General features: G+C 37.2%; 3 protein-coding genes, 2 long non-coding RNA genes and 1 other non-coding gene across 6 annotated transcripts; 2 read left to right on the plus strand and 4 right to left on the minus strand.

Moving 5' to 3' along the window:
* Positions 1–1,052: 1,052 nt before the first annotated feature.
* LOC132046170 (uncharacterized) lies at positions 1,053–1,581 on the plus strand. The gene is made up of 2 exons (XR_009412639.1): positions 1,053–1,173; positions 1,241–1,581. It is a non-coding gene; the product is annotated as an uncharacterized LOC132046170 (long non-coding RNA).
* Positions 1,582–15,895: 14,314 nt separating this feature from the next.
* Positions 15,896–16,543, minus strand: LOC132046156 (leucine-rich repeat extensin-like protein 5). Its single transcript, XM_059436713.1, has one exon. The coding sequence runs from the start codon at positions 16,541–16,543 to the stop codon at positions 15,896–15,898; it is 648 nt and encodes a 215-aa protein (XP_059292696.1).
* Positions 16,544–27,097: 10,554 nt separating this feature from the next.
* On the plus strand, positions 27,098–30,702 carry LOC132046169 (probable inactive receptor kinase At5g58300). Its single transcript, XM_059436728.1, has 2 exons — positions 27,098–29,272; positions 29,802–30,702. The coding sequence occupies exons 1-2, from the start codon at positions 28,033–28,035 to the stop codon at positions 30,368–30,370; spliced, it is 1,809 nt and encodes a 602-aa protein (XP_059292711.1). The 5' UTR covers positions 27,098–28,032; the 3' UTR covers positions 30,371–30,702.
* A 972-nt stretch (positions 30,703–31,674) lies between these two features.
* Positions 31,675–31,748, minus strand: TRNAI-AAU (transfer RNA isoleucine (anticodon AAU)). Its single transcript has one exon. It is a non-coding gene; the product is annotated as a tRNA-Ile (tRNA).
* A 272-nt stretch (positions 31,749–32,020) lies between these two features.
* LOC132046165 (methylesterase 17-like) lies at positions 32,021–35,186 on the minus strand. The gene is made up of 4 exons (XM_059436724.1): positions 34,677–35,186; positions 34,430–34,570; positions 32,648–32,791; positions 32,021–32,548 (listed from the first exon to the last, which is right to left on the minus strand). Exons 1-4 carry the CDS (start codon positions 34,950–34,952, stop codon positions 32,264–32,266), a joined length of 846 nt encoding a protein of 281 aa, XP_059292707.1. The 5' UTR covers positions 34,953–35,186; the 3' UTR covers positions 32,021–32,263.
* A 26,142-nt stretch (positions 35,187–61,328) lies between these two features.
* LOC132046172 (uncharacterized) lies at positions 61,329–66,593 on the minus strand. The gene is made up of 2 exons (XR_009412640.1): positions 66,115–66,593; positions 61,329–61,674 (listed from the first exon to the last, which is right to left on the minus strand). It is a non-coding gene; the product is annotated as an uncharacterized LOC132046172 (long non-coding RNA).
* Positions 66,594–70,685: the final 4,092 nt, after the last annotated feature.

The raw sequence follows: 70,685 nt of genomic DNA on the forward strand, positions 1-70,685 counted from the left end.
TTTATTTTCAGAGCTTGAATTCCATGAAATATTTTTAAGGATGGAGGGATACTTAACGTACCCTACCATAACCTTTGATGCTAAGATCAATCGTTTGATCATTGCTATAATTTTATGTTAAAAGTTGTGACCATCTCATTTCAAATCCTAAGTTGCCAGCGCTATAGACACTTCTATTTATTTAGTGGATGTTTAGCTAAGCTTATAAGTTGGTCGAGCTAAGCTTGTATGCATTTTTTCAGCTTATCTACTCGTTTGGTAAACCTTAAAAGTGTTTCACAAGCCACAATAAGAAGCTTATAAGCACTTTAGCTTGATGAAGCCTTTTACTATTTGATCCCTAATTAATCTTTTATAATCTCTGAGATACTCTTCCTAAAATGTAACTCCTAATTATCTCTCTATTCTATTTATTCATTAGTCCTTTTTATGTAAAAGTACTTTAAAATGTATACTCCCTCCGTCCCATATTACTTGGCCACATTACTAAAAATATATGTCCCAAATTATTTGTTCATTTACAAAACTAAGATAAAATTAACTAAATCTTTTCCACCTTACCCTTAGTATTAAATGTTATTGAAAATAGTCCATATTGATTTAGAATGTATTTATTGGAGAGAGATAGGGGTAAGGTAGTAAAATACATCTTTTATTTATGTTTTCTTAAGGGGGTGCAAAAAGGAAAGTGGCCAAGTAATATGGGACGGAGGGAGTATATTTGTAAATACTTTAACTTTAAAGGATATTTCAGTCATTTTAACTAATATGCTTATCAATACATTTATACCAGATACACTAATTGCTTATTATCAATTTTAGTACTTCTATTCAAACAATGTAACATCTTATTTACAAAACCAGTTTCAACACCTAAAAATCTTTCAACACTTAATGTATATTTCAACAGTAAACAATACATTTAACTTTAACTTCGAGTCTGGGATGGATATGGAAAAAGCTCTTGGAGTGTTCAAGGTAAAATTCTCTATGAACTTCATTTATTTTATCTATTTTTTCCCTTTTTTTGGAATGTATGCTAATAATATTTTCACATCCTATGTATTACAATTTTATCTCTTTTTTTCAGATATATACAAAGCTAAATTGAAGGAGGTCATGGTCATAGCCCGAACAAACAAGTTTTGGACTCAGGCTCAATTGCTTACTCGTGTGTGTAAAAATCAATTTTAGTTTTGAACCATAATTTCTATTCAAATCAATTTTTTTTTTTTTTTAGATGAAAGTGAAGATAAACATCATTCAGGATTATGAGAATGGAAAGGCAATTCCAAACAAAAAGATGATGTCTAAACTAGAGAAAGCTCTTGGACTGAAACTTCAATGAAAGAAATATAGTTTTGTGGTAAAAGTGGATCATTGTTGTATTTTTAATAAGTCCCAAAAGTGGTCACGTTGTTGAACTTTTCTCTTTAATGTTTTTCTTTGATAATTGTGGTGCTTATATATTTGGATTAGGAGTTTCTTTAATTTCTTCCTCTATTTGGATTTCTTTTCTCTGTTGTGATTCTTGATTTAGTTCATGATGCAAAACAAATGAAATTTTATGACTTTTACTTCTTTGTTATTATTGTTGGTATTTATTTATATGGAAGTGATTCAAATTTAATTATATCTTTTCGATAAAATATAGTAATATTTTTGCGGAAAGGATACACGTATTCTTTGTAAAAATATATCATCCAATCCTTAAGGGTGCATCCACTTCTCACCACTATTCCACTCCACCAATCAAAAATACCAATAAAAATGTATATATTCACTAAATAATTCCATTATTATTTAGTCTCCATCTTATAATTAATCCCATCATTATAATTCCGATATAATTTGTTCATCAACCAAACAATCTCTTATTGTGTAGTTGTCTATTAAGCTATGCTCAACCATTACTCCTTAAATGGGCTTTATCATTCTTTTTAGGGAAAAAGGTCAAATTTTGCTTCTCTACTATGCGAAAAGGATTAAATTTATCATTCGTTATACTATTAGTGTAAAAATACCCCTGTTATTACCTAAATAGTTCAAATATAACCCTTTGATAGAGTTGATAGTGCTTCCTATGATATTGAACCCATGAGGCCTAGAAATCTGGAACCAAGTCCGCTTGGCCAAAGTGAATACCCAATCCCACGTCGGTATTGACATTTTGATGAGGTGGACGCCATGTGGCTTGCCACCTGAACACCCCAAAGCATTTTACCCCTCCTCACTACATGTTCTTCCACGAAACTAGCATTTCCTTCTCATAGACTTCACATATTTGTCTCTCGGGCTATGCCATTATCGAGTCCAAAAGCACGTCATGCCTACCATGTGAACTTGTGTTATGCCTAATAAAGCTCTTCATTTTCATTTCCCATTCCAATATGGAATTCGCACAATGTGTCATGAACACTCCTTTTCAGAATCTTGTCAACCTAAAAGCTCTATCAATCATTTTCTTTAACGCGTCCTCATCGACCCGCCCTCTGTTATGGGCGTCATCATTTAGGAATCCAAAACAGCTTTGTATTTAAATAAAGCAGTTCTTGCATATCAAAATCGCTGCACGTTTGGCAAATAAGTAATTAATTAAATATGCAGTACACAAAGGATAAAATGTCGGTACAATAAAAGATTAACGCAGCAAAAACAACAGCTAATTGACAAATTACAGTTCAATCAAAACAAGCAAGCCATCTTAAGTTACCTAAAGTCTTCACAACGCTCACTTCGTAGGATAACAATAGCACATGTAATTACAATTATTAATACATGTGGGACGAAGACCTACTTATAAGTCTCATTTATTTATTAGTAGTAATAAAGTAAAGTAACAATAACCCCAAGTTACTCGAATTTATAATTAAAAGAGACCTGTTTAGTGTACTAGGTAGAGTCAAGTTAATGAAATATTTTAAATTTTATACAGATCGAACGTGAGTCGGCGATTAATCACCAAGAAACTGCCTAAAAATAGTTTTCAGTTTTTTTTTTTTTTTAAAGAATTGCGCAATTGCTAATCATCTTCCCAAAGAATAAAGGATATCTATCGGCTAGTAGGGTCTAAAAAATTAAAATTACTATCACACAAGTAGTCTGATTCTAGAAGGGGTTTAGGCACAACAATAAGGTGTCGACATGCGATGCGATCATAGTCATGGGTTTAAACAGGGGAAATAATATCTTGGAAAGCAAATTACGGTTATACACATAAGATTCAATATGGTCTGACTCTTCCTTAAATTCCGCACATGCGGGAGCTTAGTGTACTGGTCTTGACTGATTCTAGACTTTAATTATGTCTAATATTCATTTCGTCTCAATTTATGTGACAAACTTTTCTTTTTAGCCTGTCTCATAAGGAATGTCACTTTTCAAATAATTATGTCACACCCTAATTTCCGATAGGGCATGATGGGCACCCGACCCTTACTTAGGGCCGAGCGAACCCGCTGACTTCGGTAAAACTCATAACCTTACTGGACCCTTAAATCATGAAATGAATGCGTAATGAAAGCCTTTCAAAGAATAACATGCCTTTCATCTTTCTCAAATCAAATAAAATCTGTAATCGTATAACATCTGTAATATAATGCATAATAATACATCGGCTTACAGAGCCGCTTACAAGACTGACATATTATATACGTGACTCTGTCTGCAAAGTCTTTAACATAACTCAGATATCACAACATAGATACTCTGACTCGGCAGCACTCCGGGAGGAATTGGAGCTCGCCAATCCCGCTGGAACATCTTCTACTCATCTGTATATACCTGCGCGGCATGAAACGCAGCCCCCGAAGAAAAGGGGTCAGTACGGAATATGTACTGAGCATGTGAAGCATAAAATACAGTAACAGGGTCATACTGAAATAAGGAGTATAGAGAATCATAAGGCTTGCCCTTGAAACATAAATCATACGTATCAATATCATGTAGTACATATGCATATACATAACGTGTCCCGGCCCTCTAGTGAGGGACTCGGTAGATAAAATCATCATATCATGCATATATAACGTGCCCCGGCCCTCTAGTGAGGGACGCGGTAAGTAAAATCATCATGTCATCATGTATATATATATACCGTACCCGGCCCTCTAGTGAGGGACTCAGTGAATAACGTGCCCCGGCCCTCTAGTGAGGGACGCGGTGGAGGAGATCTTGTCTCCATCATGTGTACATCATACTCGGCCCATCCCGGGTCGGCGCCATCATCATATCATATAACGTGCCCCGGCCCTCTAGTGAGGGATGCGGTGAATAACATGCCCCGGCCCTCTAGTGAGGGACGCGGTGAATAATGCAGTGGAGTTGCACGAATACATGCCTTGGCCCGGGACGCAGTGAACGAAGTAATAACAGCTCGCACGAGCAGAGTAGTGAGAAACCATATGCACATAAATCATCATTACCGACTCAACAGAATGATCAAAACGAACCCTCAATTAAAAGCTAAGACAATAGTCAAATCAAGTTTTCCTCCGAATGTCACTCGGGAACATATCAAATAGAACTTTAGAAATCATAGGTACGTGTCAAAACCATATGAAGTAGCTTATGGAAATCATGAACATAATTGTCATTACAGACTCGATAGATAAGTAGACAAATCAACGCTCGAGTATCAAACGATAGTCATATCAAATTCACTCTAAACATCATTAGGGCTGCATTAAAAGAAATTTGAGGGATCGTAGACATGTATCAAGCCAATCCGAGCCCGCCCATAAAAGTTACGAGCATTATACGTTATGGAATCATTTGCGAGCATATCAAAGCAATCCGGTTCCGTCTATGAAAGTTACGGTCATTTTTCAACATAAAAATCCTTTTGGAACAAAACTCTTTACACAACATTTGTAATCCAATCATACAAAAGACGTAAGGACCATAGTCCGACTACATTAAGATTGCAAATATTAAGATGTGAATAAGAATCGTAGACATGCTCGGAACTCAAGAATGGAGTTACCCCAAGGCACAAATCATGTCATATCTTACTTCCGTCTAAGACATGCCAAAAGAAGGAAAGAGTAAGCTTTACATACCTCGTCCGCTTCCTAAGCTAATCCAAACTTAATCCTCGGGCTGCCCAAGATCTACAACAACATCATTTGCTACCAAACATTAGCTATAGATACTTAGGAATTCAATCCTAAGCTATCACTTTATTCTGAGGAATTTGGGCAAAGACATTTCCCCGTAAATTCAACAACCCCGAGAATTCAACTCGCCAAATCATCAACAACAATACCAACAACCATACTAGCAACATCAACGGGTAATTCAAAACGCATTCTAACATCAATAGCTCTTTTCTACATAATTCGACAACATTCCATTTATATTCAAATTAACCACATACAATCAAGTCAACACCAACGTTCACATGTTCAAGTACTAATCCGAAACCATTCAAACCCGATTCAAGAACATTTCAAACAATCCGCACAACATTCAAAATAACCCAACCAATACATACTCCACCCGAAACCTTCCCACTCCAATAGGAACAACGACAACACATTTCTTTCTTCCAAATTCATAAACTACACCAACAATCCACACATTAACAACATCATTCCCATAAATTCAAGAAACTATATTAGAATCACATTAACTTCTAAAACAGCCCCCAAACGTTTGCAACTTCAACTTAAATCATTAAACCTTCATTTTCATCATAGAATCCATACAACAACAACCAAAAATACTAAATAAATTTTGTTCATCATGTCCTACCAAAGGCAGCCCCTATACGGCCACACACCAACACCCATATTTTCATGAATTTCATCCATTTCCACACACTACAACATGCACAAACCATCCATAACATATGTAAAAGAGGATTGAACCTTACCTTTTTCACTTAGTTCTTCAACTTGGCTAGGGTTTGTGCTTGCAAGAATGAATGGTTTGATTGCTCTAACAACTACTCCATGTTGATTAGGACCTTCCAATTAGTAGAAAAGCTAGAAGAAAATAATTTTTCTTGATAAAAAATTAGGGACCATATTCGGCCAGCCCCCTTGGCCGAATGGTTCTCCTTCTTTGTCTTCAATTTCTCTAAGTTTCTAGAGTTTGCAAAATGATGAATTTTCTCACTTAGTCATCCTTTGTATATATATATATACTTAGCTCCCACAAATATATGGTGTACACATGTGCCATTTCATGGCTTGAAACTATTGGCCAACCATGGGTGGGGCCCCCACCATACCCCACGGCCACATGGCCCTTTGGCCACTTTATGAAATATATTTTTCCAACTCTTAGCCCCTAGTTTTCCTTGTTCCAAATTTACCCTTAATACTCCATACCAATAAAAAGATGAATATGAAACTTATGCACTCTAACAAAATCGGGAAAAAAAATATAACCTTGTCCTTAACTTATCGCGGTTAGCTCGGAATATCCCAATGTTCAAGATACGGGATATAACATCCTTTCCCCCTTTAGAACATTCGTCCTCGAATGTTTAATTAGTCTCATAAGGTCTCACAAGAATCTCGGGGGTTTCCTTTATTACTATAACTTGCAGTTTCTTCTACCAGTCACATTTCTCCTTTTAGCTTCTCAAGTCATCTCCTTCCTGTTATTATTCCGCCACACTACCTTAACAAAAGCCACGTCTTTAGCACGCAACCTTCTTACCTGACGATCCAGTATAGCTACAGGGTTCTCCTCGTACGATAGCTCTTTCGTTACCTGGACAGCATCCACAGAGAATACCCTCGAAGAGTCACCGATGCACTGGCGAAGCACAGACACATGAAACACTGGGTGTACTGCCTTGAGATCAACGGGTAGGTCTAACTTATTTACAACATTACTTACCTTACGAATGTTGTAATAATGTCCATCATATCTCGGTTAAACTTCTCCTTCTCATTACACCTTTCATTGGTGACATCTTCAAGCACACCCACTCGCCAATCTGGCATTCTAAGTGTCGAAGCTGATTGTCGTCGTGTGATTTCTGTCGTCTCTGAGCTGCTAATAGCCGTTCCTTGCTTTAATTATCATCAGCCGGTATAATTCTGAAGGAATTTGACATATACATGCACCATCTCTTAGTAACCAGCTAGTTCTGACCATCTTGCCTAAATCATCTTACAATCCCCTTTACTCAACTTGTAACATTCTAGGCACATTATCTTGTGTCGTCTCTTTATTTTTAATTCGAACTCTTCTATCGTCCCTTTGCTCAGATCTTGCTCTCAGTTTTTCGGTCACACATTATGTTGCAATCTTTACAAGAATATGCGAAGGTGCTCCAATTAGCCCAAGAAATGCCTCAGCGTCGCTTCACTAATCCTTATGTTTCATTTTGTCTTCGTCCCTCTTATCTTACAACCAGTATCGGGATAGGTCTTTGGTCCAACCATAGCCATGTCCTGTTTGTCCTCAGTGTTATACCCTATTTTAACCGGGGTCAAAATAGTTTACAACATCCGGGTAATTCCGGGGTTATTTAAAGTTAAGGAGTCGCCACCTAATTATTTATAGTGAATTAGGGCACCTAAGGTTAATTAAAGTAATTATCTAAAGTTTATTTTTATTTTAAAGTCTACGAAACCAAAATTCTAGGTAAGGGTTCTACTAATCTAGAGGGAAGTATCAGGCATCCTCTAAATTCCATTAATAATGGTTAATCCGACCGGACTTAGGTGAATTAATTAAGCTAAGAATGCAAGTCGATATTTTATAAGATTTGAAAAATAATTTGTGAATGTTACTAAAGTTATAAATAGAAATATAGTAAGATTTTGAAAAAAAGGTAATAATTTCCCTAAAGACTTTAGCTGTAAATAAAATAACGAAAGTATGAGATTGTATAACGTTTTATAATTATTTGGCGAAAAGGAATTACGTTGACTAATAAATGAAAACAGTTGTTTGTGAGATTAATTTTAATAAACGTTTAAAAGTTTTATAGAAAGAATATTAGCTCAATACTAATTGTATAAAGGTTGTTAACAAATGTGTTTCAAACGTTGGGGGGAAAACTAAAGGGAGCGGTTGTTTATGTAAACTGATTCATTTTTATTTCTCAAAATAAGCTAACATTAGTGTGGAATTTGTAACGTTTTAAATTCCTATGATAGTAAGAATGAATCTTGATTCTTTTAGCTCAAAAGATATAGTCATGCTATTTCGGAAATTAATTATTCTAATGAAAATACATATTGTAAATACTATAAATAGTTCAAACATAAATAGAAGAGATGAAACTTGTGGCATTAATTATTAGTTTCCTTAAGTTAATTACCCATTATTAAACTAAATCCCACTAATTTGCTAAAGTTCATCCAAATTAACAAACAAAAGCGTTAGTCATACGACACAAATTAAATGCACAAAACAAATGAAATAGAAGAGCAAATGAGTTAAATGGGCTCAGCCCATTTTAAAAAAACTGCTGTGACCAGGCTGCTGTTGGACCTTGGCCCAGTCACTTTTTTTTGGACTGCTGTGGCTGTTTGCGGTTAGGCTTCGGCCCAGAATTTAATTTTCCATTTCTTTGCTGCGAACAGGGGCTGGACAGAGAGGATAGATTGCGTTGGGCTTTTAGCCCAACACCAAATTCGGGAGAAGAGCGAGTTCCTCGGACTCGTATGCAGTTGTGATGCATAAAATAAAAGGAAAAGAAAAGGATTAGCACGTAATCAATAAATAAGGCTAAACAATGTATAATGTAAATTGGAAATAACTAATGAATTATGCATATGTTGTGTATATTTAAGTATATCTCATGTATACACATTTATAAGGATGTATAGAAGGTTAATATTGGAAAGCTTTCGCCCCAGTTTTCCCGATGTTGCACAAGTTCCAAGGGATTTCATGAATCCCAGGCATGGCTAACATCGGAGAGGGTTCAAGCTTAATCCATAATGACCAACTAATCTCCCCAGAAATGTGTCAACTAAGGTATACCCGTTATACAATTAGTATCTTTGCCTCAAGCTAGGTTAATTCATCCATGCTTGAAGACATTCGCAATTATTTTGGAAAGGGAGAGAGTGAATGAGTTTAGCTCAACCAGGTCAAAATTTCCCTTTAGCATCATATTCAGGTTTTTTACGAGAAATATTTAGGCATACGTGATCTTCAAACAGTCAACAGGCATACATACTAATCTCCTACGATTGATAAGCTAACAGTACATTAATCACACCTCAAAGCAGTTGAATGAAACTAACCCAGCCTAAACCAAAACATGAGTTTAGCGGCGGATTAAGCTTGCCTGAACCAAGCTAAAGTACAATAAAGCCTAAACCAAATATTAAACAACAAACCAAGACTAGATTTGATTACGTTGTGCATTCCTTCTCCTGAAGTCCTTATACGATAACCAAGCTTTGGATTCATTCGTGTCTATACTAATATTATTCAAACAACATAATGAGGACATGCATAATTTGGCCGAATAGGGAGAGCAATTAGACAATAGCAAGCATACTAAACTTTGAATCAAACAGAATTAAACCAACATGCCTAAATATGCACGAACTAGTATTTCGATGAGCATTCAAACATAACAGACGGGATTGAGTTAAATTTTCGGTGATTTAATGCTATCTCGGGGCTAAACTAATTTGGTACATACATATCTTTTGAGCAAACTCTAAATCATGGAAGAACAAATAATCAATGCTAACGCAAATAGCGACATTTCGTATTAGCATTAAAAAAGAAAACTTAAACTTACGGATGAAAGACAATTATGGAGATGGTTCAATGAATCAAGTCTGTTTTAATCACACAATATACCTAAGATATACACACCAGGTGTATATATGTTATATATCGAATGTATATCTTCTTCTTACCTTGATAACCCACTCGTATATCCATGTATATTCGACTTTAAGCAGGTTCTAAGTCCTGGAAATTCAGTCTAAACATCCAAGCTATAGTATACATCTTTCAAATTCATTTTAATAAATAGTAATCTATCCTAACAGCTCCCAAACATCAAACGAATAACACGACGACAAAGAAACTATGTAATAAATAAAAATGAACTAATTTTTTTAACTAAAGCAGAAACTAAAGACTAAAGCAATGAGTGTATCAAAGTTTACCTTGTTTGTGCGCAATGAACTGGGCGTCGAGGCCTCGGATCTACACTCGACTACGACGAATGATTCGAACCTCAGATTGAAACGAACCAGAAAGATTTCTTGGTCGGAAGTATTTAAGAGTAAGCTAAAGTGGCTTATCAAATCTTATGAATTTTGAGTGAGCTATCCACCCGAAAAATCCCCAATCCGTCTCTTCCCCCCAAAAAAAAATTTTTTAAGCTAAGCTAAACTTAAGGATGTATTTATAGGTAAAATAGGTTCGGGTTTTTCTAGGTTTTTTGGGCGGGATTTCGAAGTTGGAATCTTTCAAATCCGAACGTTAGAGAATATGGCGATCGTACACAAAGGCAAATAGACAAAACCCATTTTTTGAAAACTTGTACTTCGAAAATCGGAGATGGTAAAGAGCGATTTTTCTTCATAAATTGGACGAAAATCATTAAAGTAAAATCGGATTCGAACAAACACAAGAAAACAAAACCCAAAAAACCGTTGAAAACACTCTTTCAATGTTGAACCCGTGACAACCTATTAATTATCCTACCCAATTTACGCCATGCAAGGATTCGTCGTGTTTTGGAACGAAAAACGGAGATTTTCTATTTTCGTTGAAGGTGAGAGGAAACATATATGCGAAAATGGCATTGTTTGACTTTCATGGTTGAAAGATGGTTTTGTTTTGCTAAGAATGAGAGAGAGAGAGAGAGAGAGGAGGTGAAAAGAGAAAGAAGAGAGAGAGAGAGTGAGAGAGAGAGAGAGAAAGAGATTAGGTTTTGTTAAATAGATTAGGTTTTGGTGGTGAGTTTGGTTGGGCTGGAGCGGATGAATGGCTAAATGGGATGCTCCGGGATGGCCTAAATCAATTAAAGTATGGGCTGGTCGGGTTAGGAATAATGGGGCCGATAAAAATGGTGAAATAAAAAATTTGGCCTTTTTCTTCCTCTAATTAATTTATTTTTGGTTTTTAATTTAATAACTAGTATAATATATATACTATGTAAAATGATCAATTGTAGAAAATAAAAGACTTGGTAAAGTAAAATTAATTTAACGCGTAAAATAAAATAAACGATGACGAACCATTTAAAAATTGTGATAAAGAGACTATTAATATTGATAGTATAATAGTGAAAATGAAAGTAATGATATTAATAAAGAGAAATAATAGCGAAAATAAAATACTTAACTCGTCAATAAATTTAGAAGCCCAAGGAAGTAAATTGGAATAAAGGAGGGACAAAATTGGGTGTCAACAGATGCCCCTCTTCAACCGGAGACGATGTAAGAGTTTTCGGGTGAAGAAGTTGACGTAGTAGCCAATTTTATTCCGACCAACGAATATGAACTGGGAAGAACTTGAGAAAACGGTTTAGGAGAATTGGTGGAAACTATTATGGGGTGGAGAGGATTATGGCCGAGCCCGTTTCGAGTTGCCTACATGTCTCGGGTTTCATGAGAATCAAGTTGTATGTAGTTCGAAAGAAGCGGACGATATCTACGCTACGCTTTTTGCCCAGTTGTTGAATTTTTTGCCGGGATATAGCAAGACTACAAGATTTGAAAAATTATATGGTGAGCGGTGGATATGAAAAAAAAATTAACCTACGTATCACGTGTTTGTGGACGAAAAGAGTTGAGTTCGAGAGTAGATCCGTGACCCTTGCTTATGAGTTTGATAGAAAATTTTTGTAAGATAAAATTCCATGCATTGTGTCTCTGTTTTGTCAAAACTAAAATTCATATCAAAATTAGTAATAGAGTCTGGGATAAAGTTGAGGATGTAAAATTTATAAAGAATGTTAAAATGATAATAAATATGAGTGTAAGAGTGAGGATGAAGCCGTGTGGCTTATAACGAGGCAGTGTGGTCAGATATTGTCTCTAATTGTCTTCAGGGACTTGAATGAATGTGTGATGTGTATGCCGAGGATGCAATAATATCTCCAGTTGTATTTGGAGATTTTATGATAGTGATAAGGTCTTTGGTTGTTTTCGATGATAAACAATTGGTTTGAAAAAGTTAGAGTAGGTAAAAGTCGGGTTAAAGTAAAGTAATAAAGTAGAAAGTAGTATATAGATATGCAAACGTGGTCGTGTAGCCATGTGTCGTCTCCAGTTATCTTCGGGGACTTAATAAAGATTCCCGTAAAGTTCCGGGTAAAGTTGTTGAAATAAAGTAGGTAAAGTAAATAATGTATCCGATTGTCTTCGGAGACTTGATGGGAATCCCCGTAAAGTCCGGGTTAAAGTAGGTAAAGTAGATAAAGTAAATGACGTGAATGTAAACTCCCGTAAAGTCCGGGGTAAAGTATTTAAAGTAGGTAAAGTAAATGATGTCTCCGGTTGTCTTCGGAGACTTGATGCTAGTTCCCATAAAGTTCGGGGTAAAGTAGGTAAAGTAGGTAAAGTGAAACGGTTGTCTTCGGAGATTTGATGCAAATTCCCGTAAAGTCCGGGTTAAGTAGGTAAAGTAGGTAAATGACGTCTCCGATTGTCTTCGGAGATTTGATGGAAATCCCCGTAAAGTCCGGGTTAAAGTAGGTAAAGTAAATGACATGAACATGAATTAAAGTAAAGGTAAAGTTAAATGTAAAATGTACGTCTCGGTTGTCTTCGGAGACTTGATGCGAATTCCCGTAAAGTTAAAGTGGTTAAAGTAAATGAAGAATGTAAATTCCTGTAAAGTTCAGGGTAAAATAAACAATAAGAATGTAAATTCCTGTAAAGTTCAGGATAAAGTTATTAGAATTTGTAAGTGATAAAGTAGAGAAGGGAAAATAATAGTGTAGCCATTTGGCTATTGATGTTGATGATCCTTGATGTAATCCTGATTTAATTCGCCTTCAGTCTCGACAACCTACAAAGACAGGTATACTTATCAATAAAGTCATACAGTTATTGTGATAAAACAAAATTACAGATAAAGTTGGAAATAAAGCCGTTTGGCTTTTAAGGCGAGGTCATAATGGCCAAGCGATGCTTTTAGCCGTGATCGATAGACTTGACTGTTGGTCTCGCGGTCTTTTGATTCCTGCACTCAAAGAAAAATTCTTAGTTTGGGAGGGGGAAGTTGATTCGTGTTGACTCGAAGCTTGACGTGATTGGCGCTCCATTCATCCTGTTTGTTTGGATCTTGTGATCTCCGTTCAAGCCTCGGTAGATGAACAGTAATGAGACAATTGAAAGAAAGTGTTTCATTTGAAAAATATATATGTAAACGTATGTATATAATGGAAGATATGTATGTAAGTTGTAAAATATTTCTGCCAACCTCAGATCGTGACACAATTGAAAAATCATTTGTCTATACTATTTCCTTATATGGTAGTCTTAATCTTGTCGATATCCAACCATTTTTGTCTATACGTTTTCAAAATATGCCCCAGTTTTGGCTCAGAAGGGTGTACTGAACTTATGTTATGGTGTGACCGAACCTTATATAGTTGCCTACGTATCCCGCCAAAGGAATCAGGTCAGAACGTAGTTAGTAGGATACGTGGAAATGGTTTGAAATTTCTAATAAAGGGACCGAACCCGATGTGGATTGCCTACATATCCCACCAAGGGAATCAGGTCGGTGTAGTTCTGTTATATAAATGGTAAAAGTTTGTTGGCTTTCTACCTAAACGTGTTTGACCTGTAGTGTTGATAGTCTACGAATCCCACCGAGGGAATTAGGCCATTTGTAATTCTCCTTGTATAAGGATTTTTGGATTTTCTGTTATAATGCAACCGAACCCTATGTGGGCTGCCTACGTATCCCACCACGGGAATCAGGTCAGCGTAGTTCGTACTGTTTTAAAGGAAAGGTTGCAAACTAGGTTGTCTAATCTAATGTCGTCTTTTGATTTTTCTTGACTGATAGCTAGCTTTCAGGCTTATGTCATCACCTATTGGCTATTTGCTTTCTTCCAAATGGAATCTTGTCTTCTAATTTCTTTGTTATTCCCTCGAGGTGTACTTGGTTCATTCGTTTTATGTCATGATCATAGAGTTGGCAGATTTGATAAATAAAGTAGAAAATAATAAATAGACAGTTAGAGAAAATCAGAAATGCATTCATAAATTGTGCAATTTTAGCTTCCAAAAGGTGAGGCGAAACAACAAAAGTTTTAGGGCACAATTTAGGCCTCAATTTTTAAAATTATGCCATCTCAAAAGTTCACTACATGTTCAAATCTACCAAGACTCCCGGCGAACCAGGGATGGAGTACAAGTCCAATTCTTCAAAGTCTCTCCTGGTTCGGCACCCCGGATGGTCGGTGTCTCGGTGTTGTGAGTAGTCGCTAAAGTAATCTTCATTGGTGCTTGTGTTTGGACTGTTCCCACGGGAGCGACAAAGGTTGGTGGCACGATGGCTTTCACATCTCTATCTTTCTCAACAGTGATCATGTTCACATTGGCATTTTCATGAGCAGGTAGAGGGTTGTTTTCCACGTTGGGTCGAGCTCCGGTAAGTTGGATTGCTCCTTCTTTAATCAGGGCTTCAATTTTGTTTTTGAGGCCATAGCAATCCTCAGTGTCATGTCCAACGACTCCAGAATGGTAAGCATAGCGCTTGGAACCATCAAAACATCTTGGAATAGGATCGGAAATTTTCCCTTCAATCGGTTGTATCACGCCTGCTGCTTTCAATCTTTCGAACAATTGAGCCAAAGGTTCAGCAAACCGAGTGCAATTACGGGTATTTTTGATGTCAGTGTTTGGACGAGTTTTGGGTGTAGCATGTGGTCGATTTTGGTAAGTAGGAGCTTGAACAGGTTGATACGGACGTGGGTTTTGATGTGAAGGTGCTCAGGGTTGGTAGTAATTTGCTTGGGTATTGTAGACAGGGTAAGGAGATAGTGGAGTTTGGTAAGGTTCAACGTAATGGTAAGGGTAGAAAGGCGGTTGTGGGTGGTTAAAGTATGTGGTGGCTTGGCTTGGCTTATGTCCTTGGACATTCATGGCTGCAGCGACATCTTCTTTCTTCTTTTTAAGCCCGTTGATAGAACCAGATTGAATAGCTTTGTTTACAGCTTGCAAAGCCGTAAGATCCTGAATTTTTCCAGATTTGATTCCTTCTTCCAAGGCTTCCCCCATTCGGACAACACGTGAATTTTTGTCCCATCATACCTATCATTTTCTCATAAAATATGCCGGTGGCCGGCATTCGATGAAGGTAGCGGTCATTTTTCTCGTCGTTCATCGGGGGTTGAACCGTGGCCGCTTCTGACCTCAAACGCAGCGCATACTCACGGAATGACTCAGTTGACTTTTTGGTTAACTTGGTCATATAGACTCTATCTGGTGTAATATCGGTGTTAAAACTGAATCGGTCCATAAAGTCTTGGGCCATGTCACTCTATCCACGCCATTTACGGACGTCCTGTTGTGTATACCAATTAAGAGCTTCACCAGATAAGCTTCTTATGAACAGTTTCATCCTTATGTTCTGATCTCTACCTACTCCAACCAATTTGTCGCAGTATGCCCTTAAGTGTGTATGAGGATCGCCGGTTCCATTGAAAGTATCAAATTTTGGCGGTTTGTAGCCTACAGGTAGGTCAACATCAGGCTGGACACACAAATCCTCGTATTCTACACTCTTAGTTCCCCTAGCAACTTGAAGGTTTCTCATTGCTTCTTTGAGACTGTGGATCTCTTTTAGCAACATATCGTCCGCCCTTGCTTTTGCCTCTTTCTCCATTTCCTCGTATTGTCTACTCGGGTTGGAACGACACCGGCCAATTCTTGGGTTGGTATAGGCTTGTGTTTCTGTTGCATATACCGGAGGAACATAATGCGTGTTAGGAGTGGCAAAATGTGCCCCCTGTATATCTTTGGGTTGGATAAGTTTGGACAGTGGAAATGTTTTGGATTGGAGGTGGTGTGTTATAAATAGTGTTTGTAGGTAGTTGGTTTGATGGATTCAGAGGAGTAGTTGTAGGTGGTGGATTAGTGTTAGTAGGTAACGGAATATAAGGAGTGTGAACTTGTGATTGATTTGGTGGGTTGACGGGTGGTGGAGTAGGAGTAGCGTAGGTATTGTAGGTAAGTGGTTGATTTTGCGGAGGAGTACAGGTAATGTGGATGGGTGGTTGACTTTGTGGAGGGGTATAGATGGATGATGGATTTGGTGGAGGAAAGTTGTTGTTGGTGGGTGCATTATTTTGCGAAGGAAAGTGTTCAGGGACTGGAGATTCAAGTGATGGAAATCGAGGTGGATTTGGTGCGACAATTCTAGGTTCAGGAGGTGGACTTTGGAGTGTAACAGATAAATTGGTCAGGTCCCTAACCCGATTTAGTTCGCTACGTAGGTCCTCAATCTCTTGAGTCAGACGGGCGATATGTTCGTCATGTTGCATAGTATTTCTATGCTCAGAAGTCTCGGGAGGATCACTAGAGATCACAATGTTTTCTAAACCAGTTGAAACGGATGCAGCCGGATCAGACATAATAATTTCTTTTCCTTGCACGACCCAGATACGTCGAGGTAGTGATGATGTTTTTGACCTTGTGCGGTAAGGATGGTCGGCCAGCTCGAGTGTCAACACGAATCAACCTTTTTAGGAATAATAAAAATAGAAAGAAACACAATAGTGCAAGTGATGTCAGTCTAGGTAAAGTCAGGATCATGTAAAGTCAAGTAGGTCATGTGGCAAATAATTCATCAAATAAAGTCAAACAAGTTGTCAAACAAATGTACATGAATATATCAGCCAATAACGCGTCCTAATATGCATGTGACCTCTTTGCGCCAGAGGTAGGCCTAACGTTTGTTTGAAGGGTAAAATATGCCATAATATGTCATCCCATTGCTTTTGATTAATTAAACAAATTCTATTACCCAAAATAAGGTACAAAAGTATTGTAACATTATTACATACCAAATGAGTACAACATAAAATATTTCCTAGTCTAAATAAAATAAATACAATTTTCTATGTCTAAATGTACAGCTCCATTTTGTGATGTCACTGATCTTCGGCAATCACAGATGTTCTCCACTGTGGATCCATACCTGTCACATAAATGTTAGTCATTCCCTCCCTCCTAAAGTTTAACTAGTCAAAACAAATAGTCAATATTTAGGCACAGTTACCCTTCAAACATGCATATAGAGTATGATTTAGTGTCACTTGGGGTCGTGGACCCACTTGGACGTTTGGGTAAAGTCATCTAATGGATTTAATACACCAAGGGTATTAAACCTCCTAGGTCATAAAGTGTATGCCCCTAATAACGGGTGTTGGTTTAGCTCTATCCTAGGTTGACTAAGAGTTGGTTCACTAGACGCAAGGTTCCCGAGCGGACTACTCGAGTGAGAAGGCTACGCGGTCACCGGTATTCGGACACCCCGCGCATATGCCAACTCTCCTAAGATTTGGGTTTTTGAAAGAAAATTTTACGGGTGCGCAAAACACACCTCGCGTGTACGTGTGATAGTGTGATTTTCCAGATGTGGAGAAAAGTGACACGGGATGACAGTTATATCAAAGCAGTAACAGTTAAACAGTTTATATCAAACAAACAATTAATAGCATGTAAAAACAGTCAGTAGCAAATAGAGTAATTAAAACAAGCACACAAAGCCTATTTAAACTAAGTCCGTTATGGTTAGAACCTAAGTAGTCCCCAGCAGAGTCGCCAAGCTGTCATACCCTATTTTAACCGGGGTCAAAATAGTTTATAACATCCGGATAATTCCGGGGTTATTTATAGTAAAGGAGTCGCCACCTAATTATTTACGGTGAATTAGGGCACCTAAGGTTGATTAAAGTAATTATCTAAAGTCGATTTTAAGGGTCTGCGAAACTTGAGACTCTAGGTAAGGGTTCAACTAATCTAGAGGGAAGGTATTAGGCATCCTCTAAATTCCATTAAAATGGTTAATCCGACCGGACTCAAACTTAATTAGGCTAAGTATAAGTGTAACATTTTAGAAAATAAAGTAGTTCGTAAATATTGTTAAGGCCTTAAAAAATGTTATTTAGAATAAGGCTTGTACCAAATATGATGATCTTGCATAAGAGGAAACTTCAAATGCCATTTAAAATAAAATTTATAAATACTACTAAGGTTTTAGCTAAAAATACTATTTAAAGTAAGACTTGCATAAAATATATAAGTAGAGGAAAATAGGGTTTATGCAGCGTTTTAATAAATATTTGACATAATTCAAGTGGCGAGGCATTAATTGATTTTTACATTTTTAGGAGTATAGACAAAAATACAAAATAGCTGATAAGAGTTTTCTTTATCTTTATTAACTATACTTTAAAAAATATGCATATTGACTCAAAACTTGGAGAGTTATTTATAAAAATATATTTGATTTTATGTTTGCGTATTAGTGATGTTTCGAAATTTCTAAGATAGTAAAAGTAGATCATGATTCTTTTAGCCCAAAATATGTAGTCATGCTATTTAAAAATTAATTATTCTAAGAAAGATAAATATTAGGAGTATTATGAATAACTTTAATATAAAAAGAAGAAAACGAGACTTTATAGAATTAATTATTGGTTTTCTTTAAATTAACTACCCATTGCTAAATTCACCCCACTAGCTTGCTAAAGTTCATCTAAATCAACAAACAAAAGTGTTAGTCATACAATACAAATAAAATGCACAAAATAAAAGAGGGGCAGAATGATTTTAATGGGCTCAGCCCACTTTGGGCTACTGTGATCATGCACACTGTTGGGCTTAGCCCCGAAATTCTTTTTTTTTTTTTTTTTTAAAAAGCTGCCGTGGACGGTTTCTGTTATTGGGCTTGGCCGTACTTTGTTTTCCATTTTTGCTGCGGATAGGGGCTGACTCGAGAGAAGGATTTCGTTGGGCCTTGGCCCAACACCGAATGCGGAAGATGACGAGTCCCTCGGACTCGTGTGCGAGATGGTCATGCACAAAACAAAGGGAAAAGGATTAGGAAATGAGCAGATTCAATAAGGAAGATAAATAGACAAAAATAAAGCATGATCAGCAAAGTCCAACAAGATACAAATTACAAAGAAACAAAACATGAAACTTAATTACAAGCACAAACTAAAATCGATAGAGCTCGAAGAATCGCTATTTAAATCACTTTTTAGGGACTTGACTTTACCGATTTAGCTACTGTGTCAGTTAATTCAATTAAACAAAAAGCTTGACATTTTGATCAGTATCTTAACATATATAAACTAGGGGAGCTCCAGCTATTGATACTAACAAACTAATAACATGCTGATCCTCTTTAAACCAATGAAGATCCAAGGATCATTCAATTCTATGCATGAAATATAAGGACCAATACTGAGTTTAAAAAAAACAGATGCAAACGTGAATGATGTCTCACTTAAAAAAACTAGAGAAGATGCAAAGGGGAAAATTATTGAAGGTTGAGCATGTAGGAGTTTTCAAACTAGGCAGATTCTTTCAACACACTATTTCAAATCTCCCAATACATGAACTTAATAAAGATTGGGCACTAACACACAAGTGGTGAATTTCTGGAAATTCAGAGAACTCCCCAACGAGATGCACTTCATTATTTTCCAATCTTAATCAGAAAGCCTGATGACAAATTCCCAGTACTCAAACATGTTTCCATTAAACATTTTCTTAGTCTCACTTAAGTGATACTTCATTTTGGAGAGAATGCCAAGTTCGGAAAGGTGATACAAATAGCAAGGAGTACAAATAGTCAAGCTCAGCTTTCCTTTTTTAATTAATGCAGATTATGACAAAGCAGATCCTCCTATTTCGTTTCAACAGTTTTAAGGACAGGGGACCAAACCAATGAGTCATTTAATATTTAATCGACCATATACTCTAGTGAACTTTACGGGTAGGTTGTGCGAACATCATAGCAGACACTATAGGAAACCAAATCAAAGTTCCAAAGAATACATACGGATAAGAACTTATACCGGATTCCTTATTTTATACAATCCATTAAAGTTGCCGAGGTATCGATTTTAAAGCAAAACGGACTCTCTCTTTTTAAATACTAAAGCAATACTAAACTTTGACAGATCCATCACAACAGGATTCAACCACATACCCAAACTGATTGAAAATATGAAAACGAATTGAATCAATGGATAGAACCACATAGGAGGAATAATACGCAAAAGGAAGATCAGGCAGCATGCATACCATACACAGATTTTGGTTGTTCATGCAAACAAGAAAAATAGTATGAGAGACTGCGTAGTATAACAGTGGAGTAACCAGGAGCAGCAATATCTCCTTAAGTACTAAAACAAAGGATCGGCCTAGCCAAAAGAATAAACACTTGTCGAGAGTTTGCGATAACTGGGTCATCCTAAAGCAGTGTTCATAGCTTCAAAATACAGTAACAATTAAACCGAAGAAAACAACACAAAGCTAAGTTCATGTAGTAAGATGGACATAGAAGGAACTTTCGAAAACATACAAAGAAACGGACAAACTAAACTTGATCAAAGTATGTGAAAACGGACTACGTCTATTCCGAGTTCAGAATCACTCTCGTAACCCCCCCCCCCCCCCCAATTCTGCAAATCTTATTTTACTCGTCTAGAAAGTAGGCTTTATGTATTACTATCTGTTTTAATCATATACGCAATATACCTAAGATATGCACACCACTATATGTATATCGAATGTATACCCTCTTCCTACCTTGATAATCCACTGTATATCCCATGTATATTCGGCTTTACAAAAGGTTCTAAATCCTGGAAGTTCAGTCTAAGCATCCGAACCACAGTAGACATCTTTCAAATTCATTTTAGCTAGTAGTAATCTATCCTAACAGCTCCCAAACATCAAACGAATAACACGACGACAAATAAATTACATAATAGATAAATAATGAACCAAATTTTTTTAACTAAAGCGAAAAGCGAGACTAAAGCAATGAGTGTATCAGAGTTTACCTTGTTTGTGCGCAATGAACTGGGCGTCGAGACCTCGGATCTACACTCGATTACGACGAATGATTTGACTCTCAGATTGAAACGAACCAGAAAGATTTTTTGGTCGGAAGTATCTTAAAGTAAGCTAAAGTGGCTTATCAAATCTTATGAGATTTTTGAGTGTGCTATCTACCCGAAAAACCCCAATCCGTCTCTCCCCTCCCCAAATTTTTTTTTCTTTTTTTTCGGCTAAGAACTTCCCTCCCCCATTTATAGGAAAAGGTTGGGGTTTTTCTAGGTTCGAAATTGGGCGGGATTCGAAGTCGAAATCTTTTCAAATCCGAACGTTAGAGAATATGACACTGATCAGACACAAAGGCAAATAGACAAAACCCATTTTTTGAAACTGTACTCGAGAAAATCCCAGTGACTGGTAAAGAACGATTTTTTCTTCATAAATGGACAAAAACCATTAAAGTAAAATCAGATTCGAACAGAGGATGGTGAAAGGAAACAAAACCCAAACCTTTTCAACCGTTGAAAATCTGAGCAATGTTCACGTGATTGATTCGGGGTTACCGAAAATGGTTCGATCATTTATGGTCCGTGAGGATTCGTCGTGTTTTGGAACGAAAAACGGAAAGCTTTTCCTGTAATCGCCAGAAAAGCTCAGTGAAGGCAAACGTATATGCAAATGGGTAGACAAAAGGCTTTCATGGCTAAAGATGATTTTGGGTTTAACTCGAAATGGAGGAGAGAGGAAGAGGGAGGTGAAAAAGACGAAGGAGAGAGAGAGTGTAGGGAGAGAGAGGGAGATGGCTACGTTTGTTTTGATTGATGAAAAGAGATTAGGTTTTGGTGGTAAGAAATTGGGCCGGTCGGGTCAGGTATTGATAGTGGGCTGGCTGAAAATTTGTGTTGGGTAACATAAGGTAATGGGTGATACGATCAAAAGGAAAATGGGCCGATAAAAATGGCCAAATCGTTTTGGTCCGAAAATGTGGCCTTTTTCTTCCTGCAATTAATTTATTCTTGGTTTTTAACTTAATATCTAGTACAATATATACTATGTAAAGATAAATGGTAATTAGTATGTGTAAAGTAAAATTAATTTAACGCGTACAAATCCTAAAATAAACGATGACGAACCACTTAAAAATTTGTAATAAAGTAATACTATTAATATTGATAGTAGAATAATGAAAATGAAAGTAATGATATTAATAGTAGTAGAAATAGTAGCGAAAATAAAATACTTAACTCGTTAATAACTTTGGAAGCCCGAAGAAATAGATTAGAATAAAGGAAGGACAAAATTGGGTGTCAACAGTTAGAACCTTTCCCGGGTGATCAATCTATTCCAGAATTTTGTCCTCAGAATACTTGTAAGAAGATTTGTAATTTTGCCGCAAATACATTCGGGAAGATGGTTTGGGCATCTTACTCATTACGAATAAATTCCTTCACTCGTAATGCCAAAAAAGAGGGCCTCACTTATAATGAGAGATTTGTTCTACTTTGTGAAAAAGAAAGTTTAAACAATCTACTTGCCACTTAATCACAAAGTAATTTAGAATACAAAAGTCAAAAATACCTTAAGTTGCTGATAATTTCAGCGAATGGAGCTTATCCATGCCCGGCATCTCCAAATATTTAGAGATAAAGATTTCCTCTATGGATATTGGAAATAGTGTCTCACTGTTGTAATCTCGTTAGTCCCTAGTTTAGGTTTTTGAATCGGAATTCAAAAACACGATACTAACTGATTCGGGAATATCAAAAGATTGGAATCTTTTATCGTATTTGGTATTCGAAGGGGCATCATGCAATTAAATTACAAGATTCTTTCATAATGAATAATTTTTGTAACGCTTGTACTCAATGTTTTGCCGTTATGGCATTGTACGTTTCGCATTTATGTTTGTTACATGAACTGTTGTCATGCATGTATATAATCCCTTCTTCTCGGCGACACGGTTCGGTTCCCGTGGATTCACCTGAGTTTTGGCGGGAAAATAGGATATAACTAAGATTGATAAGACAGTTTAGTTTTCCGATGAGCCTCTTCGATTCGCGTAACGTCTCATAATTACTTGCCATAAAGGCTGCTTTTTATTGGAACCGTCAGTTCTAATCCTTCGTATTCCTCTTTTGAACTTATATAAGGAAGTGAATCATTGATCAAATATTTCATAATCTTCTTTCCTTTTATAAATTGTTTAAAGCAAGAATTATTCTCTGCAATCTTTTCATACCTTTTCTGAAACCATGTCTTCTTCTTCTGACAAAAATCCTTCTAAAATTCCATCCAATCCTTTTGAATTGGAGACTCTTGCTAATGCCTTTCTTCCAACTCGTTCCGATTATTCTAATGATTTTGGAATTTTCCACCACTCCTCTCCCATATAGGATATTGATGTCATTTTAGCTGTTGACAACGGGACAAAACTCCATAACCATGTTGATGGTTTTGACTTTGATGCCTATTTTTCCTTTTCCTATTGTGTTTCTGTTACCCCTTCCTCTTGTTATTAAGGAATTTTGCCGCCGATACAATGTGTGTGTTGTCCAAATTGCTCCTGATACCTGACGATTATTTTATTGCCTCCAGTTTTTAGGCATTAAGGCTAATCTTCCTTTTACCTTGGATCATCTGATCCATATATACATCCCTTTTGTTTTCCAGGGTGGCTTGATTCATTTGTTTTCCCGTGGAGAACGTAACCTAATCGACTCTATCGATTCCGGCGACATGGATCGATTGAAGCGATTTGTCAAAATTAGAACAGAACTACTCCATCGCCCTTCCGACGATGTTTTCCCGGAGACATGGAACCTAACTCCGAATCCTGCTAATCCGAATGAGATTATAGGTATTCTTGATTGGATCACGGGTTTGTTGGGAGCCTCTCGGGATGCTATACGTTCTTGGAGAAGTTTAAGGCTTCTTCCCTCAGTTTTTTCTTTAGAAAGGCCCGGACGTTCAAATAGAAAACGAAAGAGGGATGTAATCATAATAGAGGATGATGACGAGGAGGTTCAAGCTGATATTCTTCATTCTGTTGCTCCCCCTCTACCTAATCCCGAGATATCGGTAAGAGAAACATTTCCGAAGAGTGTCAACTATTTCCAACAAGAAAGCTCTTCGGGATCCTTCCCGTTACCAAGAACGTCCCATGGTAATGCGGAGTTATCCTTGGGTTACCTATCTGAGATGCTTCTACAAGGTCACGCCTTAGCTGCGGCTTCTTCATCACAGGTTGCTAAAATGAGAAAAGAAAACGAACAACTTAAGATAAAAATAAAAAAGCTTAAGTCTGACCTTCAGGACTGTGACCCTGTTGAAGCTGCTTTGATGTTGCGCCTAGAGGATGTTGTTTGTGTGTTACAGCATTGGGATAATGCAATGCAAGTATTGAGCACATCCTATGCGGACCTTCAAGATCAGTTTAAAAGTGTTGAAGCTTCTTATGAACGTTGCTACTCCCGGTGTAAGCTACTGCGCCTTCAACGTGATGTGGACATCCTTAAATCTCGGAAAGAGGCTTTTGAGGAAGCTCTCACTCCAAGTTTTAATTTGACCACATCTCTTCAAGCTGCTACCAATGAGCTTCAAGTTGTATCTGCATCTCTTAAAGACTTGAAATATTCCAGAGAAGATTCCCACTATTAGAATCACTCTCTCCTCCAAGAACGTTAAGAATCTTGAAAAAGTGTGTGCTGATTCTGTTTTTGGCGCCATCTGATAATTCTAATCTTAGTCACCATTCTTTGATTCTTAGATTCCTGCTATCAATGATCACCATTGTTGATTCTTAGATTCCTGCTATCAACGACCACCATTGCTGATTCTTAGATTCCTTCTATCTTTAAGTAGAAGAGTTGATCCATGTATACTTTTAGTATTTTCGAGTATCCTTCTATTGTACTTTCCCTGTTTTGAATAAACTTTTTGCCTGAATCATTTTACAAGTGTGTTTACTCATTTTCATTGTTTCTTTAAACAATAACGTGGAATTGAATTTTCCTTGAGAAATATATGATCATATAGTAGATTTATTTAAATAACCGGAGTTATAGTTGATATAATCGCTCCATGAATCGGGATCATGTTTGTGCAATGTTCACCGATGTGCGACTTTGAAATCATACTGAGATAAAGGTCTTTGTAATTTTGAGGAATTTGCAATTTTATCGGGATGACTTGCAGTCCCTAGTGTATACATACAGACTGACAGTCCCTATTCATAGTCCCCCATTGTTTGGGTGTAAAGTATGAATATTCAAACAATGTAGCATGTATACCATTCCCGTATATCCTTCTTACTGCTTCTTCCCGGTAAAACCCAATTGGGATTAAACCCGGGTAAAGGGTACACAGTTCATAGAATGTATCTCTGCGTTAGGAATGATATAGCTTCAAATTTCTTATGTTGCAATTGTTGGCGATGATCTTCCCGTTTGCTCCTAAATTGTCTTCATTCGGAATCGTGGTTGCTAGGGTCACCGATCGTAAAACCAAATCATCAAATTTGTGTTTTCGTGTTTGAGCCTTATTGTTGTAGTATCTTTCCGCTTTCAAGGCCATTTCGTGGTGCTTTCTTCAACGGCTTCGTTGTTATCTTCTTCAATGGTGTTAGCGGTTGTTATCTTCTTCAATGGTGTTAGCGTATCTTATGCTTGGCTTCATTAACCTAAGAAATGGGAGTTTCACCAGTATTGGTCTTAGGTGTCACTCGGTACCTTTAGCATTCCCAATTTTTTTTTTTTTTTAAAGTGTGGAGTATATTCTTGTTTGTTGATTCTACTCGTTTATACAAAGTCTTGCTTTTCTTCGCTTTCAAACTCATCGGGATTGAAGTGTTATGTGGATCGACGTCGATGTTTCTCCTGTTGATCCGTTAGTTGTATCAACCAGTCCCTCTTCATTGACGTTCCTGTTTCCGTCAATGGGTGGTGTAGGTGTGGCTGCTGTCATATCTGAATGCAAAAACAGAAGAAAATACCAAAGTAATAACGCCTGCGTAAACAGAGATCAAACTACAAAGCCAACTGTAGAATTCCCATAGACGGCGCCAAACTGTTTGAGTCAAAATTCATATTTTACCCAAATAGTTGAATTTGTTCTAAGGTTAACCACAGTCGGTAGTAATTTGATACAGATGTTAGAATTAACACATGCAAGTTATTTAAAGGTTCATAAAGAATAAGTAAATAAAAGGGAAAAGTAAACTTATGCCAATTGTAGATGAACAACAGTGATGGATTTCTCTGTCCCCAGAATGAATAAGAACTTGATGATAAAAGAATAATGATAATGATAATAAGTAGAGAATAATCAATAATCATCTATTTTTTAGTCAGTATTGGCTCCCTAGATATACAAGTGAAAGTCCTATTTATAAGTATATGATCCTATTTAGTGCTTTTCCCGTTGTGTGTATGTAACGACAATCATTAATTGCTGAATTAATGATTGTCATTTAATTCCTTGATTCTGGCCGTTAGAAACCGTTTTGCCGTTACTGCATTAACTCTATTTAATGCGCAATCAAGAGGGTCTTTGTATGTTGTTTCCGTTGATGTTCTATTCGTTGACTAAGTCTTTGATATTTGCTACCTCTCCGTAAATGCTTTGCTCGGCATTACCATCAAATCTCTCTACGTCATTGTATAAACTGACACGTGTCGACTACATGTTGGTCCACGTGTTAGGTGCAATTTTCCAACCATACACTTTCTAAAGTGGTGTTCATTTTCTTAAGACTCCGTAGTATAGTTACATTGCAATTTTCAAGCTGGCCAAGCCAAGAAAATACAATCATAAGGGATAATGCACAACGTCTTCTTGTGGTGCTGATTCTACTTTTCCACATTGAAAAAGTCATGTACATCTTTGCCTTTCAGATTTCAAACTTGCTTATATAATTAAGCTTCAACTTTTGGCTAGCGCGAGAACATTTATCTTTGCTACACAATCTCAACTCTATTATCTGTTACTAATATTTTTCTCTATATACATACAACCAACCCCAGAGGCATAGTAGTAGACTAGTGGTTGTGTACTATGCATAAATAATTAAGTAATACTATATAAAGTCAACGCTTCTTCCCTTCCAGGAATATACAAAATCTATAATAAAGATGTTTCAAATATTCATCAAGAACGTGGAACCAAGTATCTCCAACAGGAAATTTACATAAGGGATTTATCATCCCACTATTTCTTTACCTCTATTTCTTTTTCTAATTGAATAGGTGCTTCCGATAGTGCATTTGTAAACAAAATATTCGATCTTTAGTTGCATATTTCAAGTTTTATGCTGTTTATTTATCATGCTCATGAGTAATTAAAAGCAAAAAGAAACTTGTACCTTGGTTCTTAGCGGGCCAGCAATGGAAAAGTTATATTTTTTGTTTTTGTTTTTTAACTAAATGACTTTAGACAAAAAAATACAGTGAACCGTATCCCCACTCCAACTTTCACAATCTCACCTCAGTTGTTCCTTCATTATCAATATTTGACTTGTGCTTCCTGCTTCATAGCATAGATCCATTGTCAAAATATGATGAAAATGAAATAAACTTTCCTTCTTTGATGTCTTTCAGAACCAACGAGCACGGTTAAGTGATAAATTTACTAGCTCAGTCACCCACCTTTTTCCCCAAGCCTCTTTATAGATCTTACATAGATAACTTTATACAGTACAATTTTTCGTATTGCCAACTGTACGTTTGTTCCATATATTTAAAAAACTAATTATCAGAAGGCTTAGTTTTAGCTTGCTTGTTGCTCTTTCAATAATCAACAACTTTCCCATACTTACATTTTGAGATTGAGGTCTCATGCTCTCATTCTTCTTACTTTCAATAGTGCTAATTCTTCTGGACTGCACAGTGTTCGTGCAAGGGGCTATCTAATCCTTTCAGTAAATGTCTTGTGCAGAAATCATATATTTTCCTAACCCAATGACTTATGAATTGTATTTTACAAGAGGAACCAACTGATTTTGCTTCATGCTATTGCATTATTTGCACAACCTGAGTAGTAAAACATAATGAAACTCCAACCTTTACCCTCAACTATTTCCATTTTTCTCCCCTTGCTAGCAATTCTTCCTCACATTATTGCTAATCTTGATTCAGACAAACAGGCTCTACTTCAATTTGCTGCATCTGTCCCACATCTTAAAAAACTCAACTGGAACTTTGCTTTACCAATCTGCAATTCTTGGATTGGAATCACTTGCAACAAAGATGGAACCAGAGTCAATTCAATTCATCTGCCTGGTGTTGGACTTTTTGGTCATATTCCAAGCAATAGTATAGGAAAACTAGATGCTCTCAAAGTCCTTAGCCTAAGATCAAACAATCTAAATGGAAATCTTCCTTCTGATATCCTTTCAATCCGTTCTCTCCATTCTATCTACCTTCAACATAATAACTTCTCTGGTGATATTCCTACTTCTTTTTCTCCGAGACTTGGTGTAGTAGATCTCTCCTTTAACTCTTTTACTGGAAACATTCCACCTACAATTAAGAATTTGACTCGGCTATCCGTGTTGAACCTACAGTTCAATTCATTGTCTGGAGCAATTCCTACTCTTGATCATGCCTCAAGGTTAAGTCTTTTGAATTTGAGTTACAACATGTTAAATGGTTCAGTTCCATATTCCCTCAAGAAGTTTCCACTTTCTTCTTTTATTGGAAACACTAATTTATGTGGAACACCTCTTAATAACTGTTTTTTAAGTTCTGCATCACCCCCTCCAATCTTTGAAAAACATAAAGGTGCCAACTTTAAGAAACTTAGTACTGAAACTATCATTGCATTTGCAATAGGTGGTCCTTTTGTGATTTTTCTCCTTGTTTTATTGATCTCCTTATGCAATTTGAACAAGAAAGTTAGTAATAACACAAGCACGGTTGAAGATAAGGTGGTTAATGACTTTGGAAGTGGGGTGCAAGATTCTGAAAAGAACAAGTTGATGTTCTTTAAAGGGTGCTCTTACAACTTTGATCTGGAGGATCTGTTAAGAGCTTCTGCTGATTTTCTTGGTAAAGGGAGTTATGGAAGTGCTTACAAAGTTTCCTTGGATGAGGTAACAATGGTAGTGGTGAAAAGGCTGAGGGAAGTAAGGGTTGTTAAAAAGGAGTTTGAACAGCATATGGACATTGTGGGAATGGTTAGAAGGCACCCAAATATAGTACCATTACTTGCATGTTATTACTCCAAGGATGAGAAAATTCTTGTTTATGAGTACAAGCCTGCTGGTAACTTGTCAGCAGCCTTGCATGGTATATGCTGCTTAACTCTTCTTGTAATTACAGCTTCATCTTAGAACTTTCTAGACCATTTTTCCAAATCATGCTTGCTGCACAATAATACCCAGCAAATGCATAGGTTTGGTATATTAAGTATAAATATACATATAATATACAAAAAATATAGAGATAATATACATAATCAGTGTATAGGATTTGTAAATTTTGGCTAGCGCCCACAATTTATATCTGACGACGGGCCAAAAATGAAAAAAACCACTTATTTTAATGATCTCAATTTAATGGAGTGACATCGTCAGTGAGAATTCATATAGCTGACTCCAACTCGCTTGCAATTGATGCGTAGTTGTAGTACTTATTGTTGTTGTATTTGTACTATTACATGATCTTGCTCTGAATATATGCCTGATATTAACTTTTCAGCAGCCTTGCATGGTATATGTTACTCAACTCTGATTGAAATTGCAAGTTCATCACCTGCTGCAGATTAATAATGAATCCAGTTTTGGACTTTATCCTTACATGATTTTGGTTATAACAGGTACTTATAGAGGTATTGGAAGAACTTCACTAGACTGGGATACCAGATTGAAGATATCTCTAGGAGCAGCAAAAGGAATTGCACATATGCACTCTGAAGGTGGACTGAAGTTTACTCATGGAAACATCAAATCATCCAATATACTTCTTACACAGGACCTAGATGGTTGCATTTCTGATTTTGGGTTAAGTCCTCTAATGAATTACACATCCATCAAGTATAAGGGTGCTGGTTACCGCGCTCCAGAAGTGATTGAAACGCGAAAAGGCACACAAAAATCAGATGTTTATAGCTTTGGAGTATTGCTACTTGAGTTGATTACTGGCAAATCCCCTCTCCCATTGCCAGGGCGTGATGACATAGTCGATTTGCCTAGATGGGTACGAGCCGTTGTTAAAGAGGAATGGACAGCTGAAGTTTTTGATGCAGAGTTGATAAAGTACCACAATATTGAAGAAGACATGGTGCATATGCTTCAGGTTGCACTTTCATGTGTAACAAAGGTGCCTGATATGAGGCCTTCAATGGATGAAGTCATTAGAATGATTGAGGGAATTAATCAACTATAATGAGAGACAAGACTTTTCTGAGAGGACAATAGATCCAAGGAATATAATGCACATACCCCTGAATGAACCAAAAGTTTTAAATATTTATCTGAATTTAGATTGATTATGGAGAATACAATAATATGTCCCAGTATTAGACAGTGTCCAACCACGAGCTCTCCTCGTGCAAGTCTAATTCCTATGGACACAAATAACCGACTTACTTGTAGCTAGGACTCCTAATTGTGGTGTGTTTCTATGTAATTCTGTATGTCTATATATCCTCCCCTGTTGTATCGAATCATGAATAAGAAAACACGATTTATTCTTGAGCATATTCTTCATGTCTTAATATTGCATCGAATAATGAATATGAAAGCTACATGTTGCATGTTCTGCACCCGCAAGTGCCTATTTGTTCAGATCAAATGTTCAATTCTGGCATATGTATAATCTTGATCAGCTTGGAGAATTACTTGTTTCTTCCATCCCTCCGCTTGTGTTTGATTAATTTTGTCCGTAGGTGATTAGGTTGACAAGAACAGATACTAATTAGTTTGCAAGTTACTTGGATGCTTTTGGAAATGAAATGCTACTCTTTATGCCTTCTGCAATGATCAGTGACCTCATTAGCAGTAAAGAAGTTTGCTTGTTGTAACTTGTGACAATTCGGATATTAAAAATAATTGAGCTCAACATATTGCTGTAAAAGGAATATATACTGGTATGTTCAACTTGATGAAAGTAAATGATAGTATTATACTAAATAAAATTTTACACTGGGAGGATCAAAACCACTAAGTCCCCCATACACCAAAGTGTCCTTTAGTTGTATAGATTAAGGAACAATATTTATTCAATATTTATTCATCTAAATAAATTATTCACGGGATAACTAATTAAAAAAAAAAAACGTTTATTCAAAACACTAGTTAATTATGGCTTTGATTTTTCTTTTACAAAAGGCAACAGATGTTATCATGTTAGGATTACTAAAACTAGTTCAACAATGTATACTAATTAACTCAGGTGAAACAAGTCAAACGGGCCTAAAAGTTTAGTTTATTAATTCTACATTAATAAAGGGATAAATGTGAAACATTGACATCAACTAGGGTTGACTTTGGGGATCAAGACATTTTACGTAGGTAATTAAAAAAATAAAATCACTCTCGTTTACCAAAAAAATGAAAAGAATAAATGAAGTGTGATTTTCTTTGACCTAAATGAACTTTACAAAATGTAAGCAGGCAATTAATAAAAGAGAAAAAGAAAAGAAACTAAACAGTAAATAGCAAAGCGTTTGGAAGAACAAACAAAAGAATTGGCCCATGCAGGTCTCGAACCTGCGACCTTCGCGTTATTAGCACGACGCTCTAACCAACTGAGCTAATGGGCCTTGTTGATGTAGAACAGCTCAAAATCTTTAATCTCTAGTAGCATTCTAGCTTTACCGGATAAAATGGTCATTTACAATGTGTGTAAATTAGCAAATCCATGCTTGCTATAGAAATTTTGTCTTTCAAATGACTTGAGAGTGTCTATTTTTTACACCAGTATTTATAAGTTATACCATTAGGAATATAGTCTAAGAAAAGTTTAGTAGCTGAAATCACTTTTACACTATTACTTGATACATTTTGGTAACTAATGTTTGTAGTTAGGTGAAAATGCAGAAAATAGTAGCAGTACATTAGCTTGAGCACTTTCTTGGAATTTGACTTAACTACACATGTTTATCTTATTGTACATATGCAAGTAATAACCACATTGGCACACTTCACACTCACCCTATTCTGCAATATTTATTGTCTTTCAGTAGTTCAATTCAATACTTAGGGACTAGACAATAAATCCCTAACCTAGAATAATTAACCACAATATACTATGTACATGGTGGAGATGTTTACCATCTCATTCAGTACTGCACCCGAGAGAAGCAGCAGCTTTAATAAGCAAGCCAAATAGCAAGAATGGAGCAGAGAAGAAAGGGCTGTGATCACTTTCCAAAGTGTACACATTCTGTGGAGGCCATTTCTTGATCATTGCATCTTGCTGCTCTGGCTTCACCACTCGATCGTACGCTGTTCTAATGTATATTCGTGGCACTTCCTCTGCACCTTCCCCTTCTTTAAATCGACCGCTTTTTAATGCTTGAATTGGTCCAGGACGCAACAACATCGCTGCTAATGTTGAATCCTGTAACAACAATTATGCCTCAGTCTCAAATTCGTCGAGAATCTGTTTTTCCTAACAAAAGAAACAATCACTGGTTATGTGAAAATTTGTATACTATACCTCGAGTGGGCTCATCTGGTAAACGATTTTGCGTTGTAAACTTCTCTTAATGACTGCACTGGTTGGGGGTTGTTCGGGTCCTAATCCGAACAACATATCATATACATCAATAGGTTCACCAAACTTTGATAAATCTGGGGTGCCCTGTTATAACAAGATGGTAAGGCTAGGTACACCAGAAGAGAATTGAAGATTTAGTTATAGCCTTTGTATATCAAAGGACTTTATACACATGGAAATGCCAACTATTCCTTCCGTTTTTTGAAAAAAACCTATGGTGCGTCGAAGTATTTACTACCTAATCCTAATTTGTTTGGCATGGTTTAACTAACCACGAAGTATATTAATTAGAAATAAAGGGAAGCTTTCGATGCTTAAGCTTAATACGCCCTATAAACTATACCTAGGTGACCTTTCTAGTGTGTCCACAAAAATCATGTTATACTATAGTATAAGTTATGTTGTGAAGTAATGGTTTTAAGACATGCTTGAAAATTGTACAGTAATTAAAATAAGAGTTAATTATATTTTAATATACTTAGAGATATATTTTATGTTTTCTTACAACTAAACACTTAACACCTTGTAAAATAGAAATATTATTCAGGCTAAAATATGTGTGGATTTTCATATCATAGGAGTTGTAAAATATATGATTCTAAATTACAAAGCTTATTTAGTATAAGTAACCCAGAAAAAGTGTTTAACTCAAAAAGGCGTACATATTTACTAGTATTACGTGTGAAATAGGAGTAGTTTTCGTTGTCAAAGGGCCCTAAAGCTAGGAAGCAAATACGTAGTCATAAAAAAATAATACTATAGTAGGACATGATGATGTAATAACGCCATAGAAACAGCTCAAAGAGCTAGCCCTTGCAGGCAGGAAAGGCCAAGGCCTAGGAGAAGAGAGAATCTGGCGGATAATGCCACAAAAGCTAATATATATACACACACATACATGAAAGAGACAAATACTATACAAATAGACAAGTAATTTTAGTAGTTTAGCCTGCACGGATGACGCAGATTCCTTATACAACAACAAAACTATTTTTGACCACAACTCCCTATGCCTCTCACTCTCTGCTCCTCTTCTATCCCTCCCCTTTGTTTTATTTTTCAACTTTTTAGACAACATATCCATGTCTTCTAGCTCAAAAAATCCCTTTATCCCACTGTCCAAAACCCCCATCCCTGACCCCACCTATATATGTTTTTATTTCTTCACTGACCTTCATGAAAAAATGTATTTACACTATCAGCTGGCGTATAAACTCTGTGTGATATATATAGATACTAGTTTAAAACAAGGGTGGAGTTGGAGTTAGTTACGGTTTCAATTGCTTTGATCAGAATTCTATTTTTGTGTTAAAAAATTAAGTTAATATTAATATGTATAAATAATTTAGACCAAACCCCAATAAATTATACTCCCTTTGTTTCAATTTATGTTAACTTATTTCCTTTTTAGTACGTGCCAAAATGAATGACTTCTTTCCTAATTTGGAAACAAATTCACTTTATGAATAATTTACGGCCACATAAATATTCAAGACTTATTTTGAACCACAAGTTTCAAAAGTCTTTCCTCTTTCTTAAATGTCGTGCCCAGTCAAATGGGTTCACATAAGTTCAAATGAGATGGAGTATACTATATCTTTTAAGAATTCAAAATCCATAAATCATAATTTTGATAAATCAAAATTTTGATTTAAAACTATGTGACACATGTTCCATTTAAGATGATCAAGCGAGGATTAAGGCGATGGAGAAGCTACTTACATCTTTAACATCTTGTTCGGTCACAAGTCCATTTCTTAACATGGTTGCTGCTATATACACGGCCAGCCTTACTTTCTTTGGGAATTTGTGAGTTGCATCTGTGACACTCAGTCCTCCAGCACTGTGTCCTACCAAAATTACCTATTTTTCAACATCATGTGTACAGTAAGTCTATTATACCTTTGCAGTTTTACCTTAAAATTCTGCAAGAGGCTATTTTCACGTGTATTTCAAATGAATTAATTACCTGTTCATTTTCAGGCAAAGATGACAAGAAATCGATGAGAGGTTCATTGTAATCATCGAAGGAAAGAAGAGTTGTAGGATCAGCAGGATGAATTCCAGCACCTTTAAGGTCAAGACATGTCACTTTATAGCCTGAAATCTCCATTAAAGACTTGATTTTGTACCAACACCAGCCACCTCCACTAATTCCATGTACTAAAACAAAGTGTGTTTTTGATAACTCATCTTTTTCTTGCACCTTCATCTTCTCTCTTTCTAAAAAGTACTCTTCTCCCATCTTAGATTTGACCAAGATCTACGGTTTTCATAAGCTATAAGCTAGCTATATATAGCACTTGGCCTCTCCTTGTTTTCTCTAATTTCAAAGTGGGGGAAGATTCTAATTTATAGTTGGAATATACGTAGTTTTGCTCTTCGTCAACGTATAGTTGGGGTAGTCTCCAATGTCATGATATTATTCATTACAACTTTGTAACAGTTGCGGTTATAACTTATACGGACTATTATTGATTATTAGATAATGTCAAGGTTGGATGAAGACGACCCTCAATCAGTGTTTTAAAAGACGCGGTCATAAGGCAAGCGTTTTACATATGTCTTGCCTAGGCGTAAATCTCGAGGCATGGGGTTACGCCCCATGAATATTTAATTTTTAGTATTTTATAAATTAATAAAATAAACATATAAGTGGAAAAAAATACATTAAAATTATATATATAAAAAAAAATAGTAGACAATGCATATATATATATATATATATATATATATATATATATATATATATATATATTATTAACATGCTAACATGTGCATGAATTATTAAAAAAAATCTTGAAAAAGTGAATGACGTAAAGATGCATTACACAATAACATGACTATGATGAAACATAATTAGAGTTATAAAAGTGATACTCTGTCCTAATAATTCAAATATAAAAATGACAATATATAAAGTTATTGTTTTAAAACTAAAACTAGATACAAATTAATATTCATTATAATACAAATAGCCAGAATAGAGTCTTCAAAACATTATCTAAACTAGAGCGCTACCAGAAGAAATTCTAAAACTAAAAATTATCTTGAGATAAATTGAAGAATGCTAAAAAGATCTTGAATGCTAAAAAGATCTTGAAGAAAATAAAGAATAAAGAAGAAAAATGTAAACATGGAAGATAGTAAGAATTGCAGGACAAGGATCTTTGCTTTGTAGTTTGCACTTTGCATACAAAGGTCTAAAGTATATATATATTACTCCATAAACAACAAAGAGAAAGGATTATGAAATTAGGATAAACAATTAGAAAAAAAAACTTTTGACATTTAAAGACTTTTAGTTTGAGAGTTTACTATGAGTTGATTATTGGATATTTAACTTTTAAGAAAATATTTATTAAGCAATTTTGGCTCAAATTTTGAAAAGTTCTCGAGGCTTACGCCTAGACGAGCACTCGGAAGGTTTGGGGTAACGGCCGGCCTATACGCCTCGCTGCGTTTTAGGTACGCCTCGCCCGGGGGCTAGCCCCGAATTGAAATAGCTTTTGAGCACCAAATGTTAAGCTAGCGTTTGACAATAGATCTTGGATTAGATTTTGAAAATTTATCTTCAAATATCTGTTTAGCCATAGATTTTGGGTCAGATTTCGAAAAATTATCTTCAAAAATTTTCTAGTTTCAAAAATTGGTTCAGACTAGTTTTTGGGTTCTTGAGACTTCCACTCACAGAACTTTAAATTTATTCCAAATAAAATGCATGTCCAAACACAATTTCAAGTTCCAAAAATCACAACTTCAAAATCAAATTTTCACGTTTCAACTTCAAAATATATGGCCAAACGGGAGCTAAAAAAGACTTTTTAAGTTAAAAAAATTAAAACTCGATATTAATTTTACTACTATACTATTTCCATTAATATAGAATTAATTAAAAAAAAATATCATTAGAAGTAATTGTGACCAAGAGACCACCAAAAAGTGTGATGGGATGAATGAAATTTCTCCATCCTAAACTAAAAATCTCGGATTAAAGCTCTAAGAATGAAAAAAACATGTTAAAGGAAGCATTTTCCCCTTAAAATAAACTCTATGCAACACGATTCTAGGTTTGGTGTCAAATATTATATGATTATATCAAAGGAAATTCTTATCAAGAGTGGGACTTAAATAAGTATTAAATCTAAGGTATTGCTAATTTATTTGTAAAATTTGAGATTATGTTGCTAAAAGTTAAAACCATAGAAAACAACATCATAACTCATAAGACAGACACCTTCGGTAATGGAGATTTGTCAGTTTATTTAGTATCGAGAATTTGGGGCATGTTTTGCTTCTTGTTTCAAATAATTCATTTCACAAATCAGGTTTGTCGGCCTACTTTGACATGTATTTGTTTATTCTGTAAGCTCTGATTTTGAGTATTTGGTTTATCAATTATAATCACATATTCTATAATTAAGTAAAAACAAGTGCAGGCAGTGTACGAATTTAGCTTTTTGGTACTCCTTCCCTCCCATCTTATGTGATAAACATTTCTTTTCTTTTTTTAATTTAACTTAAGAATATCTTTATTTATTTGAAAACTATTTGATTTTAATATTCTTTTACTTTTATTTTTTATCTTTACTGACTAGACATTTAAGATAGAAAAAGATGAATGGACATATATATGAAACTCTTATCACCTCTCATTTTATAAGTAGTAGTAAAATTAATTTGATAGTTACAAATTCCTAATTCATGTATTAAAAATTCTTTATCAAACAAAATATCATCACATAAAATTAGGGAAGTGCATTATTCGAATTAAACCAAAAAATCAAACAAAACGAATTTGTTTTGTGTTAGTTGGCTTGATTTTTTAGTTTTTTTGGTTTGGTTTCGATCGATGAAAGATTTCAAATTCTTGAGAAAACTAACTTTAAATAATACCTTCATTTTATTTTGATTATGATATTAGGCGGGCAGATTTACTAATTTATTGTATTATGCTTTTATAGGAAACTACTTAGTGCTTGAGTATCTCATTAGATATATGCATTACTATCTTACTGGTAATGTTCATTGTTTCAATCATTTGAACTGGATTGAGAAAAAAAACATTTAAAAGATTTGACATTATTACTTCTGATCCTTTTTTTTGTCATAGTTATACTTTACTTTTTGGTTCATTAATTTAAAAAAAAAATTATATTAGATCCACATTAATTATCTTATATGATATAATTGGATTACCAGAAAATCAAATCAAAGAAACCCGAACTATAGAGAGAAAATCTGAACCAATCCATTGTTTGTAATCGAATTGAATGACTTTTTTTTTCACAACCAAAAATCAAATAATTCAGAGCTAAAATTCAAGATAAAGGGTATTATTGCCCAAGCCCCATTGCCCGTGTTATTTGAGAAAAGTACCATGTACGAAATTAATTAGTGGAGAAAAAAAGGTGCAAAGTGAAAAAAGTCATATCTCAAGTCACCTAGATGTAAGGCTTGCTAAGTACCTTGGACGTTGAGCTCTTAATCATTTGAGCATCTTACTCTCAAATTCATAATTGACAGCTAACGTGATTATCTGCTTTATTTCTTTACTTTTTATGATGTACTTACGACTTACTAGAGTGATTATTTAGGGATCTATGTGTCTAATCTAAAGCAAGCTATAAGATAGTACTTAATCGCACAATGATATTGTTAAAAAGCTGTAATCATTTGCCTACACGAGAAAGTACTACTCCTGCCGCCTTGACTAGACACGTAATTTAAGAAAAATTGAAAAACTTTGAAATTTCTGATATATATCAAGCCATATATATTATATTACGAAAATTGGGACAAAGGGAGTATATATCATTTATATAAATAATAAAAATTTCATGTATTATCTGGATTTTTTATGATCGCGGCCTAGACTAATTGCGCACATCTAAACTAGTTCTACGAGTGCTTTATAATATTTCACCAACTATATGTATATCAGATAATTCTATTTATCAATAATTTTAAAGTCAAAGAAGAATTCACTGAATTATGTCACCTCTATTTGAACTCAAAGTTTTGATTTCTGAAATTGAGCCCGTTTGGATTGGCTTATAAGTTGCTTATGTCGTTTTGCCAACTTTTTTTTGAGTGTTTGACTACAAATTTAAAGTCATTTTGTGCTTAAAATAAGCTCAAAAAAATAATTGGACCGCTTTGACTTTGCTTATCTAAGAAATTACAGTGTTTTAAAACAAATTTTTCATAAGCCAAAAAAATAAGTTGAGCTACCCCAACTTATTTTTTTTTAAATTTTATGTTCGTTTTCTATTTATAAGATGCTTAAAATAAGCCCATCCAAACGGGCTCATTATCTATCACTTCCACTCTGTGATCAACAATTCATTTGTTAGGGATACATATATTTTCAGATAAATACTATAGTTGGTAATTGAAAAATATTCATATAATTAAAATGTGGTGCATTGCTTAAAAGTGAAGGTATTTTGGTGAGTGTGAGTCCAATGTGATAAAATTAGAGACTTGATTTAAGATGATGTGGGGACAGAAAGTCGGTAAGGTGTAGCCATCACGTGTTCTATAAAAAACAAAAGACCCACATCCATTTGTTATATGTATCTCTTGCTGTATACTAAGAAAAGGAAAATGAAATTATGTTTATATGAATTATATAAAAACACATCTTTTCTGATATTCAAACGAGTCGAATGCCTACACCATTGACCAAAAAAAAAAAAAAAGTCTACGCAAATCCTTTTCACCCGCTTCCCCACAAAAAAACTCCAGTTCCAAAATGATTTAAGTTATACTCCCTCTGGATAAAAAAAAAGTGTTCACTTAGTCATTTACACACCCCTTAATAAAATACTAATTCCTAGAAAAAAAAATAGACAATTTGACTAAACTGCCCCTAATTAAATAGGTATTGAGATTTGATCACATAACATTTAATAGGGGAAAATCTGGAAAAATAAGATTACCTCTTTCTTGATTTGATAAGTGGACACTCTTTTTGATCCAAGAAAAAAAGACTAAGTGGACACTCTTTTTTATTCGGAGAGAGTATAATTTAATATATAATGTAAGAAATGTTTTTATTAATATAATTTACTAGGTGATAGCATGCTGCTTTATTTTTCAAATTATGAACTTTGTTACATTTATTATGATGAGCTACCTCTAATAGTTAAATTTAACTGAAAATATCTAAAAATATATTAAAAACGCTAGATAATAACGCTTAAACTTATTCCAAAATAAATAAATAAATGCTGTATAAAGATGTGGAGAAGCAGACAATAAAACATTGGCACTCGCTTGGATGGTTCCATATGGAACATGATTAAGAAAGAAAAAAAAAAGGATATATATCACTATTTTCATCCTTTTCTTGTGAATTTCCCACTGTCACACACTTATACAGCATATCAACATAGAATTTATCAAATATAATTTTCCTATACGACACAAAGAATAAGTTAAAATGAGAAAAGTCATTATTTTCTTGTGAATTTCCCACCTGTCACACACTCACAGAGCATATCAACATAGAATTTAATGAATAAAATTTTCTATTCGGCACAAAGAATACATTAAATTGGAACAGTATATTGTGATGGAGACCAGGCCTAAAATTGTCTGCTCCAATTGAAGACTTGACGAGCAATATGCGCCCAGTGAGTGATCTTATCTTTGGCTGACGATTGACCATTGACAAATGAATCAAACTCTCATTACAACTTGGACCAACTCCATGCATGTTTAGCGGATAGCAAAAATTTTATTTGCAGATTTTTTTAGACAAATATATGTAATGAAATTTTTGTACTAAAATTATGAGATTAATGATAGACAAATACTCACCGTCAAATTGGTTTTGATATAGTCATCTCTGAATATTTCACCCTAGCTAAATTAATTAGTGGTGGTTGAATTTGTTTTTTCTTTCAATTATATGTTTTTGACTAATTAGGTTTTGGACGTTTTGGTTACATTTTAAGAAACTGTTTATTCGAAGAAGAAATTATTAATTTTTATGAAAAAATTAATTATTTTTGGATTGTTTTTGTTTGAAAACAGATTTTGGTGTGTTAAACGAAAATTAAAATATGTTTTGGAAACAAACACAACTGTATGCAATTTCTTTGCCAATTCAAACGGTACTGTCTGCGTGTGCCTGTGTAGTCAAATTAAGAGAACCAAAGAAAGAGTTCTGTTCTTTTTGTGTACGTGAAAATGAGAAAGCACTCTTAGTTCACTTCGATAAGACGTAGGTCATCAAAATCCATTGTGTATCGTATTTTTTCTTAGATTGAATTAGAATAAAATAGATTGATTCGGTATCTTTCAAAATAATTGTCATTTGATATACTGTGTCTGTGCATTAAAGAAAGAAGGAGGTCAATCAGACACGATACACTGTGGTGAATATCCAAAACTATTCAATTGACATTAAGTAATTAAATCTGTGATTTCTCTAGTACTTTAAGCTTTAAAATGAAATGATAACACAATCATATCTAAGAACAAACTGAGATATGAGTTCAAGAATCTCAATGCTTCTCTTATAAAAAAGAATTCTACGTACGTATTTGACAAAAAAGATAGACACAACGACAACAACATACTAGTGTCATCCCACCAGTGATGTTTGGGGAGAGTGTGAATGCAGGCCTTACCCCGACCCATAAAAGGAGCGTAATCCCACTTAAGCACGTTTAGGCTAAAGAAAACAGTTTAGTTTGATAATGTCCATAATAAGAAAGGAGAAGAAAAAGGGATGAAAGGAAAGCAAAAGATGATAACTTGTTTGGGTAGTTCCCAAGAGGGAACCATAGCCAGCAATAATTGCAAGGAAAAGCACAATCTTTGGGGCCGATGAAAGAGAAAAAGGTGTTGTTTACCTTTGAGCGCGCAAATCTTTTGGCTGCTGCAAAAGGTGTTTTAAAATAAAATAAAGTTGTAGAATCGAAACCCCTCTGACCTCCCAAATGCTGTAACAAAAAATTTAATCAATGCACGTAAAGCTGTAATGACCATAACTTATAAGCAATTACAGTGTATAAAGAGATTTTTGTTATCTGTACCGGGTAAAAGATGACACCAGACGAGTTGGCATACCTGGAGGCCATAGCGACTCGAGGGCATATTACAGCTGTCTCCCATTTCAGTCAAATCCCGTCACATCCACCCACTCCAGTCAGAGCGCCATAGTGCATGTGGGCATGGTGACGTCCGCACAGTCTTGTCATCATGACCTGTAGGATAGGCACTACTAAAAAACTGTCAAAATTCGACGGGCAAAAAACCGACGGACTACGTTTCTTTGAAAAACCGATGCAGTGCGTCGGTTTTGTGTATTTCTATTTTTTTTTAAAAAAAATTAATTAAAAAAGAGACGGACAATGGCGGTTTTTTTTCGCGGAATTTTAAAATTATATTTCCGCCAACTTTTTTTTTTACAAAAATTAAAATTAATTAATTAAAAACCGACGGACAACTTCAGTTTTAGTTTTAAAAATATATTAAATAATTTATAATTCATTTTGTTTTTTAAAATATTACTAAACAATTTTTTTTTTTAAAGAAACCGAGGGACTACGTCGGTTTTTAATTATTATTTTTTTTTTGCTCAAAGGCTGGTCAACATTTTTAAAAAACCGACGGACCGCGTCGGTTTGTCCGTCGGTTTTTTTTTTTAACAATATGATAAAAATAGGTTTGGCATATCATTTCCCATCTTCCCCAAAAAAAATAAAAAAATACCCACTTCTCTCTTAAATAAAAAAGCCTAACCCGCCACCCACCCCCTCCCACCCCCGGCACTTGCTAGCCGCCGCCACCTACGCAACCCAACCCCACCTACCCCAGCCCTATTTTTAACTTGTAATTTGAGGTTAGTTTCTTTTAAATTAGGGCTTTTAAAATTCTTTCAATTTTAGTTTTATTTGTAGATTTTAGGCCTAATGTTAGTCTATTTAATTAGCTTTGTTAAACATCATTTGTAATGTTATTAATGTTGAATTTGTGAAAAAATGTAAACTTATTTGACTAGTTTGCTTTTCATTTTTTTTTTTTTTTTTGCTTGAGATTGTGCTATATTTTATGTTCATTGTCAATGTATTTGTGTTAGCTTAGCAATCATTGTTTGTAATATTATTGATGTTGAATTTGTGCAAAAAAGTATACTTTATTTGACTAGTATTTTTTTTTTTTTGTTGGGATTGTGCTTTTTGTTAGAATCCATAAGTTAATAGAATTGTTATTGAGCATTCAAAATTAGAATTAGTTGAGATTGTGCTTTTCAAAGTTAGAATTGTTAAATTATAGTATTTCTATAACCACAAAACTAAAATGTAGACTTTATTTGACTAGGTTTACTTTTCAATTTTTAGAATTGGTTGGAATTGTGCTTTTCAAAGTTATATTAAAGTTAAAATCCATAAGTTATTAAAGTTAGAATTGTTATTGAGAATTCAAAGTTAGAATTGGTTGTGATTGTGCTTTTCAAAGTTAGAATTGTTAAGTTATAATATTTCTATAACCTCTAAACTAAAATGTACACTTTATTTGACTAGATTTACTTTTCAATTTTTCGAATTAAAGTTAGAATCCATAAGTTATTAAAGTTAGAATTGATCGTGCTTTTCAAAGTTAGAAATGGTTGGGATTGTGCTTTTCAACGTTATATTAAAGTTAGAATCCATAAGTTATTCAAGTTAGAATTGTTATTGAGAATGCAAAGTTAGAATTGGTTGGTATTGTGCTTTCTTAAATTATTGATGTTGAATTGAATTTGTGAAAAAATGTAAACTTTGTTTGACTGGTTTACTTTTCACACACACACACACACACACACACACACACACACACACACACATATATATATATATATATATATTTGCTTGAGATTGTGATATTTTTTATGTTCATTGTCAATGTATTTGTGTTAGCTTAGTTAAAATTGGTTGGGATTGTGCTTTTCCAAGTTATATTAAAGTTAGAATCCATAAGTTATTAAAGTGAGAATTGTTATTGAGAATTCAAAGTTAGAATTGGTTGGTATTGTGCTTTTCAAAGTTAGAATTGTTAAGTTATAATATTTCTATAGCCTCTAAACTAAAATGTAGACTTTATTTCACTAGATTTACTTTTCAATTTTTAGAATAAAAGTTAGAATCCATAAGTTATTAAAGTTAGAATTGTTATTGAGAATTCAAAGTTGGAATTGGTTGGGATTATGCTTTTAAAAGTTATATTAAAGTTAGAATCCATAAGTTATTAAAGTTAGAATTGTTATTGAGAATTCAGAGTTAAAGTTGGTTAGGATTGTGTTTTCTTAAGTTATATATTAAGTTAGAATTCTTAAGTTATAATATATTTCTATAATCTCAATAATTTGTGGGTATATTTTTGTGGATGGATCATATGTGGATGTATAATATGGATAATAGTGATCGTGTGGGTGTACATGATGAATTTGTTGAAGGTGTTGACGGGTTTATCACACATGCAATGTCACTTCACCCTTTTCAAAATGAAGGGGTAATTAGGTGTCCTTGTTCTCGTTGCAAGTGTAAGAAGTATTTGAAACCGGAAGCAGTTAGGGTTCATTTATATAGTCGTGGGTTTAAGGAGAAATATTATGTTTGGACTGATCATGGAGAGACTGATGGGATCGGTGGTATATTTTATAATATGGTTGTTGCTGAAAGTAGTGCGTCGCAGGAATATAGTCATGTCCAATATGATAGAGTTGATGATATGGTTAATGATGCTTTTGGCATACAGTCTGGGTTTGAACCTGAGTAAAATTTTGAGCAACCTCCTAATGAAGAAGCAATGCGCTTCTATCAAGAATTAGAAGAGGCTAGTCGTCCATTTTGGGTAGGGAGTCAGCATTCTAAGTTATCTATTGCAGTTAGAATGATTAATATCAAATTAGATTGGACTGTTGCTTAAGTTGCTATGGACTCAATGATTAAGCTTGTGGGGGAACTAGTTAGTCCGGAATTCGACATACCTAAGAGTTACAATCAAGCAAAGAGATTGGTTTCCAAATCAAGATTGTCGTATGATAGAATTCATTGTTGTCCAAACAGTTCTATGTTGTTCTATAAGCAAGATGATGATTTAAATGAATGTAAATTATGTGGACATGCGCGTTATAGGCAGACACCTAGTGGGAAGATGGTTCCAATTAAGGCGATGCATTATTTACCTATTATACCTAGGTTAAAGAAGTTGCTCGCATCGCCAAGTTCTGCTCCATTGCCTATTATGCTCCATATCCTTTGCGTAGGGATAAGGTTGATTGGTGGGTTGTTATAAAGACTAATCTTGTGGGGAGGATTGAGGTCGATAATGCGTTAGATGTGGCGTATCAAAACGATGTACCGGCTGTTCATCAAACGGTGGACACAGAGTTAGAAAATAGTCTGGAACATTCTCAACACATATTATAAGAAGTTGATGAAGATGATCTAACTATCATAGAAAATGTTGAGGAAGAATCGATCGATGGACCTGAAACAAGTGATGGGGAAAAATCATCTAATGAAAATCAAACAAGCGAGGATGAGTGGCAGGATGAATAGTTGCATGTTAGTTTATTTTATACTTGGTAATGAAACAATTCTATACTGGTTAATTTTTTATTCGAACGTAATTAACTTTCTGTACTTGGTAATTATATTAGTTCATCTATACTAACATAAATTTGTATGCAGATGTCATCAGGTGGTAGTGATCAAGGTAGAGGTAGAGGTCGAGGTACTAGTAAGAAAAAATATAAGAGACCTATAGATCCTACGACTACTAGTAGCACATCGTTCCACTACTGCTCCACGTATACTCGCTCCGCCTCGCTTTTTATGCTATTTGTTCTACTAAGTATCCCCAGTCTGGTCAGCGGGACTTCCAGGCGGCACCACCTCAGCCGTCCTTATTTACCCATCCTACTTTTATACCTATATATATGTATTCCCCACCACGGGGCAAATCTCCTAGCACATCGGCCACTTTGTCTCCTTCTCCTTCTCCACATGGTACACCTCCAGTGTATCTAATTTGCGCCTTAGCTATATCGGCTACGGGCACAGTCGCGACACATCCACACCAACTGCGAGCCGGTCTCGGACCTATCTGCACACACGCCGGTACACACTGTCTGGGTACTGTAACGCGGCTGTAGAGATATCATGGTCTACAGCCAAGAGATATAGATTCGATCGGTCGGGTTTTCATCGTACCTGAGGGAGCTGGGTAAGATTGTCTTTTATTAAGTTTTCCTAAAGTTATTTTCATCTTAATCTTATATGCGTTGAAATTTTTAACTGCGGGTACTATCCAGATCATGAAACTACAAAAGCCATACTAGATGTTGTTCGGAGGCTTTATGGAGATCGATTTTATACTTCATGGGGTGAAATCCCATATGATACTCGACAGGCTATGTTTAGAGAGTTTAACCTATGCATCTTATTATATATTTCATAACTTGAATTTAATATATAAATCATCTAACATTAGCCATTTGATTTGTAGATGTTGTGTACATAGGATCTAATAGACAATGATATGATTGCTGTGAACTTTGAGAAGAAGGGGAGTGCAAGGTTATCTGATTGGTTTTCGAGGGCTAGAAAGTATATGAGCAAGCCCCAATGGCTAACCGACGTACAATGGGAACAACTTAAGGCATACTGGCGAACTCGCAGTTTATCGCCAAGTACGGCGAGGCACGGCTGCCCGTGCATCCCGAAGGGTGGCTCTTTGCACTTTTGCGGTCTGCAAGAAATCAGGGGCATGTGGCTAGGGCAATGGTAAGTAGTTCTATACTTTTAAGTTTACCTATGATCAATATGTAATTATCGAGTTATTAATTCTATCTTTAACCTTCTTTTTTTTGCAGAAAAAGGCTACGACAGATGACGGCTCAGGATCGGCTATTCCTAAAGACCTATACAAAAAAGAAGAAGCATGAGTCGGATCCGATCGAATGGGTTGAGAACAGGGCTCGTGATTCCTATGTAAGTGATAATTTTATTATTTAAGTAATTATACAAAATTCTAATAATGATATTGTTACACCGCAGATTTTCGCACGTTAAAGTCGCATCATGAGTTAGTCGACGCAAGTTCAAAAAGAAATTATCTTGAAGTTATAAGGGATTGAGCTTATTAATATAAATGGTTACAAGAGTCTATAAATAATATTAGTAAGTGGCGGAAGATTTGAAGGGCGAATGAATCAAAGAAGCATGAGTTTCGTCAAAAGTCGGCAAGTTGGGAATATGATAACTTGTACTTTTGGGTGAGACTAGGAGTTCTTCACATGCTAAGAAAATAATAATATGAATTTTTAATCGTATAATGGTCGTTTGTTAAGTTTGGAAGTCAAACGAGTTGTAATACAAAAGTCGACAAAGGGAGTCGCAAGTTCGGTTTGTAAATTTCAGCGAAATTTGGGTCGGATGTCTCGGAGCTTTCTCTCAATCTACTTGGATTTACGGGGTGATCCACCTACCAAATCGAAGGTCTACGAGTCTAGTTTTCAGAACATTTTTCCTTTCATCGACACGACACCGGAGTAGAGAGATATTTGCATTTCCGTCTAGGGACGCAAACTGTCGCGGGAACAGTGTGCTAAAGTCGGTGGCTTTAAATTTGCCCAAGTATATATAGGCCCTTGCACGAAATTTTCTTCCATTTTCTCACCATACATGACCTAGAAAACCCTCAAACTTTCTCCAATTAATCCTCCATCAATCTCGATCCAAACCAAGAGCAAATATATCGCTTTAACATAAAGAACAACATGCGACTTCGAAATTGTGATTTCTTCACTATTTCACCTTTCGGAAGGAAAACCTTGCTTCGAAGTAACTTGGGGTTTGAAGTGATTTTCATGATCTAAGGTATATTTTAACTTCCTTTTGATCTCTTTGAACTTCTACAAGTAATTGATCATAGAAATTAGTGAAAAACCTAGTAGAACAAGCTGTATATTCTTAACATGAAACTTTCAATGAACTTAGCTTATTTGTTGGGGTACATTTTATATGATATTGTTGTGTTGTTTGGAGTTATGGTGATATGGATGGGATCATATTGAAAGGAGAAGTAGAAAAGTAGAATTTGATAGCGTTTTACGGGAAAATTTCGCTACAAAGGGCACTATAAATTCACGCCCATGAGTTGCTCGATTAAATGTCTAAATGAAGATTTCTATAAGCTATGACCTTGGTTTTGATCTTGAATAGTCCGTATTATGTAGGAGATCGTTCGTAAGGTGTTCGAGGACTCGGGAAACATATATAACTCCATCGACGAGGTATGTAGGGCTTTATTCTCTTTATGGCATGATTTAGAATTCAAATGACCTTTCGTTGAAAAATTGTTCCGCTAACTTGGATCGATCGCGTTCCATGATAATTGGTGATACATAATCATCTATGACTTGTACCAAATTATGGTCCACAGTTCCTTTTGGATATCGATTAAAAGACTTTCCATTCAACTTGTGTCGATTATGTCCCAAAATGGTTAAGCGTACCCTTTTCTCATGAATAGTTTGTATCGAAGTACCTTTCACATTTCGTATCCCTCTTGTTTTTGGAATGAAGAATGATATTAGTTATGGTACTCTTCACATCAAAGTTGAGTCGATTGTACTTCCTTTAATTGAGTTAATTGTCTATTGCTCCAAGGTGACGAATCTCTCGTTGGCACATTTTTTTCGATAAAAGTTGTGTCGATCATATTTCATAAAGAGTTTGACTAACTTTGGCTTCGTAAATAATTCATAACAAGATGTTTCCTTGTACTTTTACTTCTTTGGCCAAATGATCAAATAATGATAAACGTAGCGACAATAATGAAAATCGGAGGGTAACGACGACAGGTCACTCCGACTCTTCTTATGATATCTCTTCTGAGGTTAGTCTTGCATTGCACACACACGCACGCGCGCGCGCACGCGCACACACACACACGTATATATATATATATATATATGTATTTATTTTCATTCGCCGCGCTATAGTCGTAGGGTAGTGCAACTATATGTGTACCTAGACATGTTTCTTTCTTTCGGCGAGTGTTATAGGCGGCCGGGTAAATGTTGTGCGCCTAGATGTATTTCTTTCTTTTGGAAGCGTGTTGTAGTCGGCCGGGTAGGCACGTAAGTTGTGCATTGCCGCGATCGGTTGGGCGAGGAGATGATGTTATGATGATGAGCTCGCCGAGAAGGGATTTATTATTGTTATATGATGCGATATATGCCTCGCGGTGAGGAATGATTTTACGGGCATGCGTTTATGTCACGACCCAACCGTGGCGCGGCGGGTGTCCCTAGCGACACACCGTGCGTGCCTATCTAACGGATCCCGGCGTACCCCGAAATAGCTAGTTCGGTCGGACATACATAAATTCGTACAAATATAAAATACATCGCGCGAGAAATATACGTACATAAACATAATTAGACACCGGCGCGCCGGCGGGGCTATCATAACGGACAAAGTCGCGACTCGAACATACGTGCCGACCGGTGGACGGCCCGCAGACCCGCGGACGTGTACACGGGCCTGCAACATACGAACGAATCGGAAGACGGGACGGGGCCTCGCCGTACCCAAATGATCATATACGGAATAAACGGACGACGAGAAGATATATACCAAAAGTATCGGCTCGGATCAAAGGGCTCTCAACGCTTGACGGACGGAAGTAACCTAAGCTGGCGGCGTGCCGTGCGGCGCGTCGTACTGTGGGCATGTAACACGGCCCCAGAAAGAACGGGGGTCGGTACGAAGGTGTCCGAGCATGTAAGCGGAAATGTAACGCCGTAATCATAATCGGAGAATCGAATACGTAAAAGCGTAACGGACGGACGAATCGGATCCATAGGCCCGAGTCGGACTTACGGAGCGTACGGAGACGAGTCATAATATGTCGGATTTGTCCAATGCGGCGCGGAGGCTGTCGGTCCGAGAGATACGAAGTGTGACGGACGGACTCTCGGACGAGCCGGATCTTAAATGTATGGCGGACGAATCGAGTCGAATCAGTTTCCGAAGTATGACGGAGAGTCATGATCCAAATGAGACATACGAAACGACGAGCGAATTATGTCTCTGCGAGTCATAAGCATATACGGACGTACATATCGAATATCGAGATCCCGATCGGATACGGACGAATCCGGCCTTTTGATAAGGGACGCGGTAATGAACCGGCCCTCGTAGTACGGGACGCGGTGGACGAACGAGATCAAATCAAATGCCATCACACACCGTCTAAAATAACATCGCATAATCGAGATCATAATCAATACGACAGATCCGGCCGCACATCCGAGGGACGCGGTGAACGATGCGGTGAAAATGCACGAATCACGAAACTGGCCGGGCGCGGTGAAGAAGCGTTGAGGCATCACGAACGGACTAATGAGAAACCGTATACATACGAACCGACATACGGACTTAATAAAGCTGAAATAGCTCGAAGAAAATAGATCAAATCGAGTAGGCGGTTATATCGAACGAGTGTCCAGAAGTCAGAATAATGTCAAGATTCAGAAAGATAGACATAATACTTATTAGTTAACGGACGGAAACATAATCGAGAGGTACCCATGAAGAACGGACAGAAATAGTTCAATTTGAGCCATACGGGAGTATCAGGGTTTTGTGGACCCACCTCGGACCCAACCATAGTAAAGTACGCAAATTATGGATAATAAACCTTAGGAGTCGTCCATAATCATCTTAGGGTGTTCCGAGCTCCATTTATGGAAGTTATGCGCGAATGGCGGTTTTGCCGACAAAGGAAAGGTAAACAATTCAATCTTCTTGAACGATTTTGGGCTATTTTCAATCTCGAATTCCGAAGCGGAAGTACAATCGAGCTCGCTTTCGAGCTTTGTTAGACTCGAACATGCCAAAGAATAAAAGGGCAAGGCTTTACATACCTTTGTTATGCCTTACGCTCGTCCAATCTCGATTCTGTTTCGTCGAAAATACGCAAATGGTCATCTTTACCGATTACTATTCATGAAAGTTAACATTTAATCTTGGGGTTATACTTGGCTACCGAAATTTGTGACACTTCCCCTATACATACCACACCCAGGGCTTTAGCTCGGCCATTTATATCAATGACAACAACCCAACAATAACATCAATAACAACAACAAGTATCCTGAAAACACATAATATGGCTTAACTAGCCGTCTTTCGGCATAACATAACATCTTTCATTCCGACCTTACACTTCCAAAACCAATCTTACCATTTTCTCATTCATCACTTATCAAGATTACTACAACATAATTCGGGGGCATATCATATCGTTTTTCACCAAACATACATAAGGTATACCTGATATACCAGTTTCCTACCAAAGGCATAATTCACCCACTTCGATCTTTTAGCAAACTTGTTCATAACTTATTTCTATCTTCCAACTTCATCAATGATAATCATAATTTGCATCTTACTACTTTCATTCCACATTTACTTAAGTTACAATAAACTTGCATGTTTTCCTACAACAACTTAACAACGATTTTTCCATAACAAGAACCATTATTCTTCCATTCATTTCTGATACACAATTGACATACTAATGGGATTTAATTCACATTCCATCATCAACATGAAACCACGGCCACACACTACAATTTCCAACTTCCATGAATTTTACAACTTTCACTTCCAATACAATTTCTACTATAACTACAACAAGATTCCAACATAAATTCAAGTCATCATAGTCATGCAATATATGCATACTCACGGCTGACACGCATACAACCACACGACACACACAAATTTTCATGCTTTTCATTCATTTTCCACTTACTACATCATACATACACCTCCCATAACATAACAAAAGCATAAAATTCTTACCTTTCCTTGAAGTTCTTCACTTGCCACTAGATTGTCTTTGCCAAAATAATTATACTAAATTGTAGAGAACCTTGCACTTAGTAATAATCCCACAGAAAATGAATTTTTGAACCAAGGATTTGGCTCCAAAAAATTTTTTTCTTTCTTTTCTTTTCTTTTCTTCGTGGTAGTTTTCTCTCTTGTTCTTTCTCCTCTCAATTTTTTCTTGATTTCTCTTTTATTTTTCTTGAAGTTTCTTGAATCTTAACTCACTTATATAATTAATTTCACATGCCAAATTAATTAAATCATGGGTTTGGGCCTTAGCCACCCTATGGCGGCCACCTCTTGTCTTTGGGCCTTAATTTCATATATTTTTTTGAGCCCAATTCTTCACAAATCATATTTTATAATTCCGAAAACAAATTTCCAAAATTCCAATTTTGCCCTTAAAGCCTTCTCCGTTTTTTACATTCAAGTTTTCATATCCGCCACACCCCTACTAAGAAAAATTCAAACATGGCCTTCTTTCTCATAAATCACAATTATTTCGTTATATTCTCCCCCCCTTTAAAACATTCGTCCTCGAATGTTAATTCAACCTCATGGTAGATCAAAATCGGTCGGGAAGGTCTTCTTGCCGTTTACATGCTTGCACTTAATCGAAGAACTTGTAAAGGCCTTCATTTTCCAATCTCATCCATCTTCCTTCGATATCACCGCATTAGGGCTGTTCATACCATCTCAAATCGGATATACGGCGGACAGAATCTTAACCAGAACCAGAAGATCAAACGGACGTCAGACGGAGTCATATCCGGAGTCAGAAGTACAAAAGTACGACAAACAGAATCATATTCCAACATCGTCTTAAGCAGTTTCAAAATCAGAGCCAGACGTACAGAAGTATATCGAACGGGTCCATAATCAGAGTCAGACATAAATCCGTAGTCAGAATCAAACGCATAGGAATATGTCAGACAGGGCTGTAATCGGAGTCAGACGTATCGAAATTTATCGGACCGATTTGAAATCAGAGTCAGACGTATAGACACGTATACCGGTGTATCGCGGTCGAGGTCGGATGTACGGACGTATGTCGGACGGATCCGCGATCGGGGGCGGACATATAGAAATGGACGAGAGTCATATCGAGTCGGATTACGAGAAATCGAGAATTTGAAGTCGAATCGGACGTACCAAAGTATATCGGACGAAACTATGATCGGAGTCGGACGCGCGAGAGGTATATTAAACGAAACGTAATCGGATCCGGAAGCACTAAGGCACGGAAATTTCACCGAACACGGGCGTAGAAATGTGGCGTACGAATCACGATCAGAAATACGAGAATATAGTTGACGAGAACACGGTACGGATCGGATGCACATATTTTCGAAAAAAGATTAATTGCATACACGGGTCCACGTTTGGCGCGCATCCGGGTCTGCCGAGCTAGTCAAAGCGTATATGCGGTTCGAAGGACCGCTCGGGCGGGAGCTCCCGCCGCGACCCTGCCCGCGACTGCAAGCGGCGGCGTACCCCGCCCGTGGGGCGCGCGGGCGGAGAGAAGATGAGCCGACAGCGGCCCGGTCGTGGGGGGAGCCCTGACATACTTGTACGGGCACTCTCTCTGGATAATCTGGACTACCACAAAAATAGCGGGCGCCGTGGCGCGTGCCTCCGGATGGGGCTTACCCTGATAAGTACGGGGGCATAGGTGGCCTAGGCGGCCCCGAACCCCTACTCGTCTGCCCCGGGCCTAATGCTGCGAAATCTGGCCGGCCCCGGACGGACTGCATCATCGAAACGTTTTTAATTTGTGCACCCCCGCGGCACGACCGAGAGGGAAATCTCCGGACTCGCTGTGAGGCCACCCGCCTCGGGAGTCTCGGGAATACCACGAATCCCGGCCGCACGGGCCTATATATCATAATCTCTGCCCGGACGGAGTCTCTGCGCATGTCGGTCCTACACACTACGTGCATAAGCTTCTGTCGGGCGATGTCCATACCGATCTGTCTTGCCATCGCCATGCGGACAATCAACAAATAGGGGTCCGGTCCCATCCACGTACCGGTGCGTCCGGTCCTCCCGTATCGGCCACAATCGTCGGCGCGTATCGGGCCGAAGAAGGTCAAACTCCAAATTATGCTCTCGAATACTCCGCCCTGCACCGCTATGCGCAAAAACCGGTCGACTCTCGCCGCCGCGGCTACGAGGTGGTAAAAAGTGGCGGAGGAAGGCAGCCGAAAATTCATCCCACGTGGCTGGGGGAGCACTCTCACCCCGGGACGACCCCGGGACTCGCGATTTGGGCGACATCCCGCGATACGTGTGCGGCAAGCTCGACGGACTCGGTCGTTGAGCCGGACAATCCAACGGCTGCATCTGTGAATGAAATCATGAGGGTCTCGTCGGGCTTGGACCGAAAAACTGCGGGGGACCGTGTCGGGAAGTCGCGAACCCTCGGGCTATCCTTTGTCATCATCATCGCCTCTCTGTCCGCGTCCGCGAGCTTTGTCCGGCCACTATCGTCGTCAGCCAGTGGGCCCCGCCTCCCTCGACGTCCCGCCCCCTCCGCATTTGGGCGGAGCGGCCGGAAGCCGCCGAGGGGCTTTCCGGCCTCGTACGAGTGGCGGAGTGGGCGGACCCCTCCGGCGGGGCCACAACGTCGAGCACGGCGGGCGCGGAGCACTAGTAACCCTCGAGCCGGCTAGTCTCTCCCTGTCTCGGCACCGCTTTGCCTGCAGGCGGCCCGTCGCCTTAGCTTCGGAGGCATCGGCGAAAAACATAACGATTCGTCGAAGGGAAAATATCCGGATAACACGGCTAACGCACGATCTAAGAGTCGAAGAAAGGGTAACATAACATCCTAGATGTCCTGTGGCCTCTTGTTTATAGATGTGGGGCCCAACACGTCGATAAACGAGACTACTAGACACGGCTGCGAACATTCCGAGAACCGACCTCGCTGCGATACCACTTTTGTCACGACCCAACCCGTGGGCCGCGGCCCGGTGTCCCGCGGACACCGTGCGTACTATCTAGCGGTCCCGGCATGCCAAATAGCTAATTCCGATCAGACATACATAAATTCGTACAAATATAAAATACATCGCGCGAGAAATATACGTACATAAACATAATTGAACGGCCACTGGCCCGGGAGCTATCATAACGAATAAAGTCGCAAACTCGAACATACGTGCACGACCGGTGACACCCGCGAACCCGCGGACATGTCTGCGGGCCTCGCGTCGGAACGAGAATCGAGAAGACGGGACGGGGGCCCCGCCGTCACCCAAATGATCATATACGAACGAACGGACGACGAGAAGATATATGCCAAAAGTATCGGCTCGGATCAAGGGAGCTCTCCAAAAGCACGAGATCGATAACCTAAGCGGCGGCGTGCGGGTGCGGTGCGTCGCGCTGTGGGCATGTAACACGGCCCCAGAAGAATAGGGGGTCGATGCGAAGGTGTACCGAGTATGTAAAGCGGGGAAATGTAACATACATGTCGCTAATCGAGAATCGAATACGTAAAAACGTAACGGACGGAATCGGATCCGCCGGGTCGGACTTACGGAAAGCGTACGGACGAGAGTCATAAGTATGTCGGTGAGGAAATGCAGCGCGGAGGCACAATACGGATCGGAAATACGGTGCGACGGACGGACTCTCGAGACGAGAACCGGTCTTAAATGCATGGCGGACGGAATCGGAGTCCGAACCAGATTTCCAGAAGTATGACAGACAGAGTCATGATCCAAATCGGACATACGAAGCATTAACGACCATAAAGTATGCATGCGGAAGTCATAGCATATACGAACGTACATATATATATCGGATCCCGATCGGACAGACGAGATCCGGCCACTGATAAGGGACGCGGTAACGAACCGGCCTCGTAGTACGGGACGCGGTGGACGGACGAATCAAATCAAATGCCATCACAGCGCCATCTCCGTAATATCATCATAATAATCGAGATCATAATCAAATACGGACGGATCCGGCCGCACATCCGTGGGGACGCGGTGAACAATGCGGTGAAAATGCACGAATCACGGAGCCTGGCCCGAGCGCGGTGAAGGAAGCGTTGAGGCATCCGCGAACGGACTAATGAGAAACCATATACATACGGACACGACATACGGACTTAATAAAACTAAAATAGCTCGAGAAAAATAGATCAAATCGAGTAGGCGGTTATATCGGAACGAGTGTCCAGTCGGAATAATGTCAAGATTCGGAAAGATAGACATAATACTTATTAGTTAACGGACGGAAACATAATCGAGGTACCCATGAAGAACGGACGAAATAGTTCAATTTGAAGCCGGGAGTATCGGGTTTTTGTGGACCCACCTCGGACAACCATAGTAAAGTACGCAAATTATGGATAATAAACCTTAGGGAGTCGTCCATAATCATCTTAGGGTGTTCGAATCCATTTATGGAAGTTATGCCTGAGATAGGCGTTTGCTTGACAAAGGAAAGGTAAACAATTCAATCTTCTTGAACGATTTTGGGCTATTTTCAATCTCGAATTCGAAAGCGGAAGTACAATCGAGCTCTCTTTCGGGCCTGGTAGACTCGAGAACATGCCAAGAATAAAGGGCAAGGCTTTACATACCTTTGTTATGCCTTACGCTCGTCAATCTCGATTCCGTTTCGTCAAAAATGCGCAAATGGTCATCTTTACCGATTTACTATTCATGAAAGTTAACATTTAATCTTGGGGTTATACTTGGCTACCGAAATTTGGCGACACTTTCCCTATACATACCACACCCCCGAGGCTTTAGCTCGACCTATATCAGCAATGACAACCCAACAACAGCATCGATAACAACAACAAGTATCCTGAAAACACATAATATGGCTTAACTAGCGCGTCTTTCCGGCATAACATAACATCTTTCATTCCGACCTTACACTTCCAAACCAATCTTACCATTTTCTCATTCATCACATCAAGATTACTACAACATAATTCGGGAGCATATCATATCGTTTTTCACCAAACATACATAAGGTATACCTGATATACCGGTTTTCTACCAAAGGCATAATTCACTCTTCAATCTTTTTAGCAAACTTGTTCATAACTTATTTCTATCTTTCCAACTTTCAATGATAATCATAATTTGCATCTTACTACTTTCATTCCACATTTACTTAAGTTACAATAAACTTGCATGTTTTCCTACAACAACTTAACAACCAAATTTTTCCATAACAAGAACCATTATTCTTCCATTCATTTTCACAATACACAATTGACATACTAATGGGATTTAATTCACGTTTCCATCGTATTGTGAAACCACCGGACTTACTTTACAATTTCCAACTTCCATGAATTTTACAACTTTCGCTTCCATACAATTTCTACTATAACTACAACAAGATTCCAACATAAATTCAAGTCATCATAGTCATACAATATATGCATACTCACGTGACCAACATCTGACCCAGACACACGCAAAATTTTCATGCTTTTCATTCATTTTTCACTTCTCATCATACATACACCTCAATAACATAACAAAAGCATAAAATTCTTACCTTTCCTTGAAGTTCTTCACTTGCCACTAGAATTGTCCTCTTGCCAAAATAATTATACTAAGTTGTAGATAATCTTGCACTTAGTAATAATCCCACAAGAAATGAATTTTTGAACCAAGGATTTAGCTCCAAAAATTTTTTTCTTTCTTTTCTCTTCTTTTCTCCTTCTAGTTTTCTCTCTTTGGCTTTCTCTTTTTTTCTTGATTTCTCTTTTATTTTCTTGAAGTTTCTTGAATCTTAACTCCCTTATATAATTAATTTGCACATGCCAAATTAATTAAATCATGGGTTTGGGCCTTAGCCACCCATGGCAAGCCACCACTCTTGTTTTGGGCCTTAACTTCATATTTTTTTTAGCCCAATTCTTCATAAATCATATTTTATAATTTAGAAACAAATTTCCAAAATTCCAATTTTGCCCTTAAGCCTTCTCCGGCGTTTTCACATTCATGTTTTCATATCAGCCACACCTCTTAAGAAAAATTCAAACATGGCCTTCTTTCTCATAAATCACAATTATTTCGAATTTTCCGATTATGCAAAAAGGCGGGATATAACAATTTACATTTATGTCATGATTATGGTCGCCCTCAGTAGCCTCGTTCAGAGTTTCAGGTTGTCTCTAGATCTCTTTCCATGATTATCCGTATCTCTTATGCTTATGTTATGTTTACGGCTGCGCATGCTAGGTACATATTTTGTCTTGACGCGTTTGTCTTATTTGTGATCATGTGAGTACGGTAGGCAGTTGGTGTACCTTTCTCGGTAGGATACCGAGAGTTCGAGCGGGGATGTTCGCACTCCATTCTCACGATTCTTTGGTCGAGTCATTAAATAGGATGCGTACATATATATATATAGAGAGAGAGTATAGCTATGGGTACGTCGGGGCCATGTCCCGACCGATTGATGCGTAGTGCTATTTAGAGCTTACGGACTGGGTCGGTATACGGGTATTGTGTTTGGCCTTGCGGGACTGCTTCGACTAGTTGTCTTTCTTGATTGTGGCCTTGTCGGCCTAGTTATGCATATATGTGTTGTTGGGCCTTTTCTGCTTGCAGGTTGTTATTATATACTTCTTACTATTGTTATTCAGCGGCCTCGTCGGCCTATGGTTCACGTTACAGAGTTTAGATATCACAGTTGGTTCGCTCGGCCCTTCGGGTGCCGGGTGCCGGCCACACCCCCAAGGGTTGGGGTGTGACAGATATATTCGTTATATACTAAGTTTCACTTTTTAATATACCTACGCAATATATTCAAGATGTGGACGATCAACGAACTCGGCCCCGATCATGAGAGCCGTCATCGAATTACGGGGTAAATTTTGGTGTAAAGCAGTTAGGGGAGTACAAAAAGGTAGAGCGTACGGTTTAGGCCCAAGGAACAACTTAAGTCGCCTTCGGACAAGATTGCGAGGTGAAGGGTCTTCTCGACAAGCCGAGAGAGTTGATGGTGTTCAGGTCGCAGCTATGGCGTAGCAGATCGAAGAACTTAATCGAAAATTAGCTGAGACCGAGGCAAAAAGAGTTGAGGAAAGTCAATTGATGAAAGCGACCCTTGAATCGCTCAAGGTACAAGTTAAAAACTACATTGCATGTGGACTATTTGGTGTGCCCCCTTCTTCCTCCCCTCCGACCCAGAAGATGATGATGCAGATGATGATGACCGTGATTACGTAGCCCGAACACCGAATGATCAGTTGTAGTAGTTTGGATTTCATAATGAACTTATGTTTTAAGCTTTATAGACTTATGTTAAAACTATGTGGAACTAGTTAATCGTACTTTTGATTGGACATTTGAATATTTTGAACTTTGAAGGTCTATTTAGATCGTATTTGATGTGTTTAGATAGTGTTTGATGTGTTTGATTGTTACTTAGGGTTATTTATGTGTTGTAGCTCTTTTAGAATTGGTTTGGAGAACCAAAACCTAACTTGAAACCAATACCTAACTGAAGAAAAGCTAAAAGGCAGTAACATCCTAAGAATCCTAAACCCAATCAAAGAAAACCCTAAAGAGTCCTAAACATAATAAAGAAAAGTTATGCGTATAGACGGCAGCTTTTGTTTATATATTATGTATATTATTTATAAATATAATTAAACAATAATCTGAGAAAAATAGTAAATGACAATTTTGTCTATTGTAGAGTCTTTTAACGAAGGACAAAAGTTCAATCAACATTTCTAAGACCCTTCGTGCTTTTAATATAGTATATATATAAATAATTCTCTTAACTACTCAGTGAATCTTTGTTAATCAGATAAAAACATAAATAATCTTCATTGGTTATGTAAGTGTACGAATTAGCTTTTGGATTAACCTAAATATATATTTTTTATTATAGAAAAGAGTGATAACATCTAAATTCATTATTAGGATGTTGATAATTTTGCATATAAGTTCACTAGTTTAATACTAATTGTGATATAAATTGATTTTTAACTTATGAGAGGATTCTCAATAACTTAAAGCTTTTAAAAGGAAAAAATAAGACTTATTAGTACTAATTTTCCCCTTTTCCTTCTCCTAATAGAAAACGTTTAGTCTACTGCTTCTTTAAAAGGAAGGATTTTGTACCTAAGAAAAAAAAAGGTTTAGGAAGGAAATAAAGAAATTAAATTACTTCAGCGGCCAGCCTTCAGCAATCAACAATGGAGAAGAAGATGAATTTTAGAGGAAGAACTCTATCAATTCCTCAAGAAATAATCTTTGAAATATTCTCATGGTTTCCTGCTAAGTCTTTATTGCGTTTCAAGTGTGTTAATTTTTTCCGTAATTCTCTTGTATTCAAATAGAATTTTGTGAATATCCATAATTGTCGTTCTATAACCTGTTCTGGTGGATCAAAATTCTTTCTGTGCCAAATGGAAAATATTTTTTACACATCTGAGCAAAAAGAAGATGGAAAAGACTGCCTATTTTCTTCAAACTGAGAGATTTGATAAAATCTTCCAAAGTGCCCCTGCATCAACTTGGTTGGATTGCATTAATGCTTTATTTTGCATTTGGCAATCATTATCTGCAGAACGTGTTGCAATTTGCAATCCTAGTACAAGAGAAGTAAGATTTCTATCCAGCCTAAATGAAGAATTTTGTCCGCATAACTATTCATTAGGTTTTGAGCCAGAAGAAAAGAAGTACAAAGTTCTTGCAACAACAAATCATGTTCGATAAGCGTACATAAAACACTGGGTTTTAACTTTAGGTATAGACAAATCATTGAGAGAGACTCAAAGCATTTCCCCTTCTACTTTGTGTTTTAAGCCTGGTGTTTGCATTAGAGGAGTTATCTATTAGTTTGTTAGCGATTCCAAATGTGCTATAGCTATAGTTGCATTTGATGTTACATATGAAAATTTTGAAATTATGGCATTGTGGAAATGTGGAATGCACCTCTGCGTGTGTTAAGTTATTTAATAGAGGTGAAGGGGGAATTAGCAGTCATAGATTACAGGAAAGAGGGAAGTGGATACTTCGACTTGTGGCTTTTAGAGCAGACTCCAAAAAGAAAATGGGAGAGACATATCATTCACTTTCCTCCAATATGGATACATAGATTTGAATCATCCTGCACAGCTCGTGATGGGGACATTGTATTCATCCTGAACTTAAAGTCAGGTACTTCATGTGTCCATCCAAGGAATTTATAGTTATGTTGAAAGTCTTTGTTTTCTTTAGATAACTTTGTTCAAACTGGAAGGGAATCTTGAGTGCTTGTATGTCCTTCCGCTTGGATTTGGATAATATTTAGCCCATAAGATCGTACCATTGGTGTTAACGTCTCAAAATATACAAAGGATTATGTTGAGTTGTTCCCTAGCATGATATGTTCTATAGCACGAACAACCATATCAGTGTAATTTAGTAACCTAATCTTAGCTTTGAGTATATCTTTGTCTTGGTATATAAATGTCTCAGAGACTTCAATTGAAGCCTATTATATATATGCAGAGATTTCAGATCCATCGCCTTAAAGATGGGGGAAGCAAAGATTTCATATATCAACTTGTTTGGCTCCACTTAACTGATACAATAGTTTGACTACTATATAGCCAAGTGCTTGTGATTGAAAGCTAACAACTAGAAATGATAAAAGAATTTTTTCTGACTCAATAGGCTTCACATGATTGATATCAAAAACTAGATCAGTTTCAAAAGTTAGTCATGAGCTAAGGAGGGAACATCAAGTCTATTAATTACCCAGAAAAGGAATTCTGAAAAGTGCAATACATCTGTCAAAGAAGTGATTAACACCATAATGTATCTCAGTAGTATAGTATTCACGCCACTGTACATATTATGTACAAAAATTAAACCGTTCACAAAAATACTACAACTATTTCAACCACTATGATCTGAAACAGCCAAAGTTCACATTTCTATACATGCAATGCAACTAACTGTAAGATGGAAACCAACCAGATCTTTGAATTGCACCTGACATTTTCTAAACCTTTCTCTGTTCTCATCACGCAAATGCTCTGTATGGTTCACACCACTAAAGGAAGGCTTTCGCCTTTCGACCTACTGAAATAAGTGGAAACACGAATAAACAATCAAATATTACACATAACAATACAATCCAATTTCCATGAACTCACATCATCGATACTTCTTGGAAATTGTTTTCTCCATCTAGAATTACAAATCCGATCATCTTGTTTGAGTATTTCATGTGGCATGTCCACAAACAGTGGAAACATCCTCTCCATACTATTTCGTGAGCGTCTAAGTAAAACTAAAAAAGCAGGGATATACTGCAACAGACTACGACATGTGTATTGAATAAAAAGAAAGCTTGACGGTGTAGTGTAATTATGGGTATGTTCGGTATTTTTAAATTTTTTCATGTTCGTTTGATCAAAATTTTTGGAAAACGTTTTCTTTTGGAAAACATTTTTCTCAAAATTGGGAAAATGACTTCCCTAATAAAAATAGGGAAAACAAGTTAGCGAGTTCATTCAAATAACCACCCCATACACCAACTCACTCACTCCCACCCCACCCACCACCCCTCGCGCACCCCCCCCCAAAAAAAATTATTTTTTTTGAAAAAAAAGGTTTTGACTTTTTTTTTTTTGCCTCCCCCCCAAGCAGCACCCTGCCCACCCCCCACCCCCCAAAAAAATTATTTTTTTTGGAAAAAAAGGTTATGACTTTTTTTTTTTGCACCCCACCCCCGCACCCCCACCCCCACGCCTCCACCCCCCACAAAAAAAATTATTTTTTTTGAAAAAAAAGGTTTTGACTTTTTTTTTTTTTGCACCCCACCCCACCACCCTACCCGGCCCACCCCCCGCCCCCCAACAAAAAAATTATTTTTTTTGAAAAAAAAGGTTTTGACTTTTTTTTTGCACCCCGCACCCCCTACCCCCCACCCAAAATATTTTTTTTGAAAAAAAAGTTTTGACATTTGGTGGTGCGTGGTGAAAAGTTTTTTTTTTTTTTTTTTTTTTGGATAGGGGGTGTCTGGGGGTGTAGAAACCTGCAGAAGACAATAAAAAACTTCAAAAAAAATTGTTGGGGTTGGGGGGGGGGGGTGTTGGTGTGGTATGAGTTTCACGCAAGGGGGGTGATGGGGGATGTGGTCGTGTCGAAAATTCGAAAAAAAAAATTAAAAACAAAAAAAAAAATGTTGTGGGGGGAGGGTTGGTGGGGGGTAGGGTGCGGGGGAGGGGGTGGTGTATGGGTTACGGGAGTGGTTGGGGGTGGGGGGTGCAAAAAAAAAAAAATAGAAGGGGGTGGGGGCGTAAGGGAGGGGGAGGGGGTGGGGGCGTAGGGATGGGTGGGTGGGAGTGGGGTGTGGGTGGGGTGGGAGAGTATGGGGTTGGGTTGGGTTGGTGAGGGTTGGCGTTGGGGGTGCAAAAAATAAAAAATCAAAAGAAATTTTTTTTTTGGAAGGGGAGGGGAGGGGGGTGGGGCCGTAGGTGGGTGCGTGGGAGTGGGGTGGGGATATGTGGTTGGGTTGGAGTTGGTGAGGCTTGGATGAGTATTTTCCGGAAAACGTTTTCTATCAACCAAACGAAAATGAGAAAATAAGTAAGAAATTCACTTATTTTCCACTACTCAAACGAACATGAATTCACTTATTTTCTAGGAAAACATTTTCCTCCATACCAAACACACCCTATAAGACAAAATAATGACACTGATTACCTCACTTTACTATAAAATTCTACAAAAAGCTGCACTTCCTATCGACATGATTCTTAACCATCATGAAACTAGCAACGGATTGTATTCCATGAATAAAGTAATGAAAATTGGTGAAATTATACCTGATAATGAGTAATCAAAAAGAGAGAAAGTTTTGCAATTACTGTAGTTGCGAAGCTTATGTATCACAAACAAATCAAGTTTAGTCAATAACGATAACACCAAGTGGTCGAGGCCATCTTTCAGTTACCCCAATCAATAACGATAACACAACATCTCAATAAGATTACTTTACGTAGCTTGCACTCTAGATTGCCTTTTACTCTTTGTTGTTTTTTTTTTTTTCCCCTCAATTTGCACAAGTATATATATGGACATTTTTATTTAAAATTTTGGTCCATTCCCCTCCATACATTTCTGCTATCCTTTTTAAGTCCCACACATGCTAGTTCTTAATCAAGAATAGATATATACGCTTTAATATGACTCGGATAATTATTGTTATTCATGATACATACTACACCATCTTCACTTTGCCTCCAAATTCTCTCCTGTCCACTTACTTTTAGAGCATTTTGGTGTACCCAAAAAGATATAGATATATGGACTTGACAATATATCCTTCCCTTAGAAAACACTATGTGTATGTAGATCATATATATTATTAAAAGTGGGAAGCTCTTAAGTGAAAAGTTAGATTACCATAATGCCCATAAAAAGTTAAACGACCTTTTTACTCTTCAATCAAACACTATTCCTATTAGACTAATGTACAAAGTCGTAAAAACACTTCACAATAAATATCGTATTAAGTAGCATGCCCTTAATCAAACATTGCTCTATAATTAAATCTAATTCCTACACGACCTTAATTGTATAGTCATGCGTTTTTTTTTCCCATGAAAACTGAAAAGAATACAAATAGGTAAATGACCACTTAGAAGTTAAAACCCAAGAAAGTCTAGATACAGTGTATTAAGAGTTAAGACAAATTAAACTAATGTTATTTAGTGATGATGCTTAGAATTCTAAGTAAATGAGCGTACGTTTTGGGAGTCCAATTTAACGAAGGTAGCAAAAACAATTGGTTGCACTAAAATTATAAGAATCAGATGTAGTCACAACAATATTGAAGTGAACAATAATTAATGATGAACTCCATGATTCAAAACTTTACCCTTTTATTCTGTACACAGGTACTGATATACACCAAATATTTCTATGCAAGGTATGTCCTCTAAATCGTATATTACATCTCAAAGAATTTTGAAGGTCGACAGATATATGCTCAAACCCCATTTAAATTTTCCATCTTTAGTAGTTTAACATTTAATTATATTGCTATTTTCTTCCCTTTTTACCCATCTTTTGTTGGGTGTTTTTTTTTTAATGATTTCTGGTTATATTGTATCTTTGTGTTAAGGGTAAGAATTAATGAATATACTCAACACTACTTTCAAAATTTAATACGTAGTTTTTTAAATTCATGTAATCCTTTTCTTCCTTTTTTTAATTTTACCTTTTCTTTAGATTTCTTGATTCAATTTTTTTTTTTATTTTTTTTTAAAAATATTTGATTACTCTCGATGCTTTCATCAATAGAAACTAATGACTATGTTGTATTTTTGCGTTCAAGATAAAGAGCTTGTGATTTATGTCCTCCCTGTAAGTTTACTTTCCATCATATATTGCTATTAATTTTGTTGCAGAAGTGGAAAGATTTTCTTAAAATGCAACAAAATGTGAGGTTATCGAATTTGTTGATATAATCTGAGAATTTACATATGAGTCTAATTTAAGATCTATCGTAGTGAACCATGACAACTTATATTATTTTAGTTATGAGATTTTTAATGTTATCATAGTGTGAATACTGCATATTGTTTTGTGAAGTCTCCACACTCTCAATTACACTTTTTCTTTCACGTCTTATCAGTTCCACGTTACAGATGTCTTTGGCTTTTGGACAGGGAAAATCCTTTTTCTTTTATTTGGGATATAAAATGCGATTTTTTTTAATCAAAACAAAGAAATGTGATAAATAAGTGGATATTAAAGAAAAGGTGGGTACTTTTTTAAAATTTCTTTTTTTTTTTTTAGTTCGATATAAATAGTTAATTGAGATTGATATACTAAAGCAAAGCTCAACACTCTGGGCGGCCAAGAAGGAATTTGTGGAGGGCAAAAGACAGGAATAACAATAAACAAAAGAACTTTTACCATAAATTTCTATTATATGTCGTTGAAACATTAAAAGAAAAAAGCAAGAACATTGTTAAGTATTCGCTATGACAATCTTATTTACATAACAAATTTTAGGTGTTCAAACGATATCTAATCATTTTACGTTCAACAACTAAGTCGGTCGAATAGACTCACAATTAATCAATTTGAGCTTGTAGATCTCTCCCTTCAAATATAGTGTATCTCATCAAACATATTCCAATATTACTTGTATAATTTTAAAATGTTTGTACTATTATCATGGGATACACGTGCAACACAAGTGACGAGAATCCAGTATGGAATAAACGCAACCGCAGGCCTCATGTATCCTTTATAGGTTCATACTCAACAGTCCTAGAGATTAATTCAGAAGCACCACATGAATAACAACAAAAACAAAAAAGAGAGAAGAAATTATGTTGGGATCACATGTAGGTATAGCCGAAAAACAAAATCTTACTGATTACTAATTGAGAAGGAATAAGACGAATTGGTTCAGAACAAACACCAGATACCAATATATGTATTCACATCCCATGATTACTTAAGTTCATTTATGTGAGAATTAAATCACTAACCTGAAGAACCAATATAATGCTATAAGCCACAACCAGTCATGACCAAAAGGCAAGAAAATGAGGATCGAACTTATCCCATATCCTTCCTTCATCTTCAAGTCTTGTATACAATATATATAGATGGAACTACCCATCCCAGCTATTCACTTTGATTCCAATTCCTTAACTACATCAAACGTGAGAAATATAAACCTGGCTTTTCTTGTGTGCTATTAGCGGCAGAAACAGTTGAGAAAATCCAACAGAAGCTTCCAACATGTGACTTGATACGTTCTGATGGAAATCCAAAAGATTAATCAATTGTCAGTCAATTAAGCTGGAATAAAAACTTATGATTGTCTCAAAAGTAACAAGCTAAAGCTCATTTACATCATATGTAGTATTCCGGCATTCAGCTGGTGCAACTACTACAATCCATCATTCATTCAAACTCATGCTTATCTAAGACTTGAAACTATTATAGTCCATGGTTCATTCAAACTTGTGCTTATCTAAGACTTGAAACTAAGATGCAAGAGCCAAATTCCCTAGGACCAAAATGTGAAATGACCGATATACCCTCAGCTTAAATTTTAAGGACCAAAAACAGACATGCCGATCCTAGCTCCTCATTCATTGTTCTAATATAGTAGAATGTCTCAACCTTTAATTGCTTTGCCATCAAAATGTACTATCCTACGTCCTTTCTATTTTAGCTTCTAGTTCTACATCTGAGAATGGCATCGAAAGGAAAAGAAATATATTATATGAGTATAAGCTATTAGGTCCCTGCTAATTTCAGACCTTTTGACCTTGGCATAACTAATTTCACTTTCTTTGAAATATGGTTCGCATTGTCCCTGCTTCAGGACTTAACATTGTCCCAAAATTGTCCATTTTCCTTGTTGGTAAAGATGCTACACCTAATTTGACTCTTAGGGATGTCATGTGCAGCAAAGAAAGCTAAAACTTTGAGGTACTTGTTTGATCACTAATCTTCTCTTCTGGGAAGCAAAATTGTAAATATTTTAACTGTGTGTCGTGTGATACAACTTTTTTATGCGGGAAACAAGAAAATGGGAGCTGCTGAAAATTTAGAAGGAAATCTGTATTAAGCTTAAATATGAAAACTAGATCTTAAGACGGAATTTCACTTACTAAATAATTTAAGTCAGAACTTAAGAGCTGAAATTTAAGATTAATTATGTTATATTTGTTTACCCCGAAATTGGGTAATAAGTTGAATTTGTAAATGAGGTATAGGATATGTGGGTACTTTAATCTATTTTTAGTTAATGAAGAAAATATATGTGGATACTTATAAATGACTTAAATATGTGTAAATCTCATGCTAATGATTTGGACGAATGTGTTCGTATTGTGGATCTGAGCTAAGATATCTATATATATTTCAATGCAATATCGAATAACGTGAAACAGTAGATTTAATGTTGTAATCCGGACCAAAATCAGGGAGAATGAAAGAGAGAGAAAGCTTTTATATAAATTTTTATACAATGTTTTGATTCTGAAAAACCAACCCCTAAAAGTAGGGAAGTGTCCTCTATTTATAGTTTTCCTCTATGGGCCCTTCCTCCTCATGAAGCCCTTTTAGAAATAAAGAAACCCTAATATGGATAAGGTTGGGTCGTACGGTCTGACACCCGTACGACCCGAGAAAACAGTGTGAGAATGATCACATGTGGCGATTGAATAGTCGATTAACCGGACCAACGGCCACGATCATAACGGTCATGAAGAAACTGGGCTAACGGCCACGATTTACTCAACTATGTATGAACCGGACCAACGGCCACGATCAACTCGGCCATGGAGAAAACCGGAACAACTGCGCTAAGAAGTTATCCCCGGATAAATCGGACCCTACGATTTTCTTCAAACTTCTTCTGACCAAGCGCTACGGATGCAATACCCTCGGTCTGGCAATACCCTCGGTCTGAGCGCTTGTCGTTGTCTTCTTTCTTTTGTAGGCCCCCGGTCTCCCCGGACAAACGCTAACCCGACTTTTACCATATACAGATAGTCCCCACACTTTCCGGACCGAGGCTTTGCCAGAGTAACGGGAAGTGGATGGATCACGAAACCGGTGGTTCCGTTGGCTCGTTCTTATCTTCTCATTTTGGCGGGAACAGTTGTCACATCTTTCTGCCGTCTGCCACGTGTCGCTCCCCGAATGGCCAATCTCTGCAACTGCCGTTACGCACGTCTTTTCAACTCACGTCTCATTAATTATGGGACACGTGGCGCTCCCCGATTGGTCGGGATTTGTAACCGCCCCATGACCCATGCCTATATAAAGCTTTCTAATCCTTCGTTTATTCATTTTTACTTCTTCACTTCTGTTTCTTCACTTCTGTTCTTCACTTATACTTCATCGTTTCTGTTTTACCCTCAATTGATCATCTTCATTCCCTTTGTTGTTTCAACCGCTTTGTTGCTGTTTATTCTATTTGCAAGAACTTTGCTTAACCCTTTCAACCGCTGTTCTACTACTGAGAGTGTTGTTACACTCCTTGTCCATTTTCAATTCCCCTTTCAATTATTGTTCCTCCTTTCTTAATTTGGTACCTCATCTTTATCAAATTTTCAACCTCTTTTTCATCCATTACGAATGTCTGCTAACACCGAAACCACCTCCCAGGACGTTCTCTCGATTTCTTCTCAAGGAGCCGAGCTGGTATCCCAACCGAAGGGAAAGACCATAGCCAAGCCTACGGCTTTAGACATAGTATCGTCCAAGCCCAACTTCAATAAAGAATTCGAAGTTGAGAAGCCTTCCTTGGTTGCGGATAGAGGGTATGACGTAAGGCGATACCCCTCGTCCATTACCGAGGATAAGCTCGATCAGGTCCGGGTTGACTGTGGATGGGATAATCGTCCGGTGCAGGTGTTTGCCCCCGGCCCTGATGAATTAATTACCGACCACAGGGAAGGCTTCCTATATGTTTACACTTACCCCTTCACGCTCAAGCTCGAACCCGCAATTGATCCTGTCATATTGGAGATGTGCCGGACTTATAATGTGACCCTTGCTCAAATTGGTCTGATAATCTGAAGGACGGTAGATTGCCTCCGGTTGTTGGCCAACAATGCCAAAATGCCATTCACGATGACACATTTGATCCGCCTATATTCCCCGAGACGATTCCGGGGAGGCGTAATAAAACTCGCCAAGCGAGGCCGGAACCTGATCTTCTCCAAAATGGATAAAGACAGAGATCGGGGCTGGTTAGAGCGCTTCGTCCGGGTGAGGACCACAGGCATTATCCAGGAGGAGTACATACCCTTCCTGGAAAAATGAAATGATAACCGTAAGTTTCTTGGTTCCCCCTTTATTAATTTATCCTTGGATTCTTTCATCTAATCCTTCGTGCTTACATTTCCCCTTTTCTTTTCAATAGCCGTGGCATGGATACCTCCGGCCGTTCCACACATGAACGAGTGGGTTGAGGCGCTCCTCGACCAGCATACACACGAAGAGCTGACATGGGGAATCCTGTCTCGTGGCCGATGGGTTGCCCAAAATCATGGTAACACCACTTTGAGTTTGAATATTACGTATTTTCTGCCTTCTCTTATATCCATAACCCCTTCGATTTTAGGTTTACCGAAGGGCTCAGTGAATCCCAGACCGGGGGCAGCAGCTGAGCAAGTTGTGCCGCACCGTTTCGACTCAGCCGGGTCATCCCGAATCATTGCTGCTGCCAGCAAAAGACGAAGGAAGCCCTCGGACAAAGGGGAGAAACCGAGGAAAAGGGCCAGGAGCGTCGTCCGGTCCCTAAGAGATGAAGAGCCCGATCTGATTATTCGCCGGGTTGGCGTGGCCCCATCCTTTGAGTCAGTCCTGGAGGAAGAAGTTACAGTTCCACCTCCTTCAGCCGAGGAGGGACCCTCCACTTCGGCTCAGCTACCAGGTGGGGTTACCCAACACTTCTAAGGTCCATTGAATTTGTTGAAATTTCAGGGGATGCCTCTTCTGAGGAGATTCCCCTGCAAAGATCGAGAAGATCCGGACCTGAATCAACTGTTGAAGTTGGGCCAAGAGCTGAGTCGACACCGGGTACTGAGGCCCCAACGGATACTGGCTCATTGCCTACCGAGGACCCAACTATCGGGTTCGAAGCCTCTGCTCCTACCGAGGCTGCTGGTGCTGTTCCGGCCTCTCCCACTGCTCCGAGGTCGGACAACCTTGATGACATATTTCTGGACACCCCTCCTGCAACCGGGGAGACTGCGGGTTTTGGTCATCTTCCCATCCCTCGAGCCACGAGGGCAGCTAATCGATCTACTGAAACCGGTGCGAGGGAGGGCCTAGTGCGCATCTTCCTGGCTCTTAGTGTGGAACCTAGGAGGACCAGATCGGCTGTAGTTACCTGTCACGACCCAACCCCGCAGGCCGTGACTAGTGCCCGATCTGGGCGCCCAAACGTATCGATCAACATTTTCTCAAAACATAACGAACACGCTCAAATACATAACAGAAGCCGATAAGGCTATGTTTCAAATTTAGCTAATTTCCGTAAAATTTTCTACAGTAGTTTCCTTGTTCCATGGACCAACCGAAATA

This window comes from Lycium ferocissimum, unplaced genomic scaffold, assembly GCF_029784015.1.
Source record: "Lycium ferocissimum isolate CSIRO_LF1 unplaced genomic scaffold, AGI_CSIRO_Lferr_CH_V1 ctg97, whole genome shotgun sequence".
NCBI lineage: Eukaryota > Viridiplantae > Streptophyta > Magnoliopsida > Solanales > Solanaceae > Lycium > Lycium ferocissimum.

Excerpts from the sequence above, each read along its gene's own strand:
- LOC132046156 (XM_059436713.1), bottom strand. The coding sequence starts at position 16,543 with ATGTCTGATCCGGCTGCATCCGTTTCAACTGGTTTAGAAAACATTGTG.
- LOC132046169 (XM_059436728.1), top strand. The coding sequence starts at position 28,033 with ATGAAACTCCAACCTTTACCCTCAACTATTTCCATTTTTCTCCCCTTG. Across the intron at positions 29,273-29,801 it reads CTTGTCAGCAGCCTTGCATG|GTACTTATAGAGGTATTGGA; the intron begins GTATATGCTGCT and ends TGGTTATAACAG.
- LOC132046165 (XM_059436724.1), bottom strand. The coding sequence starts at position 34,952 with ATGGGAGAAGAGTACTTTTTAGAAAGAGAGAAGATGAAGGTGCAAGAA. Across the intron at positions 34,571-34,676 it reads CTTTGCCTGAAAATGAACAG|GTAATTTTGGTAGGACACAG; the intron begins GTAATTAATTCA and ends GTTGAAAAATAG. Across the intron at positions 32,792-34,429 it reads CCGAACAAGATGTTAAAGAT|GGCACCCCAGATTTATCAAA; the intron begins GTAAGTAGCTTC and ends TTGTTATAACAG.